At 42.8% G+C, this 71,335-nt stretch overlaps 2 protein-coding genes and 1 pseudogene across 6 annotated transcripts; 1 reads left to right on the top strand and 2 right to left on the bottom strand.

Annotated features, from left to right (window-relative positions):
* The first annotated feature begins 14,687 nt into the window (after nucleotides 1-14,687).
* Nucleotides 14,688-22,118, top strand: TLR2 (toll like receptor 2). Of its 3 annotated transcripts, none has more exons than XM_059697798.1 (2): nucleotides 14,688-15,092; nucleotides 19,732-22,118. In XM_059697798.1, the coding sequence occupies exons 1-2, from the start codon at nucleotides 14,698-14,700 to the stop codon at nucleotides 22,097-22,099; spliced, it is 2,763 nt and encodes a 920-aa protein (XP_059553781.1). In that variant the 5' UTR covers nucleotides 14,688-14,697; the 3' UTR covers nucleotides 22,100-22,118. The 3 variants fall into 3 exon arrangements, with proteins under 3 accessions (XP_059553781.1, XP_059553783.1, XP_059553782.1); XM_059697800.1 differs by lacking the exon at nucleotides 14,688-15,092 and adding an exon at nucleotides 15,493-15,513; XM_059697799.1 differs by lacking the exon at nucleotides 14,688-15,092 and adding an exon at nucleotides 18,472-18,703.
* Nucleotides 22,119-26,647: 4,529 nt separating this feature from the next.
* RNF175 (ring finger protein 175) lies at nucleotides 26,648-56,800 on the bottom strand. 3 transcript variants are annotated; one of them, XM_059697795.1, is made up of 9 exons: nucleotides 56,529-56,800; nucleotides 54,404-54,441; nucleotides 51,662-51,803; nucleotides 42,851-43,005; nucleotides 38,163-38,270; nucleotides 34,048-34,168; nucleotides 32,235-32,368; nucleotides 29,295-29,396; nucleotides 26,648-27,132 (listed from the first exon to the last, which is right to left on the bottom strand). In XM_059697795.1, exons 1-9 carry the CDS (start codon nucleotides 56,589-56,591, stop codon nucleotides 27,012-27,014), a joined length of 984 nt encoding a protein of 327 aa, XP_059553778.1. In that variant the 5' UTR covers nucleotides 56,592-56,800; the 3' UTR covers nucleotides 26,648-27,011. The 3 variants fall into 3 exon arrangements, with proteins under 3 accessions (XP_059553778.1, XP_059553779.1, XP_059553780.1); XM_059697796.1 differs by having other exon boundaries at nucleotides 51,662-51,843; nucleotides 56,529-56,599; XM_059697797.1 differs by lacking the exon at nucleotides 29,295-29,396.
* A 9,049-nt stretch (nucleotides 56,801-65,849) lies between these two features.
* On the bottom strand, nucleotides 65,850-67,312 carry LOC132234278 (ferritin light chain-like; annotated as a pseudogene).
* Between the last annotated feature and the right edge of the window lie 4,023 nt (nucleotides 67,313-71,335).

Here is a 71,335-nt window from a genome sequence, read left to right as displayed (position 1 = left end):
TTTTTAACTTTTAATAAAAATCTCTCCTTGCTGCATTTTGTTTCCTCTTTGTTGGAAATTCTCTAGGAGATAGTTTTGAGTGGACCGCTGGGTTTACTTGCTTTGAGTTGATTTCGCTTTGCCACGGGGTGTGTGGGCGCCTGGCACAAAGGAGGGCTAGCATGTTGTAAATCCGGGACTGCCCTCAGCAAGGCGCACCCGCAAGCATGCCAGGACACTAGAAACCTCCCGGGCTGCCAAGTTAGAATCGTGATGCGGGTGAAGCCCCCAATACTGAATAATGTTAAAAATAGTTTAGGTTCTAGGTATAGGCCCAAAAGAATTGTTAGCAGGGACTAGACCAGGGGTGGGCAAACTTTTTGACTCGAGGGCCACAATGGGTTCTTAAACTGGACTGGAGGGCCGGAACAAAAGCATGGATGGAGTGTTTGTGTGAACTAGTATAAATTCAAAGTAGACATCATTACATAAAAGGGTACGGTCTTTTTTTTTTTTTTAGTTTTATTCATTTCAAACGGGCCGGATCCGGCCCGCGGGCCATAGTTTGCCCACGGCTGGACTAGGATAAAGGTTTGTGCTTCTGTGTTCATAGCAGCATTATACCCAACAGCCGAAAGGTGGAAACAGCCTAGATCAGCGGTAGCCAACCTTTCGGACCTCACGGACCACTGATTGGCGACCGCTGGCCTAGATGCCCACTGATGGATGTATGGATAAAGAAAACATGATAAGAACATATAATGGGATATTGAGCCTCAAAAAGGAAGGAAATTCTCCCTGGCTGGCGTAGCTCAGTGGTTAGTGTCAGCCCATGCACCAAAGGGTCACTGGTTTGATTCCCTGACAAGGGCACATACCTGGGTCACAGGTTCGATCCTGGTCTTGTCGGGGCATGTGTGGGAGACAGCCAATCAATGTGTCTCCCTTCAGATTGATGTTTCTCTCTCTCTTCCCCAGTTCCCTTCCACTCTAAAAATCAGTGGGAAAAATATCCTTGGGTGACGATTAACAAAAAAAAGAGGAAGGAAATTCTGGCCCTGGCCAGGTAGCTCATTTGGTTAGAGTGTCATCCTGATATGCCAAGGTTGTGGATTGGAACCCCAGTCAGGACACATACAACCATCAGCCAGTGAATGCATATATAAGTGGAACAACAAATTGATGTTTCTCTCTTCTCTTCTCTTCTCTTCTCTTCTCTTCTCTTCTCTTCTCTTCTCTTCTCTTCTCTTCTCTTCTCTTCTCTTCTCTTCTCTTCTCTTCTCTTCTCTTCTCTTCTCTTCTCTTCTCTTCTCTTCTCTTCTCTTCTCTCTCTCTCTCTCTCTCTCTCTCTCTCTCTCTCTCTCTCTCTCTTTCTCTCTCCCTCCCCTCTCTCCCCTCTCTCCTTCTCACACTCCCTCCCCCCTTCCTCTCTCCCTTCCTCTCGGTAAAATCAAATTAAAAAGAAAGGAAATTCTATATGTACTACAATGTGTATGTACAATGAAAACATTCTACTCAGTGAAATAAGCCAGTCAACGAACAAATGCCGTTCGGTTCTACTTCTGTGAGGTACCTAGTACGGTCAGCTTCATAGAGACAGAAAGTACCACGGCAGTTACCAGGGGCTGCGGGGAGGAGGGGGAAATGGGGAGTGATTGTTTAATGCAGGGGTCCTCAAACTATGGCCCACGGGCCACGTGCAAATACAAATATTGTATTTGTTCCCGTTTTATTTTTTTACTTCAAAATAAGATATGTAGAATTTGTTCATAGTTTTTTTTTTTTAACTATAGTCCGGCCCTCCAACGGTCTGAGGGACAGTGAACTGGCTCCCTGTTTTAAAAGTTTGAGGACCCCTGGTTTAATGTGAACAGTTTTCGTTTGAAAAGATTTGAAAAAAAAGTTCTGGAGATGGATGGTGGTGATGGTTACACAACAATGCCAATGTACTTTATGTCACCAAATTGTACATATAATCAAAATGGTAAGTTTTGTGTAATGTATGTTTTACCACAAAAAAAAATAATTCATGTTCAGCATAAAATTCAAAACTTTCCCACTGGGGAGCATATGAGGCCTTAGATCAATGGTTCTCAACCTTCTGGCCCTTTAAATACAGTTCCTCATGTTGTGACCCAACCATAAAATTATTTTCGTTGCTACTTCATAACTGTAATGTTGCTACTGTTGTGAATCGTAATGTAAATATCTGATATGCAGGATGGCCTTAGGCGACCCCTGTGAAAGGGTCGTTCGACCGCCAAAGGTGTCGCGACCCACAGGTTGAGAACCGCTGCCTTAGATTTATGTTGTGCTCATTGATCCAATTCACTTTCCTATTTTCATCGATCCTTCAATTCCCCGTCAGGAAAACATGAGAAACCCAAACAAGTCCTTCCACTGAATACAGAAGAAAGTACAAACTTTCACTTTTACTGGAATATTACCTTTAGTCCTAAGGCCAAACTCAATGATGGGGAAACTGGGAGTTTTTCTTGGTTTAAAATATTTACTGAGTACCGTCTAGGAGCTGGGACCAGTCCCAGGGGCCCTTCACCAGCGAACAGGACAGACTAGGTCCTGCTCTGCTGGCACATTCCAGAAGGAGGGACAGAAAAGACACAAGCAAAAGATTCAAGGAATGTTTTGGACACTGCTGCGTGCTCTGAGGGCCATGAAATGGTGATGTGATAAATGGGGGAGGGGCAACAGGTGGTCAGGGAAAGTCTAAAGAATTAAAGCTTTTTTAAAAAAAATCAATTTTCTTTTCCTTCTTTCTTTAAATATTAATGTGTTTTTGTTTTTATCTTTATTGTTGAAAGTATTACAAACTCCCCCTTTCGTCCCCATTGACCTCAAAGAGCTAAAACTTGCACAGCAAGAAAGAACCAGCTGTGCCAAGATCAACAGGCAAAGCATTGCCACCGGGGAAAGGGCAGGTGCCAAGGCCCTGGGGCAGGAGGCCTGTGTGGCTGGGGCCTGGAGAGCAAGGGCCACAGGGGAAAGAGGTGAGGCCCTGGAAGTGGGCAGAGGCTGCCCCCATAAGGCCTTGTAGGCCACCGACAAGAGGATGGGATTTACTCAAGGTGTGCTGGGAAGCCACGGGAGCATTTTAGGAGAGAAGAAATGTTATCTGATGTGAGATTCAAAGAAATCACTGCCAGCTGAATAGGGAAAAGGTTCTTTGGGTGCAGAGGTAACAGTAACACCAGCTAGACATCCGCGGCCACAGTGGAGATGACGGGGAGAATTGGTTTGTTATAAGAAAACATGCTGATTGGTGGGGTGGAGTTGAGTTGATGGGGCCCTGAGAGCCGAGTCAAGGTGATGCTGTTGATGAGAGCAGAGCGTTTGGGGAGGGCCTGGTTGGAGGCAGGGGCAGGTGTTCCGAGTTGGACCGTGTGAAGCGGAGAGTCACGCAGGCAGTTGCATCTGCAGATTTGAAGCCGGTGAAGTTTAGGGCTGGGGACGCCCACTGCGACATCTTCAGCCTCTTGATGGTTTTAAGGCGATGGGAGTGAATGAGGCCGCTTGGAGAGAAGAAGAATTTTGAGGTCTGAGCCTGGACACCCTCATGTGTAGAAGTGGAGAAGAGGAGGCAGGAGCAGAGTAGACTGAGAGGAACCGCTGACAGGATAGGAGGAAGCCAAGAGGCCGAGAGGTCAGATGTGCAAATGCCATGGGACCAGTCAGACAAGGAGAGAGCGTGAACCTGAGTCTGTCTAGCAGCTGTCCCTGGTGTCCTCACCATTCTGGAGGGAGGTGTGTTGAGGGAGGTGATGAGAGTCTAGGAGGTGAATGGCAAGGGTCATTATTCTGCCCAGCACCAACAACGTGCAAGCATGCTCATCACAATGTTAGAACAGTGACGACTTGGAAATGCATGTTCTACAATAAGAATATGTTCGAATTATAGTCCATGCAGATGTTGGAATACTAGGACACCGCTAAAAATCATTGTAAGAGTGGCACAGGCAATGAAACAGTGGGACACAAAGTGACATACAGTATGAGCCCACGGAATATGGGGGGATGCACCACCTAGTGGGTGGGATTGGGAGTGATTTGTATCTTCATTTTTGTATTGTCTAGTACAAGCATGTGCTACTATCACCCCACCTCCCCCCCCAAAAAATAACTTTTAATTAAATCTTAAGCGAAAGTATATTTTATTTAACAATGGGGAAAAGTAAGTATGTTAAAAACAAATGCTAAAGTCTAATAAAATGTTCATCATGCTATAAAAGGACAGAATTTAAAGGCAAAGGCAAAGTGAAACTTTCACCAAGCATTTCCTAATAAAATTCCTATAAAATGAGGTATGTAGTAATTAGTTGGGTTAGGACTAAACACACATAAGAATGCCTTTAAATACATAACCAACATACAAAATGCAAGGCAGTCTAATGACAATCAAAATACTGGACAAATAGTGTAAAAGTCACCTTTAAAATATAACTTTTAAAAAATACATATCCTATAATATTTATGCAAACTCAAATGAACATTTAAAAATAATTATTTCGGTGTGACCCAGACATTTGAACAATTTAGTGTTCCTAACTGGATTCCAGAGAAGATGTCAGTAAATCAGAATGTACATATTTAGTATTTATGTATGTAGAATGTACATAGTATTTAGAAAACTCTTATTTTAGAAACTGAAGACAAACAAAAATTTCACCCAATATCATTTCAGGTTCATTTCGTCTGGCTGGCTGCATATTTATTCATTCACAGTGGGTGTAGAAATTTTTTGAAATCTTTGAAAAAATAAAGGAACATCCCTAGCCGGTTTGGCTCAGTGGATAGAGTGTTGGCCTGTGGACTGACGGGTCCCAGGTTTGATTCCAGTCAAGGGCATGTACCTTGGTTGTGGGCACATCCCCAGTAGGGAGTGTGCAGGAGGCAGCTGATCGATGTTTCTCTCTCATTGATGTTTCTGACTCTCTATCCCTCTCCCTTCCTCTCTATAAAAAAATCAATAAAATATGTTTAAAAAAATAAATAAAAACTGGAGGAACAGACCAAGCCCAGTGACATGGGGATTGAATAGGCTACCCTACTGCAGTGGTGCATGGCCACTCAGTTCAAATTCCATATGAAAAGCAATCCCTTCTTACAACACAAGGGGCAGGCAGTCCCAGGTCAGTCCAGGTTCCTCAATGCATCACGTGATCTAGCTCCACAGAGCTCCCAAAGAGAAACCAACTACTTATTTGCTTTCCTTCTTTCATTAAAGAATGTACTAAATCAGAATAATATCCAAAATCCAGAATTGATTTTTGTATTAGTTGGGATAGGCTAGGTTATGCTGCAATAACAAATTGATCCCCAAACAGGCCCAGATGCCACTCCAACTGTCCAGCAATTCAATAATATTAAATGTAAAAATAAAATAATATTTTTTAAAAAGAAAGAAAGAGGATTTAGATGTCTGGAGTTCAAACCCTGACTATACTTCTTATGAGCTTCTCTAACCTCCCTGGGCCTCAGGTTGCCCATCTGCAACGCCGGCTCATAATTTTTTCCACAGGGATGCTAAGAGACTTCTGCCTCATGTGCGATGTTGTTTATATGGTCCCTTTGGAATTACTGGCTCAATTTATCTCTTCCCCCAAAGCTGTGAGCTTCTTGAGGGCAGGGACCATGATTTGACTTGTGTGCTGTTCACCCAGCAACTAACACCAAGCCTGACAAAAGGAACTGCTGAACCAACATGGGATAACTGAAAGCATACTTCTAGTAGGTGCTTGATAGCTATTGTTCTTTTCCCATCCTCCCTTTCAACCCTGGCCTTGCTAATCGCTTCCTGGACAGATAGCTTCAACACCACAGGGAGTTCAGTTCCTCCACAGCAGTCACTTTCATTTCCTAAAATTGCAATCTTTCTTTGAAACATTATGCAAAAGTGGAATTTCAATGTGGCCACTCACTAGGTGGGGCAAAACAAAGTTGTCCTGTACCAGTTCCTGGCATGGCTGGTATTGCCCAGTATGCAAGTTTCTAAGGTTGACAAACAGGGAAGTGTTCTGTATTGTAGTGTTTCTGTGAGTGCGGGGAAAACTTATTAGAATACTTCCTCATTCTTGGAAAAGACAGCAATGTCCCTTTCTTGCCAAAGCCAAGTCCCAAGTTTCTCTCTCTCTCTCTTCCTCCAAGAGAATAATCAGTGAGTTATTGTTGGGCCTGCAGATTAAGCCTGGGGCCCTCCAATGACCAAGAGGCAAACACAAATAAAATTTCATTAAGAGGGTTCCTCCCTACCTCCTTGCTCTAGCCCCTCCTCTTGCCTGGACTCTTACAGTTTTTGAACGCTTTCTGTATGCCAAGCATTCTGTTAGGAACAGGATATGCAGAACCTCGCATAAACAGGAAGGAAAACTACTTCAGAGGCAACCCCCTTCTTCCAGATCCTTTTCTTTCACTGTCCCAACTGAACCCGCATGAGGCAATACCCTCTGCTCCAAACCTGCACCTGCACCTATGCCAGCAACACTCCCATTTTCTTTTTTAAAATGTTTTTATTGATTTTGGGGAGAGAAGAAGGGAGAGGGATAGACAGAAACATCACCCATCAGCTGCCTCTTGCATGCCCCCTACTGGGGCTCGAGCCCAGAACCCAGGCGTGTGCCTGACCAGGAATCCACCAGTGACTTCTTGGTTCATGAGTCAACACTCAACCATTGAGACACACTGGTCAGGCAACACTCTCATTTTCTGAGAGAACCTGAGCTCATCTGGTTGGTAAGAAGGAAATAATATTCATATTAACATCGAAAGCCCAATAATGTTTACATTCTTCAGTGTGCAGCAGGTGCTTGGAAAACGTTGTTTGGTTCAGTGTTCTTTTATTATGATGTTGATGAGGGGAAAAAAGGATTCCCAGCTGGGGCCAGTGTCTGTGTGGTGTGTGCACGTTCTCTCCATGTCTGCGTGGCTTCTCTCCAGGAATTCGTTTTTTCCCAAAGGTGTGCACGTGCGGTGGCTTGGTGTGTCTCCATTGCCCCAGTCTGGGTTTGGGTATGTGATGGGCCCTGTGGTGGACGGTGGACAGTGTCCTGTGGGGGTGGGTCCTGCCTTGTGCCCTGAGCTGCTGGGAGAGGCTCCAGCCACCTGCGACCTCGAACTGGAATGAGCAGGTTGGAAAATAACTCTTATTTGTTTATTCATCGTTCTTAACTGTGTGTCTATCTCACATTTATTTCAATGTTTAATAATAGAGGTGTTTGGGGTCTTTATTTAGAAGTTTTTGTGACTAGAGTATGCCATAGAAATTTTCCTTAACTCTTATTTATGTCAATTAGCCTGTGGTAAAATTGATTTTGTTATATGTCATTTCACTTGAAGTCACAGTTTCCAGGAACCTATTGAACAGTGGCCGCCAACCTTTTGGGCCTCAGGGACCACCAGTGGTCTGCGGACCATGGTTGGCGACCACTGCTATAGAAGATGTTAAGTGAGGGCTTATTGTACTTGCCTTTTAACCAAGGAACTTATTTGTCCAAGTGAATATTTTCTGTGGCACAACTTCCCATAGAGGATTTTTGCCCAGTTAGTTAACAGGTCCCACAAAGAATAATTCTTTCTTGATAATGTCTGCCTCTCCGCCTGGCAGGAGTGGCTCGGTTGGTTGGGCATTGTGCCGTGCACGGAAAGGTTGCAGGTTCAATTCCCGGTCAGGGTAGATGGCAACCATGTAACAGATGTGAAAACTGAGTCTTGTGATGGCTCAGACATAGAGCTAGCATGTGTAAGAGGCAAGATTTGAACCAAGTCAACCTGATTGCAAAGCACTTATTCTTTTTTTTTCTTTTTTAAAATATATTTTATTGATTTTTCACAGAGAGGAAGGAAGAGGGATAGAGAGTCAGAAACATCAATGAGAGAGAAACATCGATCAGCTGCCTCCTGCACACTCCCTACTGGGGATGTGCCCACAACCAAGGTACATGCCCTTGACTGGAATCGAACCTGGGACCCTTCAGTCTGCAGACCAATGCTCTATTCACTGAGCCAAACCGGTCAGGGCCAAAGCACTTATTCTCATGAGCCATGCTCTGGTGTTCCCATATTGATGTGACATGGACACAGCTGGATTGTGCTGAGCCCTGTAAATGAGTCATCTCAGCTTGAATCCGTGGTACATGGGCCACCGTTGACGACTGTCCCATGTCAATCCCGAAGCTGACTTACGGCAGGGATCCAGTATGGCCTGTAGAGCCAGCATAGTTTAAGAACCTGTATTTTAGTGTGTTTGCAAGAAATAAATGAAGAGCTGCAATGAGCCAGGACGGAAAATGATAATAATAGGAGCTATTTTTGAAACCTTTCTGTACGCCAAGCATTCTGTTAGGTACAGGATATGCAGAACCTCACATAACCAGGAAGGAAAATTAACTGACATTTGAGAGTGTCCCATACTCGAGCCATTATTCAATCATCATTTGACTTCTTTCTTGGACTTAAAATAATAAATGACATCATTTTTTGCAAGGTTACTTTTGCTTAAGATTCTCAGATGAGGCAATCATACTTGAACTGTGAAATGCATTTTGGGCAACATTTTTTGTTAAAAAACACACCTAGCAACAAATGGATACATATACATCAGATACACACACACGTACTAGAAACAATTCAGCTTTTCTATTATTGAGAATTCGGCCATTTTTTCAGTGAATAACAAGTCTGGCAAGATTATGAAGTGTGGGAAGTTGTCTACAAGGACCTGGTGAAATGCATAGCAGGCAGGCTTTGAAATCAGACTTAGCAAGTTTCTGAACCCTTCTGAACCTCTTTGAATTTAAAACTCAGATAAAACCTGACTCATAGACTTGTTACAGGATTAAGCAAACACACATAAAACAATTAACAGAGATCTGAGCACAGATAGTGTCTCAACAGAAGTAATCACCTCCCATACCTCCTTCCCCACTTTGGATTCTACCTGCTGAACCTGACTGTGTTCACTGACTTCTTTTTTTTTTTATTGACTTCTTTCTTCAAGCTCTATTCTGTGTCCCATTTTCTAGTTCTTTATTTCCCGACACCCTGATTTATTCATTTACTTATTCAAAAGTTTTATTGAAATCTACTGTGTACAAGTTACGGGGTGAGCTTTGAGGTTACCATGGTGAGCTAAAGCAAACAATTCCTTTTTACGGCCCTAGTGAGAGAAACATGCATTGATCTCACAAGTGGAATGATATAGTTGCCAACTAAGCTAAATGCTGTGAAGGAAAATAACACATAGCTAGGCTGAAGAGTAAGGGGAGTGGAGGTGAGTTGAGACCTGAAGGAGAAGTGGGTCTACAGCTGGGGATGGATGACAGGGCCAGTGGAGGTAGTGGTGATGGTGGAGTTGATGGTGATGGTGAAGTGGGGGGTAGTAGTGGTGATAATACTGGAGATGATGTTGGTGGTGAAGATGTGGTGATGATGGAGGGGATGGTGGTAGAGGATAGCATGGACGACAGAGGGAACAGCACATGCAAAGGGCCTGTGGTGGGTGGGAACTCTGTATGTCTGGAAAGCTAATGTGGCTGGTACGCAGATAGTGAGGGGGCAAGGAGGAGAGGCCGGCAGTTTAAGCAGAAACACACCACAGACCCTGCACGGCCTTCTAGGCTCTTAAGTATCCCGGTCCTAATCCTAAGAACAATATGGAAGCCACAAAAATTTTTTGAGTGCTTTTTAAAATTCTTTATTGTTGAAAGTACTACATATGTCCCTCCCCCAACTTGTCCTCTCCCAGCCTGCCCCCACCCCTCAGCCCCGGCCTTCATGCCCCGCCCCCCAATTGTCTGTGTCTATTGGTTATGTTCATATGCATACAAGTTCTTTGGTTGATCTCTTATCACCCCCCACAAAAGGATTTTAAACGTGGGGTGGGTTGAAGTGATCTGATTTGCATTGTTAAAAAGATCATTGAAGATCTTCTTTACTGTCCAATAATGGTAGCTACTGGCTACACATGGCTACTGAATACTTGAAGTGTTGCTGGTTTTAGTTGAGATGTGCTGTAAAGCTAAAATACACACTGGATTTAGAATCTATAATAACAAAAGGGTAATATGCTAATTAGACCAGACATCTTCTGGACGTCATTCCAGACATCCTTCCTGAGGAAGCTGGGGCTGGAGGGAAGCAGCACAGGTCCCGGGTGCCAGCAGCCAGGGAAGGAAGGCCTATTCTGGCACGAATATTTGTGCATCAGGCCTCTAGTCCTATATAATAAAGAGCTACTATGCTAATTGGACTGGGCAGCGAAATGACCTTCCAGAATGACCTTCCGGAATGACCAGTGGGCAGGGGGCGGGGCTTCGAGGGCCAAGCCCCTTGCATGAATTTCGTGCATCAGGCCTCTAGTACTTTATAAGAAAAAAAAGAATGTACAGTATCTCATTTTAAAAATATTGATTACATATTGAAATTATAATATTTTGGGTTAAATAAAATGTAATTAAAATCCATTTTACCTGTTTCTTGCTAACCTTTTTTTTTATTGCTTAAAATATTACAAAGAGTGGTACATATGTCTCTTCCCCGCCCCCCCCCCCCCTTGACCTTCCCCGGCCTCCCCTACCCCCTAGTGTCTTGTGTCCATTGGTTATGCTTATATGCATGCATACAAGTCCTTTGGTTGATCTCTTACCCCCCCCCAACCCTCTGTGCTGTAGTTTGACAGTCTATTCGATGCTGCTCTGCCGCTGTATCTATTTTTATTCATCAGTTTATAATGGTCTTTATTATCCATAAATGAGTGAGATCATGTGGTATTTTTCTTTCATTGACTGGCTTATTTCACTTAGCAAAATGCTCTCCAGGTCCATCCATGCTGTTGCAAATGGTAAGAATTCCTTCTTTTTTTACAGCAGCATAGCATTCCATTGTGTAGATGTACCACAGTTTTCTAATCCATTCATCTGTTGATGGGCACTTAGGCTGTTTCCAAATCTTAGCTATGGTAAATTGTGCTGCTATGAAAATAGGGATGCATATATCCTTTCTGATTGGTGTTTCTGGTTTCTTGGGATATATTCCTAGAAGTGGGATCACTGGATCAAATGGGAGTTCCATTTTTAACTTTTTGAGGAAACTCCATACTGTCTTCCATAGTGGCTGCACCAGTCTGCATTCCCACCAGCAGTGCACGAGTGTTCCTTTTTCTCCACATCCTCTCCAGCACTTGTCGTTTGTGGATTTGTTGATGATAGCCATTCTGGCAGGTGTGAGATGGTACCTCATTGTTGCTTTGATTTGCATCTCTTGGATGATTAATGACTTTGAGCATGTTTTCATATGTCTCTTGGCTTTCTGAATGTCCTTTTTTGAAAAGTGTCTATTTAGGTCCTTTGCCCATTTTTTGATTGGATTGTTTATCTTCCTTTTGTTAAGTTGTATGAGTTCCCTATAAATGTTGGAGATTAAATCCTCATCGGTGATAACATTGGCAAATATGTTCTCCCATGCAGTGGGCTTTCTTGTTGTTTGGTTGATGGTTTCTTTTGCTGTGCAGAAGCTTTTTATTTTGATGTAGTCCCATTTGTTTCTTTTCTCTTTAGTTTCCAATGACCTAGGAGCTGTATCGGTTCTTGCTAACCTTTTTAAAGGTAGCTTCTAGGAAATTTAAAATGATGCAAGTAGCTTGCATTTGTGGTTCCCTTTGTGTTTTTATTAGACAAACTGTTCTAGATCAGTGTGAAGAAGGAGCTGCAGAGAAGGCAAAGCAGATGAGAAACTTAGGAGGCTGTTTTTGTAGCCCAGGCGAGAGGTGAAGGTAGCTTGGACGAGGATGACAGCTGTAAGGATAGAAAGACTTGGATGGATTTGAGGTAAAATTAACTGGACAAAGTGCTGTAGCAGATGCGCCTGGATAGATGGATGGCGGTGCCACGTGTTGAAATGAAGAGCACTAGAAGGGGAGCAGCCTTGGCAAGAAATATCATGATGTAAGATTTGGACATGTTGAGTGGACATGCTCTGAGACATCCATGTGGCAATACGTCTCAAGTAGGAAGTTGCTACTCTAGGTCTGGAGTCCAGAAATGTCTGGGCAGGAGACTTTTTAAGTGCGAAAGGGTTTGGCATGTACATGATCATAAACAAGACTTCTTAAGAGGAAAGTAGGCTGTGAGGAGAGGCCTAGGATCTAGGGAAACAGGGGAGGGAAGGATAAGTTTGAAAAGGAGAGTTGGAAAGGAAAACTAAGCATGTGGGGAAGGGACCAAGTCAGCGGATGGGATGATGACAGATGATATCGGAGGGCATGAGGTGAGCCCGGGGCCTCAGAGCAACTGGTTTTCTACAAAAGATTAGGAAAGCAATAGTCAGAGATTCTCTCACTGGATCAGGGAGGGGGGTTCCTGGCTCTGAGGATGTCCTTTGTGGAACACTGTGGAACAAGAGATTCCATCCCACCACAGCAACTGGGATTTAGCAGAGACCATCTCTCAGTAATGGGAGTGGGCTGGAGCTGTGGCATGTTAAACAGCGCCTCCACAGTTGGATCTCTACCAGTTAATGAAAGCACAAAGAAGCCATAGCATAAGGAGGGCAGGGCCGATGGCAGGACACACAGGAGCAGACTGGAAGGCACCCATGACTAACTGGCCCTGCAGGAAGTGGCGCTGGCGGGCAGCAGAAGAGGAAGAGCAGCAAGTTAACAGGGGGAGGAAGGGAGGATTTGGAAGTTGTTTTGAGTAACTCAAATATCATTTTTTTTATGTTCTCAAAATTTTTTGTCTGCAGGATTTGCTTTCGCTTTGTGATTTCATATGGAAGTGGCTAAATCTGCAAAGTTAAAAACCTTGTCCTTCCTTAAGCTTTTAGGGTCCACTGGCTATTTGTAAATCTACCAACTTTAAAGATCACTTTAAAAGGGACTTTGACTTATGTTTGATCCTATTTACAAACATAGCTAATGAAACTTTAAAATAGTTTAAGCTGCATTTATACAGTAATATGTTTGATATCCTCTTAAAGTGTCTCAGTTGTTGGACGTAACAACACTTTCCTGAGTTAACTTTTGTAACACATATAAAGATGGTGAACTTTAAGCTGTCTTAAATGTTTCAACATGTGACAAATGCTTTAATATATGTTTCCACAAACAAAAAATTTTCAACCTAAAGTCATAAGTATAAATAAAGTATACATTTTAAGTGTGACCTTGACTCTAGTAGGCCAAATTATTTTAAATGTGACGATTCTTTAAAAACAAAGTATTCACAGATTTATGTAAACACTAAATTCTAAGTCTTCCAGGGATTGCATCCAGAAACTTTTTGGGCCAAATATAATACTCCATACAATTGCCAAGAAAACAGCAATCTCTGGGCTGGAAAAGATACTTACACATCCGTAGGAAACCATGACATCATCATACATAATTAGGGGAATTCCTTCTTAAATAGTTAACCAGTGAAACTGGCCAGGAAGGTGGCAGAATTCTTGGCTATGACCCCGTGACTAGTACACACTGAACCCTAGTTATGCTTTATAAAGAAGGCAGTGGTCGCATGGCTCATGTCCCTCTGTTTGAGTCATATTACGACCTCAGTTTTTCCATTCACATAGAAATCGGCAACCCCTCCGACCCACACTGCCACACCATGCGATTGGATTTAGCAGTGATTTGATTCTTAAGATATTTACCTATACTTTCCAAGGAGTTCCAAAGAACATGGAAGGTGATTCTGCCTTCTTTTCATATTCTTTCTCCCTGATGAGACCAGACCATCCTTATAGATATTAAAATGATACTAGTTGCACAGTCATGGTTTTGTCCAACAGCACGGTTGGAAATCATGCACTATTATTTCTTCGTTCCCATGTTTAATTGAGGGCAGCAGTTGTGTGGCAAGAGCAGGAAGTCAGAGCACAGAGCCACTGGTCAGACTCTCCCTTGCTGTCCCACTGTGTGTCTGCAATGGCCATGTCAGATGTTTATACTCTCCTCCTCCAGACCTAAGTGACATTCTGAAAGTTTCCATTCACCCCTCAACAAGCATTAAATGTTTGGTGCTGACTCTGCTTCACTGCAAAAGGAAGAATAAAACCCATGCCCCGGTTTGAACTTAATGAGAATCAGGGGTGTGGAATAGGAACAGAGAAAACCTGGATGTAGGATAAAAATCTGGCTTCAAACCTCAGTTCTGTCATTGACAATTTGCTTGACATTTCCCCCGTGTGTAAACGAGGAGCAAGAAAGCTTCCCCCGCTTCCAATCTTGATTTGTGAAGATGAAATGGAATTATGAACATGAAATGCACTTTGTTCCCAAGAAGGCAGTTTACTTTTTTAAAAGGCACTGGTTTGCTTCCCTTATAAAACATTCCTCACTGCCTGGGATAAACTCGTTTCTGTGGCAACGAAGAAAGCCCATCTAGGGCTGTTTTTGGAATTACCTTGAGAAATGGGGGTGGAATGGAGCAAGGAAAGGATGGAAGGGCTCAGGTTCAAAACCTCAGCTGTCTGTGGCTCCCACATCTCTAGGGAGGGACTAGGGATGGGAGACTGGGTGTGTGTGTGTGTGGGCGGGGGAACCCCGGAATCTGGGGCTGTAAGTACCTGCTCTGCCTGCAAAATCTGGCTAGTGATTGGTGAACTACTTTAACACCGAAAGGCGGGGAAGAACGATTCCTGAACTTGAATTCGGCTTCAAAGGATGGAAAAGAATGGAGAAGTGGTTTAAAGACGCTGTGTTTCAGGGTAATGGGAGGCTGGGGTGTGCAAAGCTTCAAGAAAATACTGACTGGTTGGGTGATCAGCCTTCTCAGGGGTTGCGAAATCTGCCCCTGTGATTCGGGCAATCCCATGACGACGGGGCTTCCAGCATTTCGGTTCTATTTCCTGCCCCGCCACCCCGGTCCGGGTCACCTGACGGAGCTGCGGTCAAGGACGGGCGCAGCGGCCGGGCGCGCGGGCCGGGGTTGGCGCCTCCCCGCATCCCCGCTGCGGCGCGCCCCGGGCGGACGGGTGGTTCCCGCCGCGCGCCCTCCCCTCGCTTCGTCCCCGAGCCCGCGGTCCGGGCGGGAGGCGGCCCGAAGGCGGAGCGGCTCGGGAGGCGGTCGGAAGGCGCGACTTGGAGGCGGCCCCGCGTCCCGCAGGTACGTCGGGCCGTGCTCGCGGCGCCGGGGCTCCGCAGCCTTTCCCTGTCCGCGTCGGGCGGGGGCGGCGGGGGGACGCGGCCCCCGGGACCTGGGCCGGGATCGGGGGCGAGGAGCGCACCTGGCCCGGGAGGACCGCGAGCTCCAGCGCCCCGGGCTGCGCGGCCCCACGCGGGGCAGTGGACGGGCGAGGCGGGCGGAGGTCGGGCTCGGGAGAAGCAGGGGGCACTGGGCACCGGAGAGAAACGGGCCGAGAGCCCTTGCACCCTCGGAGGCCCCGGGGGTGGCTTGCGCTGGGCCCCGTCTCTCTGGGGACCGAGGCGGACGGTGACCCGGGTCCGAGCTGGGGCTTCCACGCTCCCCAAGGGCCGCCCTCCCACGGCCTGGGCGCCCTTTCCGCAGAGCGGGAGGGACCCGCCCGGTGAGGGCTTTCGAGGCTGCACCTGCGCGTCCTGGGGCAGGTGCCTGTGCGGCCTGCTAACCGCGAGGACCAAACTGCCAGGGGCTGGCCTCTGCTCCGGGGTGGTCTCCAAGCCCCATCCACGATCTTTCATCCTTAGCGTGTCTGAGTTACCCAGATAGGATTGTGTCCAATCAGGACGAGGACATCACAGAGAGCGCGTGAACAGAGTTTTTAAAATGAGAATGCTTTGAAGTTGCCCTTTCAACTTCAACTTCCGCAAATGAGAACTTTTGTTTGGAACTTAGGTGCAAGCCAGGATCAAGTGTTTTCCTGGGGAAGAGAGGATTCAAATCTGAGATGATTCAAATCTTGCAGAAGGTCTCAGCTGAACTTTACTAATTCAGATCTTTACCAAAAAGCAACTGCTAGGTAGGGTGCCATGATTTGAAAGTAGAGACAAAAAAAAAAAAAGGAAATAGCAAACATCGTGACTTTTTGAAAATGACTTATTCACCCATATTTTAAGTTTCTTCCTGTTTTAAGCAGAGAACATTTGCATCTTTAAACTTTTTATAATGCCAGAAGTCGATAGCATGTTTTGGAAGTTCCTAAGCTATCAGTTAATATGTTTTTGCATTTTTTAAAAAAAAGAATATGGCTTGGCTTCCCTGGCCTGTGTTGCTAAGTGGTTAGGACATTGGCCCATGCATCAAAGGGTCTCTGGTTCAATTTCCCATCCAGGGCACTTACCTGGGTTGCAGGATCCATCCCCACCTATGGGGGCACGTGGGGAAGGCAACCAATTGATGTGTCTCTCTCACATCAGTGTTCCTTTCTCTCTCTCCTCCCTCTTTTCCTCCCTCCCTTTCTTTCTCTCTAAAATTCAATGGAAAAAATATCCTCAGGGAGTGAGGATTAACAATAATAGCAACAAAAAACAATTTGGCTTGGTTGGCTAAATATCTTGTTTTGATTTTAGTGATTGTAAATGGCATCTTGGGTTTGACCTCCTCATAAAGATCTTTTGATAAATACAAGTTGTATTTACTCCTTCCAAATAGTATGCTTGTCAAAATAGTTTTTCCCCACATTATCAGTTAAAATGTACATTACTTTTTCCTCATACTGGAAAGCCACATCTGAGTTTCTGAGTGCATTTGTTAAAAATTCAAGTTTTCTTTTTGCAGCCTACTCTTCACAGGTTCATTTTCCGTATTGCTAAGGAACATATGTTTTGGGGTACTTTAACCAGAGAGAGTCTCTGGATAACAGTTCTCTTTTAGTTGGTGAATGTCTGAAAATATCTATCTCATCTTTGCCTTTGAATGGTCACTTAAATGGGCATAGATGTCTAGGTTGACAGGTATGTTTTCTCAGGCCTTTGAACGTACTATTCCATCATTTTGGGGCTAGGTGAGAACTTTTTTTTTTTTGTCTTTTTGTTGGGATTCAATATGCATTTGTAATTTGGGAACACTTGTTTCTCTTCAATTCTGAAAATGTTTTAGTTATTGTATCTTAATATTTGGACCTCTACCAGCATACATGGCAGGTGGACTCTGGGTCAGAGGGCAGAGATTTTTTCAGATTCCCGTTCCATTAAGGCATCGGAAGCCTTTTCCCTGCACCTGGCTTTATGGAGAGTCTACTTTCCGTTCTCTGTCACGCCCTGGGCCACGAGTCCCTTCTCCGCTCCTTCTTCACCCAGGCATCGCAGCCCGAGCCCTAACGTGGATATCTGGTTGTGGTTTCACTGTGGGCCACAGGGCTTCAAGTTCCTCCCTAATCTGGGTCAGCAGATGTCTGCAGCGTAATTTGCCTCTAATGCCAGGCTTCTCAGACTTCCATCCTCCCCTGGGTCTTGGATGAATAATTCCTCACTACCCTGTCTGCTTTCTGAATTCTTCAAGCAGGTGATTTTTGACTTTGTCCAGCCCCCCATCCCTCATTTAGATATGACTCCATACAGTCTAACTTTAGCTATCGCCTTTTCCTTCCTCAGTGTCTTCCATTGAGTTCTCTGCCCCATGCTGTAATGTATTGAGGAACTAAAAGGAGAGAAAAGTTACTCTGAACTTAAGTGTCAAGTTCTGTAGTGTTAACTGTAGGTTTTGCATCATCGAAAATTATTATTGTTGAAAACTCACCATGCTTTAGGTACCATATAATATTTGTATGAAACAGTCCAAGATCTATGTTCTTATAAATTTTACATCTTAAAGAGACAAGGCCAGGAAAAATTAAAAATAGCTGTGTTTGACCTTAACTCTTAGCCAAAAACGAATACATATTTCTTAAGATCTGTGCTATGTATTACAAAGTGGAAAAAAATAAAGGAATTTTGGTTGCCCAGTACAGTTATACTGAGAGGATTTTTTCAATAACGGATTAACCAGAAACACAATGGAATAAATATAGTACTGAGTAGTAATAACCGTCTCATCTTGATCCTGTTGATTTTAGACGTAGGAACAAAACTAGATCAATAGTCTTTATGGGTTAGTTTCTATTGTCTCCTGTTTCTGCTCTTTTCATATTTATTACCTTCCTTCCTTTATTACCTGGATTATTGTTGTTTTTTTAATTGTGTACTGAAAATTCCTTTTGAAAATTTGTAGACAGACATTTGAGGCCTGAAATGATGTTATCTTCTAGAAAAACATCCTTTGCTTCTGCAGATATCCATGATCACTAGCATTCCAGAAATCATGTTCATTCATTTTCAGAGATTAAGACTGTCTGAGCCATCCAGACAAATCAAAGCTGTGCTACAATCTCTATGAGGATTTGTTCTCCTATCGTTCAGCCTTAGCGGTCTCATTCATGACTGCCCTGACCTTAATCTTTACTCCCTGTCTTTCAAGGCTGTCTGTCAAAAGTGCTGCAGCTCACACCAGAGTATGCTTACTGTGTTCAAAGCGATAGAAGACAATACGGAAAGTTTTGGCAGAGAATCAGAAACTATAAAAAATAACATAGCAGATGAGAAAAAGAACCAAATAGAAATTATAAAGATGAAAATTGCAATGACCAAAGAAGTTAAAAGCAGTGGATGGATTTAACAGTAGATTAAACACAGCCAAAGAAAGAATAATAAACTAGAAAATTTTTTCAGAAGAAAATATCTAGACTGGAACTTGAAAAGACTAAAACATGGGAAGAACAGAAGAGAATGAGACATGGAGGATACAGCTAAACCAATGCTTAGGTGAAAATTGATGACCTTAAATGGGTATATGAGAAATGACGAATGGCTGAAAATTAATGAGCAAATATGTTCCTCAAGAAATTAGAATAAGAAGAGTAAAATCTAGAGGAAGCAGAAGTAAGGAAACAGTAATATAAGGGTAGAAATTCATGAAATAGAAAATAGGGGATCTATAAAGTGAGAAGTTGTTTTTTTTTGAAAATGCCAATAAAATAATTCAAAATTGCAAGATAATTCAAAAAACCAGGCACAAGTAACTCATCTAAGGAATAAAATAGGGGAATTCATTATAGGTCCTGCAGACAAATAATAAGAGGACATTATTAGTAACTGTCAGAAACTTTGAAAATTTAAAAACAACAATAAAATCTTGAAAAACACAATGTACCAAAACTGACAGAAGAAGAAAAAGAAAATCTGAATAATTCCATAGCTGTTAAATAAGTTTAATGTATTTCACACACACACACAAAACACACACAAAATAAACGAATAAACAAGAACAACAAAAACTGCAGGCTCAAAGGTGGCCTTATTGAGTTCTAAAGGAAAGAAAATTTATAGGGTAATTTAACTTCTGAATGTAGATGCAGAGATTCTAAACAAAATATTGGTAAATAAAATCCAGAAATATATAAAAAGTTTAATACATCCAGACTAATTGGGGTTTATTCCAAAAATGCAAAATTATCTTAAGACTGAAATTGATTAATGTAATCACCAGTGTTTATTAACAGGGTAAAGGAGGAAATTCATGTTATTATCTCAATAGATACAGGGAGAAAAAAAAGAATTTGATAAATTCAACATTCAGTAATGAAATAAAGGTATAAGGATTGGAAAAAGGAAATAAACCCATCACCTAGTCTAGCTGGTGATATGATTGTATACATAGGAAAATGTTTTTTTAGACCTACAAACCATGGAATTACTAAGTTAGTTCAGCAAGGTTGCTCAATGCATGGTAAATGTATACAATATGCTCTCAAACACACTCACTCACTTGAGCCTCTTTTATTTATTTGTAGGTTGAATCACGGGACCATGCCACATGCCTTGTGGACACTGTGGGTCTTGGGGACCGTCATCAGCCTGTTCAAGGAAGGGGCCCCTGATCAGGCTTCTTCTCTGACTTGTGACCCCCCTGGGATCTGCGATGGCCACTCCAGATCTTTAATCTCCATCCCCTCAGGGCTCATGGCAACTATGAAGAGCCTCGACCTGTCGAACAACAAGATCACCTATGTCAGCAACAGCGACCTGCGGGGGTGTGTGAACCTCAAGGCTCTGAGGCTGGGATCCAATAACATTGACACGATAGAGGAAGATTCCTTTTTCTCCCTGGGGAGCCTTGAACATTTGGATTTATCCTATAATCTCTTACCTAATTTATCAGCCTCCTGGTTCAGGCCCCTGACTTCCTTGAACTTCTTAAACTTACTGGGAAACCCTTACAAAACACTCGGGAAAACATCTCTTTTTTCTCATCTCACCAACTTGCGAATCCTAAAAGTAGGACACAGTTACCACTTCACTGAAATTCAGGAAAAGGATTTTGTTGGGCTAACTGTTCTGAAGGAACTTGAGATTGATGCTTCCAATCTCCAGAAGTATGGGCCAAACAGTTTGAAGGTGATTCAGAACATCAGCCACCTGATCCTTCATATGAAGCAGCCTGCTTTCTTGCCGGAGATTTTTGTAGATCTTGTAAGTTCCTTGGAACACTTGGAACTGAGAGATACTCGTTTGGGCACTTTCCGTTTTTCAAAAGTATCCACCAATGAAACCAAGACAATTAAAAAGTTCACCTTTAGAAATGTGGAAATCACGGATGAAAGTTTTAATGAAATGGTGAAACTGTTGAATTATGGTTCTGACATATTAGATGTGGAGTTTGATAGCTGCACCCTTGATGGACTTGGTGATTTTGACCCTGCTATGGACACAAATAAAGATGTAAGTAAAATAGAGACATTAACAATACGGAGGTTGTATATTCCACATTTTTACTCATTTTATGATCTGAGGAGTTTATATTCACTTACTGGAACAGTTAAAAGAATCACAATAGAAAACAGTAAGGTTTTCCTAGTTCCTTGTTTACTCTCGCAACACTTAAAATCATTGGAATATTTGGACCTGAGTGGCAACTTATTAGTTGAAAACTCGTTGAAAAATGCAGCCTGTGAGTATGCCTGGCCCTCCCTGCAAACCTTAATTTTAAGGCAGAATCATTTGAGATCGTTAGAACAAACCGGAGAAACTTTGCTTACTCTGAAAAGTCTGACTAACCTTGATATCAGTAAGAATAATTTCCATCCTATATCTAAAACTTGCCAGTGGCCAGAAAAGATGACATGTTTGAACTTATCCAGTACAAGAATACAGAGTTTAACCAAATGCATTCCTCAGAAACTGGAAATTTTAGATGTTAGCAACAACAGCCTCAGTTCGTTTTCGTTGACGATGCCACAACTCAGAGAACTTTATATTTCCGGAAATAAGTTGAAGACTCTACCAGATGCTTCCTCCTTCCCCATGTTACTAGTCATGAGAATCAGCAGAAATACAATAAATACTTTCTCTAAGGAGCAACTTGATTCTTTTCAAAAACTGAAGACGTTGGAAGCTGGCAGCAACAATTTCATCTGTTCCTGTGAATTCCTGTCCTTCACTCAGGGGCAGCCAGCACTGGCCCAAGTCCTGATCGACTGGCCAGAGAACTACCTGTGTGACTCTCCATCCCATGTGCGGGGCCAGCGGGTGCAGGACACTCATCTCTCGGCTTCTGAGTGCCACAGGGTGGCTCTGGTGTCTGCCGTATGCTGTGCCCTTTTCCTGCTGATCCTGCTCGCCGGGGTTCTGTGCCACCGTTTCCACGGCCTGTGGTACATGAAAATGATGTGGGCCTGGCTCCAGGCCAAAAGGAAGCCCAAGCGAGCCCCCCAGAGGGACCTCTGTTATGACGCCTTTGTGTCTTACAGTGAGCAGGATTCCCACTGGGTGGAGAACCTGATGGTCCAGGAGCTGGAGCACTTCAACCCTCCCTTTAAGCTCTGTCTTCATAAGCGGGACTTTGTTCCTGGCAAATGGATTATTGACAACATCATTGACTCCATCGAAAAGAGCCACAAAACCATCTTCGTGCTTTCCGAGAACTTTGTGAAGAGCGAGTGGTGCAAGTACGAACTGGACTTCTCGCATTTCCGCCTCTTTGATGAGAACAACGATGCCGCCATTCTCGTTCTGCTGGAGCCGCTGGAGAAGAAGGCAATCCCCCAGCGTTTCTGCAAGCTGCGCAAGATCATGAACACCAAGACCTACCTGGAGTGGCCCACTGATGAAACCCAGCAGGAGGGGTTCTGGTTAAACTTGAGAACTGCAATAAAGTCCTAAGATCCTTCATTGAAGGCCAGTCTTGGACTGGTGGTGGTCTTTATTTTTTAAAATGTATTTTTATTGATTTAAGAGAGGAAGGGAGAGGGAGAGATAGAAACATCAATGATGAGAGAAAATCATTGATCGGCTGCCTCATGCACGCTCCCCTCCCTCCCTCGCCCCCACCACCACTGGGGATGGAGCCCGCAACCCCGGTTTGTGCCCTAACTGGGAATTGAACTTTGACCTCCTAGTTCATAGGTCAACAATCAACCACTGAGCCACGCTGGCCAGGCTGGTAGTGATCTTTATATCACTAGCTGTAACTAAGTCCATTCTGACACATGTATATATAGCAGTCCATTGCCTTAACCACTGGGCCACCTCGTCCACGACACAAGTATATATAAACCACATGAGGATTTGCTTACTAAAACTTCCAAGTTTTATCTGGAGTGCTGTTTTATAAAAACGACTTAGCAGATTGAAAAAAAAGGGGGGGGGGTTTGGTTTTTCTTTATCCTGGGAGGTAATCAGGATCTAAGTCCATTATTGTTTTCTGAATTATCTGTAGCAAATGGTTTAGTTCATTAGGAAAGTGCACAGATGAACAGAAGATTTCAAATGACTGTAGTCAGCCCTGCTAGCGGACTCATCCGTGCCTACAGAGGTGTTGGCCATCCCACTCAGCTGTGTCCTCTTTGTGTGACTGCTCTCCTGGTCAAAAAGGCAAAACATTAGAGTCACCCAGCCTCGATATTGCTTTTCCTAGAAAAAAAAAGTGTTGTGTGTCCCCATCAGACTTTACAGGATACAAATTACCTAAAAAAGCGTGTGTTTCCATGTTAATTGGGTCTGTCTGTCTGTCTGTTTGGGTAGTTGATAGGTTTCTTTAGCCATACTTACTTAAGTGAGGAGGGTACACAACACAAGATACAGTAAATTACGTTTTTCACTGAAAATCAAACTAATAAAGTAAATAAAATACTCCGTTTAGAAGGACTTGAAAGAAGCTGCCCATATCCTGACTCCTCTTCCTCCAGCCTCTGACCGTAGGTGCAGTTCTAATTCGTCTCGAGTGACCCTGGCTCTCAGCCCCGTCTGCTGGTCTGTCTCCCTGGCATCGTGCTGCTTTTTGCTTCTTTGAAAGGTCTTGTTTCTGATTCTAAAAAGGCCTTCCTTTTTTTTTTTCTTCTGAAAATTTATAATAATACCTGTGAGCTAAATATATTTTTTAACAAGTATAAACCTCTAGGTTCCTCATAATGAGAAAAAATATTTGGCACACAATTATTTTGAAAGATAGATAATATTTCCCTGTGTTACTTTTTATAACGTAGATTTAATAACACATTAAATTTAATGCAATTCATGCTATTTACTGATTTGGTACAACTACCTTCTTATGTGAAAGGAAGTGAACTTCCTTTGACCCCTGCTCAGTTCTCAGCAGGAACTGGGTTTGTGTGGTTTATTGGGCTCTGGAGTCAGAAAGTCCTGGGTTAGTAGGTACATATCTTTGGGCAAGTTACTTAACTTGACCCAAAGTATTTTCCCTTCAAGTAGGGATAATAATATCGAGATCATAGGGCCTGATGTAGATATTAATGTACAGTAATGTTCACTCAGTCACTGTTCCCTCTGGAGGCGTGAGGAGGGCTAGAGGACCAAGCCATGAGAATGAGAACCATGAGGTGGTTGCATGGGGTGGCAGGGATGCCTGGAGTAGATGTTGGGTGTTACTTTCCAAGAAGTAATTCATCTCCTTATGTATTATGATTGACAAATGGGTATTTTTCTGTGAAGGGTACTAGCAGGAATATAAGAGATCCTGTGGTTCACAGAAAAATATCCCAAAGAAGTAAGTTCATTAAGTGTATAACAGGCTATAGTCCCTGGGACAGTCACATAATACTTCTCTCATACAAACTCCCAGGAGAGTGTTATGGAGGAAACAGTGGCCAGCCTAAGAAAAACATGGAAAAGTTCAGGAGAAGGAAACTTGAGGAGGTGCTGCAGAAACCAAACACAGTAATGGACTTTTTGCTTTACTTCTCTATTTCCTACATTAAACACAATGTTAATTATCATGAGGACTAGATACATTTAACATGGACTTGATCTGTTAGATTGAATTGCAATAATTTGCACAGCAATAGAAAAATAGCTTAATACTTAATTGATAGATTTAAAGGAATATTTTTAAAAGAATATTTTTCTGATTGTGAATGTTAAACAAGTTCACTGTAGAAATTTTCGAACAGAGATAAAATTATATAAAAGAAAATAAGAATCAGCTCTTATCCTTTTACCTTCAGATAACCACAGATAACTGTAGTGTATAGGTCTGTACTAGCTATACTAATAAAAGGGTAATATGCTCATTAGAAAGGGTCGACCGGACATCTTCCGGACATCCGACTTCCTTCCAGACAAAGCCACGGTAGCAGGGGTGGAGGCAGATGCGGTTAGGGGTGATCAGGCCGGCAGGGGAGCAAGCAGTTAGGGGCGATAAGGCTGGCAGGGGAGCAAGCAGTTGGGGCGATAAGGCCAGGCCGGCAGGGGAGCAAGCAGTTAGGGGCGATAAGGCCAGCAGGGGAGCAAGCAGTTGGGGCGATAAGGCCAGCAGGGGAGGGCAGTTGGGGACGATCATGCTGGCAGGGGAGCAGTTAGGAGCAATTAAGCAGGCAGGCAAAGGCAGTTAGGAGCCAGCGGTCCTGGATTCTGAGAGGGATGTCCGACTGCCAGTTTAGGCCCAATCCCAGCAGTCGGACATCCCCCAAGGGGTCCCAGATTTGAGAAGGTGCAGGCTGGGCTGAGGGACACCCCCCTCTTTCCTGTGCACAAATTTCATGCACTGAGCCTCCATATATATATAGTGTTGGGCAAAAATAGGTCTACAGTTATTCATATGGAAAGCACAGAGTTTATTCTTATGTTATTAATTAATTATGGTATTATTTTCTATATATATGCATATATAACTTCACAAAATTGGAATTCAATTATAAATACTTAAACTGCATAAAAAAATAGCACTTTATTTTTTTCCTGAGATTGTTTAGCTATTATCTAACATATTTCTGAACTCTGAGAGTCATTCAGAATTCCAAGCAAATTCATACTGGCTTACCTGCCCAGTGTTCTAAATTGTTCTAAAAGCTACCCTTATGCACCCATCCACTGAAGATAAGTGGCAAATACATCAGAGGTCAATTTATTTTATTTATATTTAAAAATATATTTTTATTGATTTCAGAGAGGAAGGGAGAGGGAGAAAGAGATAGAAACATCAATGAGAGAGAATCATTGATAGGCTGCCTCCTCCATGCCCCCTACTGGGGATCGAGGCCGCAACCCAGGCATGTTGACTGGAATCAAACCTGGGACACTTCAGTCCACAGCCTGACACTCTATTTGCTGAGCCAAACTTGCTAGGGCCAGAGGTCAATTTAAGGCTCCTTTTCCAGAATAAAAACTAATTTTTAGTTAGTATTTTATCCAACTATGAGCTCTTTTATTTGTCAATAAAATCAAGACTATAAAATCAAGAATCTTGTTTTATCTCCTTAACCCTTGTACATTCCTGGTATGTAGTAAGTATGGAATTGCCAAAATGTTTGCTGAGTAGAGAAATAAACCAGAGTTAAATCTTCTAGTAATCTGGATGCTGAACCAATCATAACACTGAAGCACTGGGCAACTTTACGAAGGCCAGTTACCAACAGGTAGAAATCCTAGTGTGCTTCTTTGTTAAAACTATGATGGAATTTTGCATAGCATTAAGTACATTGCCAATATTTTTGACAGTGGGTGTGTTTTTTTCTACTTCTTATGAATGTAATACCTTTAAATATTACAGAAGATGTCTGGTGTTACGTATACAGTGTTGGCTGTTTAACAAATGACCAGTAATTTAAAATGAATTAATTTTGGGGAGTCTGACATATCATTCATGGGTTAATTATTTCTGACTGGTCTTTGCTATTCTGTTAATTTTGTTTCCTCCTACAAACAGATTATTTTATTCTTTCAATAAATATTTATAGAGTGCCTATTTATAGAGGCACTGCTCCAAGTGCTGGAGATACAGTAGGGAAAAAACAAACAGATGAAATTCTCTGCCTTCATGGAGGGAAAGACAAACAATAAACAAATCTATGATATGATTGCAGGTATGGATAATTGCTGTGAAGAAAATAGAAGCAGAGTATGGCAACAGAGTGACTGTGTGTGTGTGTGTGTGTGTGTGTGTGTGTGTGTGTGTGTGTACACAGAGTTGCACAAAAGATTGAGAGTGATTCTCTCCACTTCAGCACAGCCCCTGGGTGGGCTGCGTGCGTTTGGCAGACTCAGGAAACCTGGCATAGCTCTGGCCCACTGCGTGGGCGGTGGCACCTAGTGTAGAGGTTTCGGGAGTAATTATCTCTATGGGAGGGTTTAGTGGTGCCAAAGTGGCCAAGTGGTCACAAGCACGAAGAGTAGAAAAGGCCTTATCCTTCCACCGCAGATTACTTCACAACTCTGCCGGCTTCTTTGGAGATGCTGAATTGAGCAGAGGTATTAGTTATCACTAAATGGTCTGTGTGAGAAGTGCTTTGCAAACCTCTGAAACACTCAACAGATGAGATCATTACCAGCCAAATCAGAGGAGGGATGTCCTTGGGGGTGTTTGTAATACACGCGTCACATGTGTGGATCAGAAGACAATCGTAATGGGAAAGATGCAGAGTGTACTTCGTTGGTTTATTTCGTTGCTCAGTTCTTTAAATTCTGTCCACATAGACTAATTGCCTTAGGTAGACCCACAAATTTTATTCAGTTTTCTAAACTCTCGGAATCATCTCTAAAATTAAAAAATGATTATCAATAGTAAATGTAGAATCAAGGACTTGAAAACATTTCAACATGCAACACCTTGCTTCCTGTATCATTCCAGCCCTAGTGAGTAGTTAATGCCTTGAACTATTCCTATCACCATGGGTTGCCAGGCAACCAAATAACGAAGCCAATCCAGGATTTGTCCATATAAAATGTGTGTGCGCTCCCAGCTAAATCTCAGTTAAGGAGGCTGCTCTGTATATGACCAAATAGCAGAAATATTTATAAGTATCATTTGCAAATATAAGCAATAGCATGAGTGGACATTTCCCTTCATAGTTCTATGTGCCCATTTAAAAACTCCATACATGATTTTTATAGCATTGGTTATCATAATTATTCCTAATACACCTAATTTCTAGTAATAAAAGTTGATGCCACAATCCCAACTATAAAACAAGAATAAAAGGCAAGGGTCAAATACTGAAAGAAAGAGGAAGAGGGGAATGACAGCATAGGAAGCCAAGGGTAAGGGAAGCTGCTATAACTGAGCAAAACAGCTCTGGGCTTTCGTAGGCAGCTCATCAGAGGAGACTCATTGTATATTAAAAAGGGAACTTGTGTTCATAGGTAAGATATACTTTTTCCTGGTACCTTTGGTAAATTGTTCTGAGGGGACTTAATACATCATATCTCTGAGAGCAATGTTACTCGCATGAAGGCAGGTTTTTTCACATGTAGCTTTTTCTTCTATTTAATCTCAGTAAAAAGGGCACCTGCAATATTCAAGTTTATTCTCAGAAGACTATAGAAAGAAACCAGTTCTTCCTTATTATCTCAATGATCATTTAAGGTGACATTTATGATCACATTGTGGCCAATTTTAAAAGAAAGATTTATGTACTGTGGTTTTACAAGTTATTCACCCCAAACGGTCTGGGCTTGGTCTCCTCACAGGAGAATTGGAAATTCAGGGAGAGCTGCTGAAAAGGAAGGAGGAAGGAGTATCACACACCTTTAGCCTCGGTTGTGCTTGAGTTGCACGGACTCACCGAGAAAGGCCCGGCCTGTGGATGGAGCCGGTGGCTGTTGCTATAGTGAGGCTCTAAGGACCCAAAGACCCATCAGTGCTGCCTCCCCTGCTGCCCTACATGAAAGTCTTTCTTGGATTTTCAAACCTCAGAGATTGGGGGAAGGAGGTTGCTGCCAGCAGTCGTTGTTAAAACTGCATTTAGGGTTGGTGAGAGGCAGGGAACAAGGGCGGTATCTGCTTTAGCACTGTGCAATATAGGGGACTGAGACACAAAAAGTATAGAAAGGATGTCTCTTCTGAGAAGAGAGGGTATTTGGCAGGTTGATACCAACCTCTCAATGCCTCCTGCCTAAAGTGGGATATGTTTTAATCCTGTTCACCCCTGGAAGAGATACGTGTATTATGGCCTGGAACCAGTGGGCTGAGGACTGAGTGTTTGCAGTCAGCTCTGGATGGGGCCGTTACCTGCCTGTGCCTTAATGAGATTTGGGTTTATTTAGACGGGGATCCAGATATCTCTAAAAATCCTAGTTGCTGCCAGAAACCAACAAAGCCAGTAGGTCTTCATTTCCTTTCAATACTATTATACTAGGGTTTAGCCTAAGAAAAAATGAGGGCATAGCAAGGAATTTAAAAAGCCAAAATCCAGGGGGGAAAAGCCCTACTTAGTTCTGGAAATAATAAAATTTGGTACACCTTAAAAATAATTTTCTATACCCTAGTTCACATTTGGGGACTCTCTCTCTCTCTCTCTCTCTCTCTCTCTCTCTCTCTCTCTCTCTGTCTCTCTCTTTCTCTCTCTCTCTCTCTCACCTTTCCATATATTTACCTATCTTTTGCAATGTCCCATCACATTTCCGCTAAAGCCCTTATGCCGGAACATATGGAATATAAAGAGTAGAGTATGTCTCTTTTGGCACTTCAGTTCCTAACCAGAATAGTAGCAGACACAGGGGAGAAAAGAGACCAATAAGTGGTTTTGATGAGGTAGGTGTTTTGGGAAAACAGACAGTTTTCTGTTGTGACTACAATGAAGATAATGAAAGTTTAGACCAGTGATGGCGAACCTATGACACGCGTGTCAGAAGTTACACGCGAACTCATTTTTTTGGTTGATTTTTCTTTGTTAAATGGCATTTAAATATGTAAAATAAATATCAAAAATATAAATCTTTGTTTTACCATGGTTGCAAATATCAAAAAATGTCTATATGTGACACAGCACCAGAGTTAAGTTAGGGTTTTTCAAAATGCTGACACGCCGAGCTCAAAAGGTTCACCATCACTGGTTTAGACAGAGGAATGCATCACCAGAAACATTTAAGATAACATTCCATAACTTATGTCTTAAAAGGATACGGGTTACTGATCATCCTCTTCAAATCAACCTTCTCTTTGCAGTAAGGGCAGGTCTGCTTTTTACCAACAATACACCAACCTCGGATGCAGAATTCATGAAAGCTTGGGCATCTTGTTAGGGAAGCTTCTAGAAGTGAAAGGCGAGGTTTGCTTTGTGAGGATATGCTGGAAGTGATTCCATCGGTAGGGTGGAGGAGTGGAGGGTGAGAGAATGGCTGTCAGTCATGGCCTGATTGTGTGCGTCACTTTTTGAGGGCGATCCCGCAGGACAGCGGACCCCCCAGGACTGAGCTGGGAGTCAGAGCTGCAGTAGCTTTGTGGCCTGAGAGTTACCAAGCTTCTTGGCCTCACTTTACCCTCACAAGAATTAAATTAGATTAAGGATGCGAAAATGCTTTTCTATGGTAATATCTTATGTAAATGCATCATTTTCTCTCTCTGTCCAGCTTACTGTGCGTTTCTCATGCATTCCCATAGCATCCCACTATTCTACTCTTGTGCATTACTCACTACCTATATATGATCAGACTTGTCTTAGGCACTTAGATGGGTTTAAGTGATGTGGTCATAAACTTATAATCTTTCTACTAGTTTCTTATCTTTTTTATTACTGATAAGGAGCTGGTTGCTTTTAATAAAATATAAATCTAGGCATTTATTTGTATACATCCCCTTATCTAGAAAGGCTGGCCCTTGGCCTCCAAAGTTGAGAGCGAACCCGATGCTTCCCACAGCACTATGTGTCACACTGTATCATGACTGGCTGCTTCCATGTCTCTCCTGGACCATATGCCACATCTCATTCACCTCTGTCCGCAGCACCTTAGGCAGAGCCTAAGTGCCTATGTATTGCATGAATATTTGAATGAAACGCTCAAAGCCAAATTGCCTTTGCAAATACATTTTCCCAGGTTCCACAACATTGTTGATTTGAGTAGGATGATGACCTACAATGAGACCCATCCTATTGATTCATTTATGTCTATGGTCATTGATCTTAAGGTGGCTTTCTAGATCAAGATCTCATGATTTACTGCCTGGCCTACCACACATCCATGTGACAGCAATGATAGAGAAGGCCCTGCCCTGACAAATGGAGGGTCATGGAGGTGTAGACAATCAAGGCCATGCGAATAACTCCTCAATATTAGATCTGCGTGCAACTAAGAGTTTCCACTATTTTATATTCTTGGGATTGGGGTCACTTTTGCAACATGCTTGGGTGAAGATAAAGTGGTGTATTATATAACAAAGATTTGAAGCAAAACCCATTTGGCCCTTTATTTGAAAGGGCTGGAGCCAGCATTGAAAAGTCCACCTCCTCTTTAATATCCTCTTTCATCTCCAGAATCTCCACGCTTCTTTGCTCCAGAGCAAGACCCAGATCTCTGCCCCTGCCTTGTTAGTAGGACTCATGTTTGCCTGCTTCTGGCTAATATCACTCATGCTAAAATGGGCCATTAATAACACTCCCTGCAAAGCAAATTTAAAGATAACTGCATTTTGGATTACATATGCACACATGTACAATGATTCCCAAGGGCTTTTAAAGGTGGAGAGAGAAAATATTTCCACTTGCAAAAGGCAGCAGGGGCTCTGTTCCAACATTTGAAAAGTAAGGCATATTTAAAACTAGAGCCAGACTTGGAAAATTTCTATTAAAAATGATAGTTTTTTGGGAAAGGTATCCCACTGAAAAACCAACATCGAAATCCATATGGGTTATCTTTGTTTCTTACCTTAACATGTTAAGGCTTAAATGTTGAAGCAAAAGTTCCTATTACATTTCAAATGCATCTGATCCAGTGTTTTACTCTCAGGATTGTATAAGTGTAATCTCTCCAGATTAAAGAGAATTGAGTCATAAGCGCTGCACATCTAGGGTCTTACTGACTGAGAGGTGGGCTTTGCAGGCAAGAGGCAGATGGTTTAACCGCCTCATAATGCCAGAGCTTTGAACTGAGTGTATCGTAGTATTGTAAAATTGATATTACACTATAAAGTAAAGTATTATGTACTTAGAAAAGAGTTAAAATACTGGTTGTTGGCCAGCACAACTTTGCTATCCAGAGACACCTGCATAGGCAGCACAGGCTGCCTCACTCAGGGCTCTTGATCTCAGCCGTCTTTCCACATATTGAGGTTCTCCTCAGTAGTTGCTGGAGTTCCCAGAGAATGCTGGTCTCCAGGCCCGGGCTTGACTGGTCCCTAACATCCAAGACCCTTCAGCCAGTAGATGGCTGTTCGGGGCAGAACACATAGGTAGAGGAGCCAAATGGTCCAAGAGCTAGGTGCTAACATTTTGGTTCCTCCTTTTGTAACCTACAGGGTCCTGCTGTCTGTGGCATTATCCTCTTTGCAGGGCCAAAGCTGATATTTGCCTGCACCCATTACCACCGGAGACACAAGCAGTTTCCTAGGATGACAAAGCAAAACACACCTTGTCGTTCTTGGTCCTGTGAGATTCAGACATGGGGCTCCACCCGCATAGTCCCGAGTTCCTCCCTGCACCTAAAACTTCACTCTTTTCCTCACCCCTTCACCCACTTCTTTCCCTGGTCCTTCTTGGCTATCTGTTCACTATGGCTTCACCAACAGTCCAGCCAGCATCCTATACAGATGCTGAGCCTTTCTGTCCCTGTGGCACTAAGATTCCTTTTTACAAAGGAACTTACTGGAGCAGAAGGTTCCCCTTAAATGAGCAGTTCATTATTCAGCAGGGATGATCAGAAAGTCTCAAGAAGAAAGGTGGGCAGAAGGATAAAGGCCTGGGAACTAAGCAAAGCAGGGGAGATGGGGATATGAGGAGGACAGGAAGGAGAATAGGGGAGGAGACAGTCTTACCTGACTTGCCATCTCCCATACCCAACACAGATTATTTGAAATTTGCCTCCCAGTATTGCTTCACGAAGACCAAATGGTTTCCCATGAAAAGGATACACGTGATTGCAGGAAAGCTGGTAAGTGTTTTCAATGAGCCCTTCTTCATCGAGCTCCACAATGATTTTTTGTCCACAGATGGCACAGGTGCTGTCTGACAAGCTCCTTGTGGGCATCCCACTGTCGCTGTAGAACTGTTGGGAGAAATGCAGAGAGCGTTGTTGAACAGGAGAGCACAGACCATTCTCTGAACACAGGGAAGACACTGCCAGGCTTTGGGACAGGGAGTCTTTACTGCTTCCTCGTTGGTTTAGAACTTGAAACTCTTTTTCCCATGGGAACGATGCTAGTCGGTGTGAGATTTCCAGACAAAATCTCACGGAACCCCAAATAGACCCAAAGTACATTGCTAAGTATAATCTCCACTCCAATCTTCCGACAGAGGAATCCTTCAAGAGGAGCAGTTTCTATTCAGGGATGTGGCTCAGAATCACACAGGAAGCTTTTCAGCTCACAACTCTGGAGTAAATCCAGGCATCTCTATATTCTTTAATCCCCATGTAATTGTAGTGCCTGTAAACACACACACAGAGACACACACATGCACACACCATCAATTCAAGTCACTGGGGGCTATCCCAATGGCTTGAGGCAGTGCGTTTACGTATTTGGTGACCTGAAGTGAAGATGACAGAGGATGGGTGTGATCAGATGAAAAGTCTCCAGAAAGTTGGTGCTTCAAGACTTGGTTGCCTTGCTAGGTTAAATCTCTTCTTCCTGATCCACTGGACAAGAGGGGCATACAACTCTTCTTTTCCTCTCCTGCTCATCAGCAAGCACAAGAGGCCCTGGGTATTTTTAAAGGGGTATGGTTTCTGGTTTTTGTTGGAGGAACTGGGAGTGAAAATGCTTCCTCCTTTGTTGACTTTAAACCTTATAAGAAAGGCAGTTGGCCCACAGATGACACATGGCAGAGGAATCCCAAAAGGTAATCTTGTTCCAGCATTTCACCACAGAAGTTAGATTCCAAGCTCAAGGAAAAGGGTAAGATAGAGCCTATGGAAATGGGTGGAAAGGAAATCAAGATAACGTCCCCTTAGTCCTGCCCCATAAATGGGGAGAGAGAACAGTTTAGAAGTTCATTCTTGCCCTCACACTAAATTTTCCATTTCAGATCTGGCTGTGTACCAAGAGACATGGCTGAGAATTCCTGAAACCACTGGGTCAGCCCTGCAGGCTTTGGCTTATGTTTAAGAGATGTGCATGTGTCAGGCACAGATAAATGCTCCTACTATCTGACTCTGAAATCCATCCAACCAGCAAGTATGTTCATTCTGAGTTTTATTTTTAAGAGAGTTAAACTATTAGGGATTTTTCAAGAATTCCAGGGAACAATATATAGTCAGAATTACATTTAACACACTTTTTATATTGTTTACTTCTTCATATGCTATACAATAATAACTGATCTTTATGATGAGTATTACCTCGAGGCACTGGTTGATTCTAAAGTGTTGTAGTTGCATCAGATATGACTTTTATTTGTAGTAGGCAGAAATAATGGGTTTTTGGTATTGTTGAGTTTTTAATCTTTTAAATGATGGCAATTGGAGTATGCTAGATATGGTTACTTCCAAATAATTGGTATATTTTAAAAGATGCCTTATTTCCTAACCACTTTATATCGATTAGAAATGTATTTTCTAATTAATTAGCAGAGACAATTTTGGTGCAAGGAGAATCCAAGGAGCAATTGGGCTGAGAGAACCAAGAAAGATTTATTGATTTCTGAAAATGGATGCAAATATGGTGTCAGATGAGACCGTTTTTCCATGTACCATAAGTGGTTACAAATCATAAAAGCAACACTTACCCCTATAGTAGAAGCCATGCGATCCGAGCAGATCTCTGCAAAGTCTCTCCCCATTATGCCATAGTAGAGGCCATAGAACAGAGACACAATGCCAAAATCCATGGCATCTCTAGCCTTGATTCTATTGAAAACAACAGGACAAGAAAATAAGAATGTGGTATTTGGGGGGCAGTGGGGGTGCTCAGCTAGGAGAATATTTCCTGCCACAGTAGCTAATAGAAACTTGGCGGTATTTTTTTTTTTCATTGATTGGTGTAGTTTGCCTTTTTGTTAACGAAAAATTTTAAATTCTCTAAATTTCCCTAAAGTTTTACCACTCAATGCTAAGTGGAGAAAGTAATTCTTGAGAGTCTTTAAATGTTTCTTAAGATCGCAGTCCTTAGACACGCTGATTCTAACCAATGGTTCTCAAGCTGGGCCGAGCATGTAAGAACCTGGGCAGCAATTACATCACACTTTCTGGGGATGAGGCCTGTGCAGCAATATTTTTGGAAGCTCTCTGGACCCCAGGCGCCCCATTGGGCAGGTAACATTCCAAACCTCTTTAACAGAGCAATAGTTTTCAGCCCTAAATATAGATTAGGATCACCTGGGGAGATTTAAAACTAGACTGATATGTGAGCCCTCTTAAAGGGTTCTAATTTAAGTGGCCTTGGGTGGGGTCTGCGCAGAAATGCTTTTTAGGAGCTACGTAGATAACAACTATAACACAGCTAGGGTTGAGAATCCCTGCTTTAGATCTCAGACTTTACAGAATACTTTCAAATACTTGATCTGACCTGAAAATATTTGAGATAGAGTCAAGAATCAACCTCAAGTTTTGAGGCCTTTTGCAACTATGCCATAGTTGTCAGGTATTAGTCAAAATTTTTTTTTGCAAGTTGGATTATATTTCAAATACAATAGGGTTCTCTATTAGAACCCCCTTTCTTTTTAAAGAGAAAGATCTTTTTTTTTTTTAAAAAAAGTAAAAAATTAGTCTCTAATTTAATATCTAAATCTTAATCATTGCATATTTGTTTTGTTATATCTATCAACAGTCTCAATATTAGCAGTGGGGCTGGGTGGGTCTGATGGAATCGGGAAGGCAGTGGAGAGGAGTTGAGCAGTCTGTCTCAGGAACCTTCTTCTGGGTGTTTTTGGCTCTGTTAATCTGAGATGGAAATGTAGAGTTCGTTGACTATCACAGATCTTTGGTGATGTGACTTGGGAATTCCAACACAGGTGACAGCTTCATCCTTTTAAGATTTTCCTGGGTATGTATGTATATATATCCTATCTAATAAAGAGGGAATATGCTAATATACTGCCCCGCCCTAAAAGATGGCAGTGCACACAGCCAATAAGGAGGGAATATGCTAATTGACTGCCACGCCCTCAAAGATGGCGGCGCCCACAGCCACAAGATGGCCAGCAGGGTAGGGCAGCTGTGCATGATCAGGCGTGCAGGGGACGGCAGTTGGGGGTGACTGGGCCAGCAGAGGAGGGCAGTTGGGGGTGACTGGGCCAGCAGGGGAGGGCAGTTAGGAGCAACCGGGCTGGCAGAGGAGGGCAGTTGGGGGTGACCGGGCCAGCAGGGGAGGGCAGTTGGGGGCAATCGGGCCGGCAGGGGAGCAGTTAGGCATCGATCAGGCTGGCAGGGGAGTGGTAAGGGGGTGATCAGGCTGGCAGGCAGAAGTGGTTAGGGGCAATCAGGCAGGTAGGCAGGTGAGCGATTGGGAACCGGCAGTCCCAGACTGGAGAGGGTACAGGCTGGGCTGAGGGACAACTCCACACCCCAGTGCACAAATTTCATGCACTGGGCCTCTAGTATATGTGTGTGTGTGTGTGTGTGTGTGTGTGTGTGTGTGTGTATCCTATATAATAGAAAGCTAATATGCAAATCCACCAACGGCGAAACAACTGGTCGCTATGATGTACACTGACCACCAGGGGGTAGACACTCAACACAGGAGCTGCCCCCTGGTGGTCAGTGTGCTCCCACAGGGGTGCACTGCTCAGCCAGAAGCCCTGAACTGGGCTCACTGCTGGCGAGCCCAGTTCAGTGGCAGTGGAGGGAGAGCCTCTCCCGCCTCCGAGGCAGCGCTAAGAATGTCTGACTAACAGCTTAGGCCTGCTCCCCGGGGAGCGGGCCTAAGCCATCAGTTGGACATCCCCCAAGGGCTCCCGGACTGTGAGAGGCACAGGCCAGGCTGAGGGACCCCACCCGAGTGCACAAATTTTGTGCACTGGGCCTCTCTCTCTCTCTCTCTCTCTCTCTCTCTCTATATATATATATATATATATATATATATATATATATATATGCTTTATTTACCCCTTGTAGCCCCCTCACCTCCACCCCAGGCCCTCACTTCACTATAGTCTGTGTCCATGAGTTATGCATGTATGTATACAAGTTCTTTGGTTAATCTCTTCCTACCCACCCCCCACCCCCACCCCCGCCTTCCCTCTGAGATTCGACAGTATGTTCCATGCTTTTATGTCTCTGGATCTATTCTGTTCATCAGTTTATTTTGTTCTTAATATTTCACATATAAAGTGAAATCATGTGATACCAGTCTTTCTCTGACTGGTTTATTTCATTTAGCATCATACTCTCTAGGTACCCCATGCTGTCTCAAAGGGTAAGAGATCCTTCTGTTTTACTGCTGCATAGTATTTGCCTGGGTAACTTTACAACTAGGAGTGTGGGAGGAGTGAAGATGATCTTCCCTCCAAGTCCAAGGGAGCGGGTGTTGATGAAAAGTATAGTAACAAACTCATGGCTCCAGGGAAGAGGATCTCAGTGCAATGATAATCAACACTTCAGAGGGGAAAATAAGTCCTTCCCAACCTGAAGGGTTAAGGCCTTGCTATTCCTCGTTGCAGGAGAAGTCATGGTTAAGGATCTTAAAATCTTATGAGATAATATAGCCTTGGGGCAACATAGTTTCAAGTGACTTAATAAAAGCCCTTACAGTATTTTTGCATTCACTCAGAGACAGTACGCTAAAGAAAGAAATCAGTGTCTTTCTCTATCTTAAACTAGCAATAACAGATCTGTACAGTTACTTTCTATCCCTTTCCAGCTAGAAAGTGGTAGGAGCTCCTGTTCCAACAGCTTCACGAAGTGCTTATGAAATCGGATTGCGCTGTTGCCATAGGAAAAGTCCCTTCCACCAGGCCTGGCGCTCTCTCCCATCGCCTCCTTATTTTATGAGTTAAGGGTTGCTGATCTCTGCCTTTCCATTTCTATTATGGCCACAGAGTAACTTTGGTGTGAGAGGCATCTGGCGAGTTTCTGTGTGAGCTGGTGTCCATAGCTATGCGGTGTGACTGAAACGCCCTTTCCTGAACACAGGTTGATGCCACAGCCTCAGCTCTTCAGCGAGGGCCTTCTCCACAGCACATCTCAGCCACCCTCTCCCTAATGGGAACTTGGTCTGAGTCATAGATACAATGATCCCAATTCCTTTATTTCCCCCAAGATTATCTTGCTCTGTTATCTCATTACTTCCCTTTCAATGTCTAAGCACTCACTTTTCTCCTTTTCCAACTGTCCCCAGCAAAAGGGATTTCATGGGTACTAGAAACAAAATTCCAGAGCTGTACCGTCCAATGAAAATATAGATTGGAACCCTGGCCAGTGTTGCTAAGTGGGTAGAGCATTGATCCTTGGATTGAAGGATCTTGGGTTCAATTCCCAGTCATGGGCACATAACAGGGTTGCAGGTTCCAGGCAACCAATCAATGTGTCTCTTTTACATCAATGTTTTATTTTCTCTCTCTCTCTCTCTCCCTCCCTCCCTTTTCCCATCTCCATCCCTTCCACTTTATTTAAAATCAAATGGAAAAATATCCTCACTCTTTGGGTGAGGATTTAAAATCAATAAAAAGAAAGTGAAAAATATTCATTTGTCATAAAAGTTGTTACATGCATTGGTATCTTCTCAATAATTTGCATGGATCATTAAGCTGTATAACTTCCTTTGGAATGTTCTTTTCTAGGTGGCGTAAGGAGGGGTGTTTTTTTAAAAAGGCAAATAAGCAAGATATAGATACAGAGAACTTGACCAGATGAATGTTCCAAGCAAGTGCTTGAAGATAGTCATGTCTTCATGGGAGATACTTACTTGAAAAATAAATGAAGTCCACTCAATGAAAATATGATAGCAAAATAACCCACAACACCAAATATGTAGCTGAGTTTATAGATGAGAAGAAACCATTTGTAGACCAATCTGTGGAGTGAAAAATGGAGCAAAACACAGAGCATGATATAGGATAAAGTGTTCCATCTTTTTCAAACATTGTCATAAGCCAGTTTTGAGTTTCTAAAATTTTATTTATTATGTAATACAAAGAACTTAAGTATATTATATCAGCCACCATGTACATGTGTTTCTATGTATATGCATATATAAATTCATTGTGATTTACCCATCTTCCTCAAGTGAAAATGGCCTTCAGGGATGGTTACTCTACCTGGGACCCTGCCTCCTCCTTCCCTCCTTTCCCCATTTGGCTCCAGGGTTAGTTAGCTTAGACTGCTTGTGGCAGGAGTACCGTGGAGGGACAAGCAAAGTTGGGAGAAGTCAAGAGGAGACAGCACCTCCTCCAGGAGTTACTCTTCCTCCTGCTCCTCCTGCTGCCCCCTGCCCCAGAGCAAACAACCTCAGCCCTCATCCCACCTTGTTTCCATCAAAGAGCCCCTCCCCTAGCCCTGGGATGAACTTGCAAGAGTGCTTCAGCCTCGTTTTTTTCTGCTCCTTGGATGCCCTGACCATGACCTCTCTTAAGGCCTTTCTTCTTCCCACAGGGCCTCGGTGGGGAAGTGAGAGGATGGGGATGGAGGGTGGAGTAGAGATGATCTAGAAGGGAACCCTGGACCCTGTTCGTTCCCCTCACCCCTGGCAGTAAAACCCTTAGAAAAAGCTATGCAGTGGGCCACATGGCTGCCTCATGCCTGGGAGGATGTGGGAGGAGGCTGGCGCCCAGTTCCATTCCTGGTGCGCCACAGCACAAGCCCTCCTACTCCAGCCCCGAGACAGGAAGAGGTGGTGGAAGGAGGATCCCCTAGCTGGGAGGCTACCTTTGGTGCCCAGAGACAATAGGGGGTGGCCGGACTGATGCTCTCAAGGGCGAACAATGGCTGGAGGCCCTGCTTGCCTCTCAGTCCTTTCTTTCTTCATCCTCCTGAAGCCCCTCTCCTGCCTTCTACACCAAACTTCATTTAGAGTCTCACTCCAGAAACCTGACCCCACCCTCTCACCTCCAAGCCGGGAAGCCCTGACCTCAACTCTCCCACCTCCCCTGGCTTCCTTCCTGTTGGAGCCATTGCATCAAATGCTTTAGTTCTGTGATATTACTGATGTATTGGTTTTGAAATATATATATATTGATTTCAGAGAGGGAGAGATGGAAATATCAATGATGAAAGAGAATCATTGATCAGCTGCCTCCTGCACGCCCCACACTAGGGATCGAGCCTGCAACCCTGACTGGGAATCAAACCGTGACCTTCTGGTTCATAGGTTGATGCTCAACCGCTGAGCTATGGCAGTGGGTTTTATGTAATGTTTTGATGTTATTTTAAAAGGTACCCCACTTCACTGAGTTCCAGTCAGAAGGGACTTTCTGAAACATGTTTAAGTGGGGTTGTGGGCTAACCGGAGAAATGAATTGTCGTTTACATTAATTTCTATGGTGAAATGCTTTCCTCATTTCAAGCAACTCACATACAAGGGCAGTAGAGAAGTGGGGGCGGGGGGCGGGGGGGGGGTAGTACGCCTCCTCCTCCAGATATAATCCTGCCTGAGGGAGGCCTCAGCAATTCGGAGTTACAAGGAGGAGCGGGAAACTTGCAGGAGGTGCCTCCAGTCACCGTGAGGCTGTGTCATCACTATGGGGGCCAGAGCGGCTTTGGGGCCAGAGCGACTCCCTGGGCCGTGGGGTTGGTCCAGGGGTGGGCAAACTTTTTGACTCGAGGGCCACAATGGGTTCTTAAACTGGACCGGAGGGCCGGAACAAAAGCATGGATGGAGTGTTTGTGTGAACTAATATAAATTCAAAGTAAACATCATTACATAAAAGGGTACGGTCTTTTATTTTTCTAGTTTTATTCATTTCAAACGGGCCGGATCCGGCCCGCGGGCTGTAGTTTGCCCACGGCTGGGTTGGTCCTTTTGCTTTGCCAGTGCTGAACAGTTTGAATCTTTGCTTAGTGCAGCCAGATCAAGGTGGAAGTTGGTGTTGCTAAAGGGGTGATGATGGGAAAAGTGGCCAACCTCAAGAGGAGCTCCCTCTTCACCCCAAAACACCAGGGTGCACCAGAGTGGGGCTCCTTGAACTCCACACATCCTCTCTCTACCTCAGTGGTTCTCAACCTTCTGGCCCTTTGAATACAGTTCCTCATGTTGTGACCCAACCATAAAATTATTTTCGTTGCTACTTCATAACTGTAATGTTGCTACTGTTATGAATCGTAATGTAAATATCTGATATGCAGGATGGTCTTAGGCGACCCCTGTGAAAGGGTCGTTGGACCACCAAAGGGGTGGCGACCCACAGGTTGAGAACCGCTGCTCTACCTGAAGGGCCCCTCTCAAGGTGGTGCCAGCACCACAGGTGTTCTTAACAACTTCTGTAATTGTAGGGTTTCTCTGTGCAAAGCAGTTTGTTGATGTAATTAAGCCACAGCCTGCTGTTGGGAGCAGGGTTTGGCATTCAGGCCGTCTTTGGGTTGTTTCTGGGCTCTGCCACTTACTACCTGGGGGACCCTGGCCACCCTACTCCGCATTTCTTCCTATGAATGCTCACTTATAAAGGGAGGGTGACGACACCAGCTCCTAAAATAGCTCTGAAGGTTGTGTGAGATAATGTATTAATGTTTCAAAGACTTGGCACATTAAATGCTTAATGTGTCGTATTATTGTTAGGATGTATTAGCTTTTTCCAAATATCACCCCCTAAATTTTCCTCCTTTTAGGGGTACAGGTTCCCAGAGTCCAGGACTTCCTTGTTAATTTGATTACAGATAAGCCAGGACGGAAACAGGTAGGGCTTCAGAGCAGTGCCCACAGAAACACTTAATGGGATCAGGCCCACCTCTTTGTGGCCTCTTTTGAGCCTGATCATTGCTTGACAGACAACCCGACCGTAGTGGAGACGAAACCCACTTCTCCTCATCTGCGGCTCTGCCCCGCAGCAGGGGCTTGGTGTGCTCTCGGGAGGAACAGCCGGTTTTTAAACTGCGTTGGCGCCGGAGACCACTCCTCTGGGGTCTGCCTTCCGCACCATGCACATTTGCTATAATGTGATGACTAAGCAAAGATCCATAAAGATCCTTAGGCCCACTACCTCTACTCAATGAGTTTCTTTATCCTGACTGCTTTTCTGAAAGAGAAGGGGCCTAATTAGCCTGTCCCATTGTTTCTCTCCAAGCGGCAGCTGGGTCTGCTTAACATGGGAGTGGAGTGGCTTGGCCCTCAGATTACTGCAGGGCTCAGAGCTCCGCGGGCAGGAAGAAGTGGACAGGGATGCACTGTGGGCACAAGAAGCAGACGGCGTGGGACCCCGGCCATCTGAGCTGTAGGAGCCATGGGGGGTAACAGGGCAGCACTTGGGTATTTCCTGGAGTGCAGTTCAGCTTTGAATGAGCTGATGTGCACAGGACTGCATTTCACCAGGGGAACGCACGATGCATTGGAAAAGCAAACTGCTTTCATTGAAATGCAATGTAGACTGTATCCAGGGGAGGAAAAGAAGTGCATTTCAAACTTAGATCACATCGCAAGTCTTAAATAACTGACAACATTCTGTAGGAAGGAGGGGGCCCAGCTGTCCATTTGCTGATGAGAGAACCAGGTCCTCACAAAGGCTAAGACCTTAGCCTGGCCAGTATAGAAGGTCTCCTGACACCACCCGAGCACTTCCCAACCTGGGATTCAGTGTAAGTACTCAGAAGCCTAATTCATTTATCTGAATTTCAGTCTTTATCGTTACATGCGTTGATCTAATTCCTCTTACTGCATATTTTTCCTTATCCATGCTAGAGGAGAAGCTGATTTTGTCTCTCCCACTTTTTTAGAGCATTCAACACAAACATCTGAATGGCTAAATAATCATAAAAATATTTTACCGGCGTTTATGACTTATTTTCCAACAAAGATCAACACTTGGCATTGTCTTATTACCGTTAAACTCTTTACTTATTTTCTCTTTCTCCTACTTCAGTTTTAGCTGGAATTGGGTTCAGATCTTATCTACAGAGCAAGGAGAGGGAGAGCAAGCTTGTGGGCACATTACAAGCCCTTTGGAAAGATGTGAATAATGTGATAAATTATATAAATGTCCAGAGGTGGACAGTGGTCATTAAAGCCTCATTTGTTACGAGAGTAATAAATCATTTCTTATCATATAAACCCCATGCAGAGTTGTTAAAAATACGGACTTCTAACTCTTGCTCTGTTATAAAATGTGCATGACAAATTATAGTGGAATAAACAAAATGCTGAGTTAAAAATAAACATGCAAATAGTGCTCTGGAAAACTTAACAGTTTCACTTCTCTTTCTCCTGGCCTTCACTACTTAATAGCTAAAGTAATAAATTTTACAGGCATGTCTGAATCACCATTAAATAATGAATGTGAACTGAGAGTGGTATGGCTAATCTCCAAACAGTTTTGTTACTGAAGACAAAAAAAAAAAAGCATAACATCCTCTCCCCCCCGCCCCCCTTCCAGGAAAATGGAAATTAAATATACTTTTTACTGTTTACAATAAAGGGCATGGCGGAGAAGAAACAAGTAGAATACCTACCTGGGTGTTCTCCCAGAGAGGGGCTTTCGCGTAGCTCTGAAGAGGATGTAACTGGTGATAACTGAGAACATTCCCCACATGGACAGAAACCGCCACCAGTAAAGTTTTATTGTGAAATACAAAGGGACAACCCACATCTGCAACAGGGTCACCAGCTGTTAGAGAAATGAACAGAAAGTCTCTTTCAATGGCTGAGGGCCCAGAAGGGCATGCCCATCGTCAAACGATTCAGAATCCTGTCTGTAACCCTCAACTGGTTAACCGTTCAACTGCAAACGCCTCTGTAACATGCACATGGAGCGGGTTGGCACAATTATCTGAAAATTCGAATGGGAAATAATTCAAAATATCCAGCTTCTGACACTTTTTTGGGATATTTCAGGTGAAAGTAACTTTAGGCTTGGACGGCTGTGTGATTTTGGATAAAGGAGCTTCCTTTCAGTTGTAAAATGGGAGATAACAATGCCTGCCCCGCCTGCCTATGCTGACTGGCTGAGGTGGGAGGGGATCAGAGGAAATCCCTGAAGGGAAAGTGCCCTGCAGACAGTACTGCATGGAGCTCAGGGGCTGGTGTTACTATGGGCACACGTGCAAATGCACCGAGATCTCCAGGCAGGAAGTGGTGTCCCAGCAGCTTCTGGGAGGCTTCTGCCTGCTGTCCCAGTGCACAGGGTTAACCCTGCAATCCCGACTGTGCTGTTACCTCAACCCTGACTATTAGATTTGCAACCCACCATTTGCTTCTTGTCTTTCCTCTTTGGTTTCTGCTGCCTTTTCCACGCAGCCCTAAGATGTGGGTCAGACTATTTCCTGTCCCTCTGTGTGTAACCCCTTTGTGGTCTATACCACTGACCTGAGTCCAAGTAGCCATCAGATGGTTCTGTAAGTTGGCCGGCCTCAAGCTCCCATGGCAGGAAGCAGGACTACACTGATGGGCTGGAGGTCAGTGACTTGATATGGTTACCATAGTGACTGACACTCCTATTTGTTAGATTGATTGGGCCTAAAACCAGCTATTCACCCCTCTTGTGAAAATCGGATAGGTTTAAACAATAGCAATAATCTTTGGTCTTTTATGTTTTATTATCTGTAGACTAACCACCGATTATTTACTCAGCACCAGTAAGAGAAGGGAATGGCAACGAGGTTTTAGTTTCAGGTGTGGACTTTAATTGGTGGTGGCACCTGGCAATGCTCTGTTGAGGAGGATTCTAAGCGTGGGTCCTGGTTTTGTGGTAAAGAGTATCATGATTGATTAATTATGCCTGCCAGGATGTAGAAAGAGTTGTTATAGCATGTATGTCACATATGTCATCTGGGTATAAACAAAGACTGATGTCATTTATTTGTTGTCTTTACTCTCTTCATCTTTGTAATTAAAGGAGGTGGCCTTATACAATGAAAACTTTCTAACAGAAATTGTCTCAATACATTTAAAGTCTTGTATTTATTAGTAGAAACTAAATCAGTGGTTCTCAACCTGTGGGTCACGACCCCTTTGGGGGTTGAACGACCCTTTCACAGGGGTCGCCTAAGACCATTGGAAAACACATATATAATTACATATTGTTTTTGTGATTAATCACTATGCTTTAATTAGTTCAATTTGTAACAATGAAATTGGGGGTCACCACAACATGAGGAACTGTATTAAAGGGTCACGCGGCATTAGGAAGGTTGAGAACCACTGAAAAAATATATATATATGAAGTAACAAATAAACTCTTTAAGTTTGAAAAAGATAAAAGGAGGTAGATTTTAAAAAAAGAGTTTATGGATGTATTTTTGGATCTTCTAATAAGATCTTGGTTATAATAGTCCAAAGGTCAATAACCAAATTTGATAGGATTTCAAGATGTAAATGAAAAAGGCAAGGCCACAGCCATTCTCCTTTCCATGTCAAATAAGAAGACATTTCCCAGGCTTTTCATTCTCTTTTAATTGCTTCATCCCTAGAAACAACCTGGATCTGAAATCATAGCATTGCTCTAAATCTTTCAGAGAACAGTACAGTTGTCATTATACGTATGCATTCGAACGAAAATACACATGGAGCAAATCTGAGGTAACTACCTAAAGAGTTCAGAAAAAATATCCTATAACCTGCTTTTTGTTTTAGAATTCAAGGCAGTACTTCCAAGGAAGGATACATATTCTTTACTCTTGCTGGAATTAGTCAGAGAATTGCTTTAATTTTCCATCCTACTTTGTGGGTATGGTCAAAGCTAATGAATGGGTTTTCACCTTTATTTATGAAATATATATATACACTCAAATAGGAAAAACAGGCTTCCTTAAGGAAGTAGAATAGTTTTTGTGAGGATCAGAAACCATATGTGAGGAAACCAAAACTCAAGATTCACTCTTTTTAACATTCAACATTAGCAACTTTGAGCTTCTGTTTTTTTTTTTAAATAACTCATTTAAAAAATATATATCTTTATTGATTTCAGAGAGGAGGGAGAGGGAGAGATAAAAATATCAATGATGAGAGCAAACCATTGATTGGTTGCCTCCTGCACGCCCCACACTGAGGATTGAGCCTGAAACCCAGGCATGTGCCCTGACTGGGAATCGAACCATTACCTCCTGGTTCATAGGTCAACATTAATCACTAAGCCATGCCAGTCGGACTGACCCTCTACTGTTGAGAATAAAAGTGTGGAAGTCCTTAAAAAAATCTCATCAGTATTTTGCTCCTTTATTTCCTTTTGCTTATTGTGGAGATAGTCATCTCTGCTTTATTGTAGGTTTTGAATTTTTTATTTCATTACTTCTGATATCAAAGAAGGAAATGGATATGAACTCCATCTTTCAAAATCTGATCACCTGTCATTTGCATTTTTATCTCTCTGTTTTAAGAATTTTATTCATCTTTTTACTTCCCCCATAAATATGCTGAAGTTTTTTTTTTTAATAAAAATTTGAATTGGTTCATTTATATTCAGTGAAACTACAATGCTCCCATATTTTATACTTTAGGTTATAAACTAAATTTTACAAGACTAATCAATTTCCTCAAATCGGGGGAGTTATAATCCATGATAGTTTGAAGTGATGATTGGACTATATTTTTATAAAACTAGTTCTCTCCCTGTGGATTTATAAATACAACCCATTCCTGGAAAATCCCAAATTTCTCTTACTTGATGCCTGGATTTAATTAACAGAGAATAACAATGTTCAAATGTATAGATCTGCTACTTTTTAAAAAACAGGCCTTGGAGATCAGAAATAAACGGAAAGCAAAACATATATATATCATTATAATGTATTCTGTATGCAAATATTCAATTTATTAACTATCTTTAAAGTCTAAACCCAGCACCACATTTTCTCAACATGCAGGACAAAGGTCAGAAATTTGTGTTATGAATTAAATGGCTGTACAGAGAAGTCCTTTTGAAATGAGGGCCACATTTCATAGCAATTTTAAAAATTCTTTATCAATTTCCAGAGCAGTTAAAACCTCTCATTTTTAATAGTAACTGCCACATATGAAATGTAGGAATGTTGTGCCTCATAAATAAACACATGAAATATGTGAACTTGAGGTGCATGCATGCAACGGAGGAGCCTGGCAGCTGGGACACATTAATGATGCCAGAGGGGTCACCATCTGGGCATGTGCATATAAAACACATCTGCATGACTGGCCCTGCATCTGGATCACATCACCCACCTTCTCCACACCCGCACATCATGGCAGGAGGATTGTCCTGACGGATCAGGTGCTGCCCAATGGTACCATGTTTTTTCTTTTGCCATGCATTATGTATGAATCTGAAAAGAATTTCAAATCAAGACAAAACAAAGATATCTTTTGTCTATTTGTACTGGATAGTGAATGGGTCACACAATAAGGAAGGGAGGGTGGGAGGAAGAAAGGAAGGAAGGAAGGAAGGAAGGAAGGAAGGAAGGAAGGAAGGAAGGAAGGAAGGAAAGTTATGTATGTATGTGATACTTATTTCCTTTGCAATGCAAATCCTAAACTACTATGCTTGCAGCCACGTGTACACGTGTCTGTGTGTACTTGTATGGGTGGGATGGAGGGAGGGCAGGGGGATGCTAGAGGTAAGCAGAAAATCGTCATGTACATAAACGACTCCAAAAATATTGTGCTATCAGTACAAAGGCAATGCAGGAAAGTGTGGGCATAAATTGAATAAGTAAAATAACGGAATCGTGGCATATGAAGGATTCTTAGAAATCCACTAGGTCTAGATTTCTATCTTCAAATCAATTCAGACTGTTGATTTTGCTATTTAAACTGTTAAAGGAGCTTCTGCAGTATTACGTAAGTATGTGTATATTTGCACCTTGCCTCGTTTTAAAAAGCTGTGAACAGACCTAATGGTTTATTGGTATAGTACTATATTCTAGTGTTTCACAGCTATTAATAGGCAGGGAGTTTGTTTTAAGTAGAGCAATGTTTCAATCTGTGGCTTAAGGATGTGCCAGTGTATTGAGGCAAGTTAACAGTGTGTCTGAAACGCCAATTCTGTGTATGTAGTCATCAGGCCTTCCACTGGTTTGAAGGGAAGGAGAAACGTTCTTTTGTGGCACCCTCCCCCCTATTTCCTGCAGATATGAAAAGTAGGAGACATAAAAGAAGGTGGAGAGGATGGTGTTGAATGAAATTTTATTTTTAATTGGATGTTGTTAAAAGCATTTGGAAATAATTTAATTCTGAGGCTCTGCCTATATCTAAACCATATCAGCTGGAAAGAGAAAAATTCAAATATCCAGATGCTTGGACTACGTTATGCTAAAAATATGAGTATTTGGAAACATCCAGGTATTTAGTTGTATCCCAAACCAAATAACAACATTCCATTTTCTATCTACACTTTTTGGCATCACTTAGGAACAGTTAATATTATGTTTTAAAACTTTGCTTTCTAAATAACCTGTTTCTTTTGCTTCATCATAATAAGCTGCTCTGATATTCACAGCTTCTCCAGACCACAGAGCAGAATCTGAAGAGACAAATTAGATGATCTCTTCAGAAGATAAACCTATTTGTTAAAAGCTGTGTCTGAAAATGTTCTGAGCTTTTTGGATTAGTCCCTCACTTCTGATGTACATGGTCCAAATTATGCATGAAATAATGTGAAAATAGTACTTGATGTGCAATAAAAATGCCCTCAGGGCATAAATAAATATATAAATAATGATTGGTGTACAAAGCTGTTCACGCATATTATTGTGTGCACTTCCTACTTTTTAAAGTTTCCTCCCTTCGATTATCCGTAAACTCCCACTCCCACCATCTGCCACAGTTTACATAATTTTCCCATCCCAGTGTACAGACACATATAGCAGGATCGGAATTGTTAACCTATACCCTCCTGGGACACAGTTTTATCCACTAGAGTACAGTGCTCATGTGCAGCTCCTAGTGCCTTAATCCTCCACAGACCCGTCTCACTTCCAGAGGCACTTGGAGCAGCACCTTGACCCTCAGTGCCTTCGGTGAAGTTGTTTCATACATTTATAATGAAGTTAGATTCTCTTGCCACCATCTGCATTTCTCCCTGGGATCCCCAATCTCCTAAATGATCTTTAAAAATTTGCCAACCTTAAGGTCTACTTCTTGTGCTGTATACAGTAGTTTGTTGGGATTTGACAAATGCATAAGGTCTTGTATCCAGTAATATACAGATCCATTTTAATGCCCTAGCATTCCTGTTTCACTAGTTTGTCCTTCCTCTTTACCTCCCTGAACTACTGACAACCACTATCCCCCAAAAAACCCAACCATCATTTTACTCTCTCTATGGTTTTGCATTTTTCAGAATCTATAATAATAAAAGGGTAATATGCTAATTAGACTGGACATCTTCCAGACGTCATTCCAGACGTCCTTCCTGACAAAGCCAGGGCTGGAGGGAAGTCGGTGCTGGCAGCCAGGGGAAGGAAGACCTACTCTTGCACGAATTTTCATGCATCAGGCCTCTAGTGGTATATTATTGGATTCATATAGTATGTGGCCTTTGTACTGGCTTGTTTCTTCCATGTCTTTTCATGGCTTGATAGTGCATACCTTTTTATTATATGCTAATATTTTATTGTATGGAGATATCATAGTTTGCTTATTTATTCATACTTGAAAGGTAGATGCTTAGATCATTGATTGTAGACCCTAATTTTCTTTTCTAATGTATACATTCAATGCTAGAAATTGCCCTCTAAGCACTGCTTTTGCTGCCTTTCACAAACTTTGATATGTTCTATTTTCATTTAGTTTTAATAATTTTTTAATTTCTCTTGAGTCCTCTTCTTTGACTCGTGTTATTTAGTATTGTGTTATTTAAGGCCCAAGTATTTGGGGATTTTTCTAGCTTTGTGTTATTGATTTCTAGTTTAGTTTTTGTGGTCTGAGAGTATAAAATTTACTCTTGAACAGGAGTTAGGGGCACCATTGCCCAGTGCCCCCCCCCCCCCCCGATTCAAAATCTGCATATAACGTAAATCGGCTCTGAAATAAGTCCCTTCCCAACCGTGGACCAAAGATTCTCTTTTCAGCCCACAGTTGTCTGAATCTGCGGCTGTGAAACCTGGGGGTGTGGAGGACCGACTGAACATTGATTTTAAGAATCTGCACGTAAGCGGACTTGTGCAGCTCAAACTTGTTTGTTCAAGGTCAACTGTACTTTGTGTGATTTCTATTCTTTCAAGTTTGTTTTGGTGTGTTTTATGGCCTGGAATGTGGTCTATGTTGGTAAATGTGTCATGAGAGCTTGAGAAGAATGTGTGCTCTGTTGTTGCTGGATGACTAATTCTATAGAGTTAACTAAAGTAAGTTGATCAATGGTACTGTTCAGGTCAACTATATCCTTACAGTTTTCCTCCTGCTTGATCTATTGGCTCCTGAAAGAGGGTGCTGGAATCTCCCAATGTAATTGTGGATTTGTCAATATCTCCTTACAGTTCTATCAGTTTTTGCCTGATGTATTTTGACGCTCTGTTGTTAGGCACCTATACCACAGGGGCAGGCTAGAAGAGCTCAATGGGGAAAAAAGGGACAACTGTAATACTTTCAGATATAAGGATAAATTTTAAAAAAGAATTTCTGTGTTTTCTGGAATAACTGACCCTTGTATCATTGTGCAATGCCCCTCGTTATCCCTAATAGTTATCCTTGTTCTGAAGTCTGCTGTATCTGAAATTAATATAGCTTAATCCAGCTTTCTTTTATTAGTACTATCATGACATATCTTTCTCCAAACATTTACTTTTAACATAACAGTGTTTTTATAGTATAAGTAAGTTTCTCCAGTAATTCTGTTAGGCATTTTTATTTTGCAGATAAGGAAACTATGTTTAAGATATATTTAAGAATCTTTTCTTTGATATGAGAGCATAACTAATGAGGTTTAATTCTAATCTCTTTCATAAAAAAACAACAACACCTCAGTAATGTAGAGGATGTTATTTTAATTAACAAGACAAGTGTGACATGGCAGCAAATGGATACATGCTCTTTTAAATAAAAACCACCACCTCATCAAAAATACAACAACAAAAAACCACCCAAGCCTTAACTGGTTTGGCTCAGTGGATAAAGCGTTGGCCTGTGGACCCAAGAGTCCTGTGCTCAATTCCGGTCAAGGGCACATACCCTGGTTGCAGGCTCCTCCCCAGTCCGGACCCTGGATGGGGCTAGCAGGAGACAACCAGTTGATGTGTTTCTCTCACATTGATGTTTCTAAAAGTCTTTCCCTCTTCTGTTCTACCTAAACAAACAAACAAACCACCCAAGATTGCTCTTTCTATGTAAAATGTACAAAATTGCCTAAATTTAAGTGTTATACAGAACTCTAAAGAATTCCCTTAGGCCCTGTGCTACACAGAAAATAATCTTTATGATGGGTAAGAGGAAAATGAAATACGGGTCAGAGCCGTGAGCACTTCATATGTCACAGGTGAGTCTTCTTATAAATGACCAGTCCAAGACCCAGAAGCATGTAGAGTGATCATTGAGGACCTTCTCCCTCTGCAATGTTCTTCACTTTGGCCTCACTCAAGTCTAAACCATTGATCATCAAAATGTGGTCCCAGGACCATCTGGGAACTTGCTAGACTTGCAAATGATTGGGCACCTATTGAATCAGAAACTCAGGATGGGACCTGAGAATTTGATTTAATAAGCCCTGTAGGTAATAGAGTGACACCCTAAGATTTGAGAGCCACTGCTCTAAACATTGTAAGGTCTCAGGCCCAACAATGCCCAGGGGAATGCCCCTGAGGCTGTGAGATGGCAATGGTCTGGTGGACATGCTCCAGTGGGATTGGTCTTTGAAAATGGGATTGTGCCCTATGTGGCTGTCAGTGCAGTGTTTGCATTAACAAGCTTTCATGAATATGCAAGCCATCAGTGCCAGAGTTTATTGCCAATGAAACAAAGTTAGACAGCCTCACCTTTTGTTTCTGGAATTCCTAATGCTCCTTTCCTGGGCCAGTGGCAGAAGTTGTTCATGCACAAAAGGAAAATTGGCTTCCTTAAACCAGGGCTTCTCAACCTTGGCACTATGGACGTTTCTTCTGTTGTAAGGAGCTGTCCTGTGCAGGTTAAGCAGCATCCTTGGCCTCTACCTTCTAGATGCCAGTAGCATCCCCCAGCCCCTCCCACTGAGGATAAAAAATGTTTCCAGATATTGCCAAATGTCTCCTGGGGCCAAAATTGTACCCAGTTGAGAATCACTGACTTCAACAAACCATTTTCTTCAAAGTGGTAAAAAAAGAAAAAAAAAGGAGGGATGTGGCCGCAAGAGGAGCAGGCTTCCAGCAGCCACCAGGGTGACTTACGTTGTAGGACCGGCCATGCCTCTGTCTCCACTGCACCAGCACTATCTGGGCGATGATCAGGGTGGAGAGGAAGATCAGGATCATCTCCACGTGCATGGACTCGTGGCCCCGGTGCATCTTGTACATCTTCTCCTGCTGCAGGCTGGAACCGGCAAATGAGGTCATCCGCAAAAGTCCTCAACCTTTGCACATTTAGCAAAAAAGATAGGCTGGGCCCATAAGAAGCAATTAGGGATTTCAAATGTAAGGGCTTTTAAGCTTTGACTGCAAAGTTTTCCTAAATTTTCTTGGTTCCTCCCTTTCTCCCAGGCTTGGGGAAGAGGCAGTTGAGATGAGGAGCCCAAACTTATTAGTATCAGCAAAGCCAATTCCTCTCAGCCCTTAGTTTTTCCATGTGTATTGACTTCATCCTTGTCCGTTCAAGTTAAGATATGGAGGGAAAATATGGGTCCTGGAAAGGCCTGGGTTCCAGTCCTTGATTGGCCAGTTTATCACCATATATAGTCTTTCATAAGTCACTTATGGTCTCTGAGCCTCAGTTTCCTCATTTGCAAATTTAAAATAATGATCTGTCTGTACCTCAGGATTGTTCTAAAACTGCAAAGAACATATGTTATTTTATTTGTCAATAATAATAATAATAATAATAATAATAATAATGTTAAATCATGATGGCTGAATGTTCAGGTTTTCAGTTGGACTCTTGGTTTTGCACACTGGTAGAGAAAACCACTAAGGTGGTGTCATCTGGCTTAACTATAGCAGAAGTGGCTTTGAAGAAAGCCGAGAGCAGTGGTTCTTGACCTTGGCTGTAAGTTAAAAATCACAGTGCCCAAGCTGTACCCCAGATCAATTAAATGAATTAAGTGATCATTCAAACACCATTCAAAAACCAATTAAAAACACCATTGCTGGGTATAATGGGCTGAATTGTGTCTCCCTATCTCTAACCCCAAATAGGACTTCATATGTTGAAGTCCTATTCCTCAATGCCTCAGAATGAGACTGTATTTGGAGACAGGGATTTTAAAGAGGTAATTAAGGTAAAATGAGGTCATATGGGTGGGCCCTAACCTAATCGGACTCATGTCCTTACAAGAAGAGGAGATCAGGACACAAACTCACACAGAGGAAAGACACAGTGAGAAGGCGGCCATCCACAAGATAGGGAGAGAGGCCTCAGAAGAAACCAAAAGTCACGGACACCTTGATCTTGGACCTCTAGCCTCTAGAACTGTGAGAAAATAAATTTCTGTTGTTTAAGCCTCTCAGGCTGTGGCATTTTGTTATGATAATGCTGGGAAACTGATCACAGATTTCTAGATGGTAATTTTTAAAGTTCCCCACCAATGTAATTTTAAGATACAGCCAAGATTGAGAACCACTGGCCTGAGGAAGAAAGAGCAGTCCAGGTCAAGATTAGGGAAGAAGGGAAATTATGAACATTGCCAACCAATAACTTTATAAATACTGTTTAGCATTGATTTCATCTCCAGTGAAGCACCATCAGTCACAAAAATCTCTTAAAGTTTCCACTTACGGCTGGTTACAGTGTGCAGTTAGTTAAGGTACCAGTCAGAAGACACTGCAGAGTCATCTTCTGTGTCACAAGGTAGTGACCTTTTAAGGTGCTTGTTGGATATGTGGGTTGGGTTCTCCCCTTTACAAGCGTTTCTACAGTACTATGTAGAGCGGGGCAGTGCCTCAGAAAAGGGCCCCATTCAAATCCCAGGGGTGCCCCCTGCTGGAGAATGTGCAGAAATTAATCCACAGAGCCTAGTAAATAAATATTCTCACTTTGAGTTCAGCTTATTTGAGAAGGAATCTTAGAGTGTTAATGCTGGAAGGTACCAAAGATGTACTGAAACCCTTTATTTATCAAACTAAGACACTGCAGTTTATTTCAGGTAAACACCCTGAGTAAGGTTACATGGCTATTAGTCTCTGTGTTGAAGCTGAGCTTAGGAGACAAGAATGGTTTTTAGAAGCTCATTAAAAAATATGCTCATTCCTCTGAAGAAATGGGAAGTGAAAAAAAATAAAAGGGTACAAGAACTTAGTAATAGTTTTTACAGCCCCAAGTTCAAAATAGCTGTCTAATATTCTACGTAATGAATAAATTTTCAATTTAGGCCATATAGATAGAAGAATAAACCTCTCATCAGCCTAAAATAGGACTTGCATAGATATCAAACAAAATATGCTTTCTGACATTAATCTATTTCATATATATACATATATACATATATATATACATATATACATACATATATATAATAAAAATGCATGTCAAATAGCTAACCGATGCGGAAATACTGTGGGAAGTATGAAGTGGTATACAAATGTAGTATTTCCTATTTTGATCAGGAATACATTCCTGATTGATTACCATAAAGCAAAAAAGGAGGGACTTTTCACTTTTACTTCATTTCATGTGGTGACAGGTAGCAGAACACAGGGGAAGCAGCATATGAAGAAAACCAGATGTATCTTATGCCCAAAATAAATACTGAACTGGCGCTGCCTGAATTTGAAGGACAAACAAATCCAGCTTTGTGTGGTGGCACAGAGCGCACTGTGGTTTGTCTATACTACCCTTGTGCACGCATGGCTATGCTAACTCACCTTCTCTATCCTAGGAAATTTACAAATAAAATGAGGGCTTCATTTAATTTCTCAAACAGTTAAGATGGAAATCTACTTTTTGGTGTAACCGCAATAAAAAATATACTAATCACTTACTTCCACTCATCATCCGCAGAAAGCTTTGTGTGCGAGATCTGAAAAACAAAATAAGCCAGAATAATTTAGGATGAAAGCTCCAATAAAATGTTTGCTTACTCACACACACACACACACACACACACACACACACACATTCCAAAACAGAAATCAGGTCACTATTAATAAATGTTTGAGAACCAGATGAGGTGCCATTCAATCAAGGTTGCAGAGTGGCTTCCTAATAGGCAGTATCACCCTGGCTTCTGGGATACAATGTATAAATCCAAGAACCCCCCCAAAAAACATGTTTTGTTGGTGTCTCAGTTGGTGCCAGTGAGTAAATATCATCTCGAAGTTCAAGGTTTTAGAGACAGATCTGAGCAGAGGCTGTACTTGTTTGGAGCATTTTTGTGTCCTCCCGCTAATGTAATTTCACGGAAGGCCTGGCCCCAGGGAAGCGGTAATGTGGCCACGGCCTTGCAGGCTGAGCTGGAGCGCAGGGACCATCCTCGGGAAGTGCTTGTGGCTGACCTGCAGTGCACCCACGTGCCGCCTTCCCTGGATCACTGCTAATGCAGTATATTGGGCCACTTGAAAGCTAAATGCCAATCATTATGCAGTCACCCAGGAGTCTGGTTAAAATGTAGATTTTAATTCAGGAGGTCTGGGGTGGGGACTGAGATTCTGCATTTCTCTCTCTCTCTCTCTCTCTCTCTCTCTCTTTCTCTCTCTCTCTCTTTCTCTCTCTCTCTCTTTTTCTTGCTGTGAAAAAGTGGGCTAAGGGACAGCCTGGCCAAAGGGCCTGGCCAACGGCAGCCTCGATTGCCTGCCTCTTTAGCCTTTTATTGTAACAGCAGTTTGAGATAAAGTTTATCTTTAAGATACAATCAGTAGGGGAAGTAATCTTGGGAGGACACATGTGTTTGTAGTGTCCTTTGCATTTCTTTTTAAAAAAAAATACTAATAATTCATGGTTTGACTATTAGAGAGAGAAAGAAGAAGGGAGAGAGAGGGAGGGAGGGGGAGAAACATCGATTTGTTGTTCCATTTATCTATGCACTCATTGGTTGATTCTTGTATGTGTCCTGAGTGGGGATCAAAACTGAAACTTTGGTGTGTTGGGATGATGCTCTAACCAACTGAGCTACCCAGCCAGGGCAACTTCTGATTGTCTTCCATGTGACACACTGACTGTTGGTTGGTGCATCACCAGAGCTTTGCTCTTGGGAAAAGCTGAGTCCCTCCTAGGGCCAAGCTAACAGAGGGTCCATGCCTCCTGAGGGCAGCGGACAGGGCAGTGATGTCAAACACCAGCAGTAAAGGTGACTCTGCTGGTCTTCTGCCCCTCCCTGTGTGGTCTATAACCTCCATCTATAACCTCCTCTGGATGGTCTGGGTTTGAAACCAGCAAGGAAGCCCATGGAATCCCAAATGCGTAGTGTGGTCCAAAGGCCAACCACAGCCCCAGGTCTCCCTTATCTTTTACTACAAACCTTTGTGCACCCTACATTTCTGTAGAGCCGTAGTGCATATCACCCGCCCCTGCCTTCCCCATGATCACTCCCCAACATTTTAATCACCTCCAAGCAATTTGGTCTGCAGTTCCCTCCATCTAGAATCCTCATTCCCTCATCACCCACGTGGCCAGGTCTCATCCATCCTCCAAGGCCCAGCTCACATGCCACGCCCCCATCAGCATTGCCCATCCCCCACCCCCCTGCCAGGAACAATCCCTTGCTCCTTAGAAATCCTACAAAGCCTCACTTGAACTTGTTTTGGGGACAATAATCTCTTCCTACCGCGTTTTAACCAGCCCTTGGTGACTCTGAGGCACGCTCTAGTTTGAGAACCAGAGAGTCAAGCGTGATGCGCAACCGTCATCCCTCAAGCTGTCCTCCCGAAGGGGAGTGGGAGGGGGGCGGAAGAGGAAGAGAAATGGAGAGGAGTTGGGATTCCTGGGGTGGAGTGCGATCAGGCCAAGGCACCAGCATCTTCCCTTGGGTCCCCGCCCCTCCATCCGTGGCCCATTCACACCGCGAGGGGGCGGGGAGCTTGGAGACCCGTCCGCGCGGCCTCCCAGCCCCCGGGGGAGCCTGGGGACCCTGATGCTGAGTCCCTTCCGCCTGGGCCCCGCGCCCGGTACCTGATCGCGCTGCGGGGGCGCCTCCAGCCCCGCGCCGGCCTTGCGCGTCGCCCCCGCGGCCATGCCTCCGCCGCCAGCGCCGGCTCCGAGGGCCCCCGCGAGTCCGCAGGGGACGCCCTTCGGACGCAGGAGCCGCGGGCGGGAGCCGAGCCGGAGGCTGCGGATCGGCGGCCCCGCCCCGGGCTGTGCGGCACCCGGTCCCCGCGCGCGGAGCCTCCTGGCGCGCCCGCCCCTTCGCCCTGCGCTCCGCTCTGGCCGCCTCCAGAGGAGGGGAGCTGGAGATGGCCGCCGCCAGCACGACCGGTGCGACCCTGTGGGTCAAGGGGCCCTCCGCAGTGGGGCGGGTGCCAGCCATCGTCGCTACTAAAACGTCCTGGCACTGGGCGGGAACACGCGTTTTTGTTACCAGGTGACGGGGCTGGAGGACGGCCCAGAGGTCAGCAGGGAGAGCGGTGGGGAGTCGGGAGAGAGCAGTGGAGAGGAGGGAGGGAGGGAGGAAGAGAAGATCGTGTCTTCTCAGCTCGCTCCCCCAGAAGCATTTATCAGGAGACGGTTGTCCAAATGCAGGGAGATCGGGCCTCTGTGCATCCACGGCGGTGTTCCCTTCCCTGGGGTTCCTGCGCCTCTGCCCTTGGTTATCTGCAGTTTTAATCATGGCGGGCAGCTCCCTAGAGGCAAACCTGGTCCCTCCAAAGATGACGAAGGGGAGAAGCTCCGCTGTGGGGAGAGAACGCAGACCCTCTTGGCCCCTGGCTGCTGTGGAAATCACCCACAGCTTGCCTTGGTCCCCTCCGCTTTTAGGGGACACTCTCCTTCCCCTTGGCCTCAGGCCCACGCCTGGACTCATGGCTGGGAGCAAGCTGGACTCTTGGTAAGCCTTTAGGAATACTTGGGTGTTCATTTAGGGCAGTAGACAAAGAGGGGACACACAATCAGATGGTCTGACTTACAAGATATGGCTAACTTCATTCCGGTTTGTGATGGCTCATGTTCCAATACCTACAGAAGCTACGGGTGGAGACTGACCCACGGATGGGCATGTCCCTGCCGTTGTGGAACTCTCAGCCTAGTAGGCCGTAGTGACAAATATCAGTAGAGTTTATTGTGGTAAGTGCTTCCTACTCCAAGTACTTTACCTGGGTTAACTCACTCAGTCCTCATAACAGCCCCAGGAGGTAGGTGGTGTTATAATCTCCATTTACACAGGAGAACACTGACGCACAGAGAGCTTGTCCAGTTTCCAAGCTAGTAGGTGGTACAGCGGGAATTTGAACCAGAGAAGACTGACTCCGTGGTTGGGCTCTTAACCACTCAAGAGAGGGGCTGCAAAGGCCATCAGGGGCCAGATCAGGAAGGTCTATGTACATCACTGTTAACAGTCTGGACTGTATTCTAAGGAGCACGGGGAGTCATCACAGCAAGAAAACGACATCACTAGACTTGTCTTTTGACTGCAAGGGTGGGGAGGGATGCTTAACTAAGACCCAAGATAGGGGGACCAGTTAAAAAGCTGTTGCTGTCGTTCCAGCTCAAGGTGGCAGTGGCCTTGTGTGCAGTGATGGGATGGAGGGGAGATGGAGAGACATGGATGGAGCCGAGTGATAGAAAGGATGGTGCCCAGGCATGTAGCTTGAGGAGCCTGGCATTTGGGCACATGATGCTGCCATCCCTGAGAATGGGATTTTCGAAAGAGCAGTTGATTTGGGGAAACAAAAAATACCGAGTTCATTTGGACATGTTGCCTCCCTACCTGGCTTCCGGTCTGTGTTCATGTGGTAAGGGCCACCCTTTCTCTCTAGCCCAGAATGTCCTGAAATTCTTCTATATTCTCTTGTCACAAGAATATCTTGTATGTATTAAATTATTCATTGTAAAGTGGTTCCCTGTAGACTTCCTACCCTCTCGCTGATTGTCACTCATTAATTTTCCCCATTTTTTTCCTGCCCTACTGAGGGCACTGAACTGCCTTGGGCTGATGGTGCCACCTAATGGTTAGATCTTGCAGAAATCCTCTACTGTTTCGCAAATGGTCTTTTTTTCCATGAAACTCTCTTTTTCAATTTACTCCTCTTTTCTCATGTCTTTTAAATATTTGCAAATAAAATGTGTATTTGAGCCTAAGTCAGTGATGGCAAATCTTTTGAGCTCGGCCTGTCAGCATTTTGAAAAACCCTAACTTAACTCTGGTGCCATGTCACATATAGAATTTTTTTGATATTTACAACATTAGTAAAAAAAAAAAAAAGATTGATATTTTTGATATTTATTTTATATATTTAATTGCCATTCAACCAAGAAAAATCAACCAAAACAATGAGTTCACATGTCACCTCTGACACGTGTGTCATAGGTTCGCCATCACTGGCCTAAGCAATACAGCGAAAACGGGTGATTAAGAATGTCTTCAACCAGGTGCAGTACTGGTCACCTGGAGTAGGGTGGTGGACGGAGAGAGTCTAGACAGCTGGTGGGGACTCTCCTCTGTCAAAGGGATGGCAGTAGCAGATTCCGTCTAAATGGGGGTGTGCATGTGTGGGGTGTGTGTGTGTGTGTGTGAAATGCAAACCATCCAGGCAATGTGGTTATCCAAGAGCTTGTCTGATCTCAGAGACCGGTATGAAAGAGGTACCAAAATGTTCTGCACGTCAGTGATTCTTGAGGTCAGGGGCAGACTGATTCATAGGGTCATCATTCCTAAAAGGAGAGGGACCCTGAAGACAGGACCTACTGAAGTATGGTAGCCACCATCTCAGGTAGAAGCTATAGTTTAACTTTAACCCTGCTGTTTGGCTTCTGTACTTATTTGTTTAACAATAGAAAAGTTACTTTGATTTTCTGAATTGTATAAATCATCCCATTCGATTGAATGCCTTATTGACTGTAATGTGAATATCCCATTGATTGTGATCTTACTGGTTATCGAAGCACATTCTTCTGTACCTGGGAAACAGGACAGCACAATTATCCTAAATTGTCTCAGTGGCCACAGATAATGCGTTCAGTTGACTCAGTGGTCCCAAGACCAGGACAGCACAATTACTCTAAATTGCCTCGGTGGCTCTAGATAATGTGTTCCTGGCAACTCAGTGGTCTCAAGACCCAAGGGCTCTAGATAATGTGTTCCTGTCAACCCAGCGGTCCCAGAAAATGTGTTTCTGTCAACTCAGTGACCCGGAGACCCCAAACTATAATTAACATGCTTAATTCTGCTTCTGTAAACTGCTTTTTTTGCGAACCAGGTTCCTCATTCCAAACCCTGGGATGTAATCAATACCTTTATGATCTTTGCCTATAAATCTGGTGGTGGGCTTGGGGAGGACACTTCGAGATGTGGGAGAGCGAAATGCCCCCTCGGAGTCTCAGATTGCAATAAATGTGACTCTTTAATTCGACTTCTTGAGGCGTCCTTCTGTGATTCGCAGGGTACATTACAACACTACCTTGACTGATGAACTGGCTGCATAGAGATAACGAGGCTAACTCCCTTTCAGTCATTCCCCTTCAGCCCTCCCCCAGAGCCCTTTCAGACACTAGCCTCTTAGACAGAAATTGTACAAGCTGGTCTGATGCCTAACTGCCAGGGTTCCTGACTACGGTTCCTGGCCCCCAGCTTCACTGGGTAGCCCTTCCACCTTCCTTTCATTAAATCTGCCTTTGCTCAACTACTAGTTCTTAAGACTGAAGGATACTCAACTTTATTGTTTATCTTGTTCTTTAATTATTAGTACTGTACCATTATTGACCTCTACTCTTTTTCTTCTCCTCTTTTAATCCTCATCCAAGAATATATTTTTATTGATATTTTGAACAGAGAGGAAGGGCGGGGGGGAGAAACACATGGATGTGAGAGAGAAACATCCATTGATTGCCTCCCGTACGCACCCGGACTGGGGATCGAACCTGCAACCTCAGTATGTGTCTTGACGTGAATCAAACTCACCACCTTTACTGTATGGGATGACACTCCAACAAAATGAGCCAGTGCAACCTCTGCGCTTTTTTTGGCTAAAGTGTGCAGTGTTTAGCTCTATTATGGTTACATGGAGTTTTGTGAGCTAGCGCGTGGCCCTAATCACCATTTATAACATCTCCTTCTTGGGAAAGTAAATTCTGCCTTTCAAACCACAGCCTTCCAAATGCACATTTGGAACACAATCCATTTGTGAGCTGGGAATTCTATATTAATGTCTCTTGGCCCAGGGCAGCCCCACGACCAAATGACATGTGGTTTAAGGTTCATGTAACAGCCAGTTCATTTAAATAATGTTAGCTGGAGCTCAGCTTTCAGGTTCTCAGGTTTCTGGTTAATTTGAAATAGAGGAGGCAGCGGGTCCCAGTGCTCAGACAACAGTGTGGATGGGGCGCCCTGCTCCCTACAGAGAGGTGGCACATTCCCGCTTTTCATGGGTTATCCTGCAGGTTTTAGGACTGAGCCTCTTCCGAGGGAAAGCTTTTCAGTTCTATTGAACAACTGATCTTGAAAGAAGAACTGCTTTTAAAAACCAACTATACTTTCATGCCTGGGAGTTCAGCTGGGGTCATTCTAGTTTATTGAGTGCAGAGGCCCCCTCAGCAGGAGGAAAACCACATTTAAATCCTCCGTGGGGCCCCTTCCTCTCCCCTCCTCTACTTGTTTTTCTTTTCCGGTGCCTCCTCTAAGAAGTCCCATCTTTGCCAAGCTAGACAGCCTGTCCCAGGCAAGCCAGCCTTTGCTGTCATAACTGTAAAGAGTTAATATTGATTAAATACCCACAGTGCCAGGCTCAGCACTTTATGTGTCTGATATCATTGAATTCTCAAAATGACCCCCGGTGACAGGTATCGCCGCCCAACATTTTACAGATGAAGACGTTTAAGTGAGAAGAGGTTAACTGTTTCAATCTAAGAATGCATAGCAGCACCACTGCTCCCTGAGCCCTGGCTTGTGTGGGAGGCCCACTGCTTCATGGGGGCGCCCCTAGGAAAGCCTGTCCTGATATGGAAGTTGTCATTTCTAGTTAAGACCAAGGACTTGCCACCATGATTGCTACACCTCAGGTTCATTGCAAAGATCACACTGCACCTCTGTCCCACAAAAGTCACAATCTCATGACAGAAAAAACTAATGTTTCTATTTTCTCTTGACTTTAGATATGTGTCTACTTGAGGGCTTGAAACAAGATAAGTTATAGAAGCAACACCAAAGGACAAGGTTAATTTTTCCTAGATTTTAAAGCCTTCTGATCTATACTTATGGCCCTACTTATGCTCCCTACCTGTGGGAATAGCTAACACTTGTTATAGTGCCTACTAAGGCCAGGCATTTTATATATTTTGAATCCTCAAGGCCACCTGGTGCATTAGGTGTGCTATTATTATCATCCTCATTCACAGTTAAGGACAAATAAGGACTCTGGGCCATCCCCCTGCTTATGACAGTCCTGGTCTCTCACCAGGCTGTCCCAGATCCCCAGTGGGAATACATTTCTCTCAACCCTTTGCTCTCATAGCCTTCTGCATTTGCCTCTGTTCCAGGCTGCTTTCTGTTCCAGGTGTTGGTACATATGTCTTTATCAGCTACCAATTGCAAATGCTTGGGGAGCAGAGACCCTATTCTAACCATCTTTATTCCACCACTGCCTCTAGCACAATGCCTGGCCTGGAGCCCAATGGAATTGGTGGTGTGTTCACATCTCCAGGTCATCATGCTTCTGCCCCAGGTCTTTCACTGCCTCACAGAGGGAGAGTGAGGACGGGTGGCTTCCCCTACCCGTGGTCGGCAAACTGCAGCTCAGAGCCACATGCGGCTCTTTGGCCCCTTGAGTGTGGCTCTTCCTAAGCCTTAGGAGTACCCTAATTAAGTTAATAACGATGTACCTACCTATATAGTTTAAGTTTAAAAAATTTGGCTCTCAAAAGAAATTTCAATCGTTGTACTGTTGATATTTGGCTCTGTTGACTAATGAGTTTGCCGACCACTGCCCTAGTCCATGGCCTGCAGAGGTTTCTCCAGGAAGGACAGAGGGCTATTGTCTCTGTGGCCACAGACCTTCCCATTCTACCCATTATAGGCCCATGGAGAACTCTGCACATCCATATGGACAAATATGAGGCCTAAATTGTTCTCTTAACATTTTTTATGCAGTTCAGAATGTGCATGTACTACCACTTGTTTTATAACGTGATGTCGTTAATCAGGACAGGGACATATTTTTGCCATCATTTAAAGATGCTGAGATGTGGCTGGGAGAAGAAAGCAGTGGGAAGGGTGAGGCCCGAATCTGTTCCATTCTACCTGTTATCTTAATCCTTGTGTCGAATGAACATTGATTGTGGTGTTTAGTCACACAATTCTAAAAGTATGTGGCTTGCGTGAGTGCTGGAGATATCATTTTTGTAATTTATTCTATGAACACAGTGATCCTAGCACATCATGTATAATTGGAATAGTGCATACATGAAAATAAAACACATATTTACATTATTTCAGATGATCAGACAAATGGAATATCAGTGTGTTGGATTGTTTGTTGTTGATGTCACCTTTTTTGGGAAAGGATGTTAATTATTCTAAGTTACTGAATGGTTATAAACAAAAATTTTGGCCGGCCATGTCGAATTATGATTTATAAAAATTTAATATTTTGGCATAAAATTACTTATGTTTTTATAGGAAACACATTTTGCTGTGTCTCCAAAGAAGGGAAGTTTTAGAAGATGCCCTGGATATGATAGTGGGCAATTTAAGGAATAGACACTACTAGTTTAAGATTTTCCTGAAGATCTTATGGGTACCAGTCAAAGTGGCTATAGTTTTGGGAGCAAATTTAAAGGAAGTTTTGTCCTGTTATAAATGTGGAGAAGGGCATGCGTGGTCTTGGTGCGTGGCAAGACTTGAATCGGGGTCCTGCCTCTACTACTGACTCTCTAAGTATTTTTGAGAGGGTCTCTATTTTCAACTCTTAGTTGCTGTGGTGTCCATATTCTAAGTATATATTTAAGGCATTATTAGTAGTGGAATGAGAATGAAAAAATTTTTGGTAATGTGTCCTCTGGGTGAAGAATCACCAAAGAAAATGGTCAGAGCTGGTAACCTGAACATGAGAAACTTGATTTTTTTACTGGGCTTGAGTGGGTTAATTATCTTTGCTTTTTAAGTGGCCTGAGAAATGGAAGGGACACCAGCCACTAACTACCAATAAGAGCTATTCATATAAGGAAGATAAGGTTGTGGAAGGTGAAGTTAAATTTGTTTGAATGCATGTTGATTTTGAGAGATCTCTGGACATGCAGATGGAGATGTCCACAGAGACTAACCAAAGCTCGGGGGAAAAGTTAGAGATAGAGACAGAGATTTGGTGTTTGACAGTGGTGCACTCTACAGGAGTGAAGAACATTGTCCTGGAAGTCTGCAATATGAGAAAAGGAGGAGGTCCAGCATTTGGTTGATAGTCCAGACAATAAGATTTAGAATCAAACAAATTTGGTTGCAAGTCTCAGAACACATTCACCATGTGACCTCGAGCCTTGGGACATCTGCCTTCCACCCCCACCCCAATAACAGACTTGAGATACAATTCACATACCATACAATTCACCATTTTAAAGTGTATAATTCAGTGGCTTTCAGTATATTCATAAAGCCATGCAACCCTCACTATTTAATTTCAGAACATTTTCATCACCCCCAAAAGAAACCCAGCTCATTAATACTCACCCACTTTCTCCTTTCTCCATCCCCTAGCAACCACTAATCTACTTTCTGTCTATATAGATTTTCTGGATGTTTCATATTAATGAAATCATACAATATGTGCCCTTCGTGTCTGGCTTCTTTCACTTAGCATAGTGTTTCTAAGGTTCACCCATCTTGTAGCATTTATCAGTACTTATTTCTTTTTATGGCCAAATAAAATTTCATTATATGGTTATACCACATTTTGTCTATCTGCTCCTCAACTGATGGACTTTTGGATTGTTTCCACTTTTTGGCTATTATGAATAATGCTGATATAAATATTCATATAGAACTTTTTTTGAGGCTATATGTTCTCAGTCCTCTTAAGTATATATCCAGTAGCACATTGCTTGGTCATATGGTAACTCTATGTTTAAGAGTTTGAGGAACTGCCAAACTGTTTTTCAAATTAGCTGTACCATTTTGCAATCCCACTGGCAAAGTATGAGGGTTCTGATTTTTCCACATCCTCACCAACAGTTGTCATTATCTGATTTTTTTATTCTAGCCATTCTAGTGGCTGTGAAGCAGTATCTCACTGTGATTTTGATTTGTATTTCTCTAATGACTAGTAATGTCACACAATTTTTCATGTGATTAGTTGTGTATCTTCTTTGGAGAAATGTCTAGATTCTTTACCCATTTTTTAATTGGGTCATTAGTCTTTTTACTGTTGAGTTTTAAGAGTTTTTGTAATAAATACAGTCTAGATACCAGTTCTTTATTAGATATATGATTTGCAAATATTCTCTTCCATTTTGTGGGTTGTCTTTTAACTTTTTTGAGGTTATGCCTTGAAGCACAAACATTTTAAATTTATATATATTTTTTTCTTTTCTACGGTGCTTTTGATGTCATACCTAAGAAATCACTGTCTAATCTCAGGTTATGCAGATTTACTCCTATGTTTTCTTCTAAGAGTTGTATCGTTTTAGTTCTTACATTTAGATCTTTGGTCTACTTTGAGTTAATTTTGTATATAGTGTGAAGTAGAGGTCCAATTTCATTCTTTTGCATGTGGGTATACAGTTGCCCTGGTACCATTTGTTGAAAAGACTATTCTTTCTCCCATTGAATAGCCCCTTCCTTCCCTCCCTTCCTTCCTTCCTTCCTCCCTCCCTCCCTCCCTCCCTCCCTCCCTCCCTCCCTCCCTCCCTCTTTCTTTCTTTCTTTTTTTCTCTTCTCTTTTCTTCTCTTTTCTTTTCTTTTCTTTTTTCTTTTCTTTTCTTTTCTTTTCTTTTCTTTTCTTTTCTTTTCTTTTCTTTTCTTTCTTTTCTTTTCTTTTCTTTTCTTTTCTTTTCTTTTCTTTTCTTTTCTTTTCTTTTCTTTTCTTTTCTTTTCTTTTCTTTTCTTTTCTTTTCTTTTCTTTTCTTTTCTTTTCTTTTCTTTTCTTTTCTTTTCTTTTCTTTTCTTTTCTTTTCTTTTCTTTTCTTTTCTTTTCTTTTCTTTTCTTTTCTTTTCTTTTCTTTTCTTTTCTTTTCTTTTCTTTTCTTTTCTTTTCTTTTCTTTTCTTTTCTTTTCTTTTCTTTTCTTTTCTTTTCTTTTCTTTTCCTCCTGCCTTGCCCTGCCCCACCTTGCCCTGCAAAAAGCTTTATTGTTTCATTTGGTCCAATGCATGGGAGAGGGCTTCAGGATGGTTAAAAGAATGGCTAGTAGTTTCAGGGAGAGGCTCAGGTAAAAGCCAGACACCAGGGGGATGAAGAGGGGCCTCTCAAAGGCTTCTGGGCTCCAAAGGCTCTTAGTCATGCTTGAGGGGGAGCCTTTCCAAGAGATACTTGCCCAGCCCAGCCTGGGGGCCAGCCAGCCTGTGGATGTTAGTCAGGTGGTCACCCATCTTCTTAATGATTTTCACCTCTTCATCCAGGAAGTGGTTTTCCAGGAAGTCACAGAGATGAGGGTCTGCGCAGGTAGAACCCAGGGCCTGCAGCTCCAAAAGGGCCTGGTTCAGGTTTCTCTCCAAGGCCAGGGCAGCTTCCATGGGGTCTTGAGTTTTGCCCACTCATCTTGGGAGGCTTCAGCACGTCCTGGAAGAGAATGTGGCCACCGCGCTTGTTTTGCAACTTTAAGGGATGCTCAGCATCCTCACGCCTCTTCTCTGCCAACTCATGGAAAAAGTGGCCCACGCCCTCCAGAGCCACATCTTCCCTGTCAAAATAGAAGCCCAGAGAGAGGTAGGTGTGGGATGCCCGCAATGCAGGTTGGCCAGGCGGTTGACCACAGCCTCCACCTCGGTGGAATAATTCTGATGAATTTGGGAGCTCATGGTGGTTCGGCAATAAGGAGTTAAGGTAGAAACAACAGCAACAACGGCATGTTGGCTGGTCCTGGGAGGTGGTTCTGAAGGTGGTGACTGGCTAAGACACAGGAGGGTAGTGAGAGGCTGGAAGAAGGGGTGTCCCTTGGGTCTGTGCCGCCCAAACACTGTTGAAGCAAGAGACAGATCCAGGACCACCGAGGGTCCTCCCTCCCTCCCTCCCTCCCTCCTTCCTTTCTGTCTTGATACTCTTGTCAAAAGTTAATTGGTCATAAATATAATGGTTTATTTCTGGATTCTCAATTTTATTATTTTGATCTATGTGCCTATCCTTACGCCAGTACCACATTGTCTTGATTACTATTGCTTTGTATTAAGTTTTGAAATTGGTAAGTGTGAGTCTTTCAACTTTGTTCTTCTTTTTCCAAGATTGTCTTATCTATTTCTGATCCCTTGCAGTCTTATGAGAATTTTAGAAACAGCTTGTTAATTTCTGCAAAAGAGGCAGCTGGAGTATTGACAGGGATTGTATTGAATCTGTGGACCAATTTGGGGAAGTATTGCATATTAACAATATTAAGTCTTCTGATTTATGAACAAGGGAAATCTTTTTATTTATTTAGTTCTTTAACTTTTTTCAATGATGTTTTGTAATTTCCAATGACTAAATCTTGTACTTCATTTGTTAAATTTATTCCATACCTAAGGTTTTTTTTTTAATTCTTTTTAATTCTGTGGTAAATGGAATTAACTTTATTTTTGAACTGTTCAATGCTAGAATATAATCATCCTATCTAATAAAGAGAGAATATGCTAATTGACTGTCACACCCTCACAAATGGAGGCACCCACAGCCACAGATGGTGGCACCCAGTTCCCTCAGCCCCGGGGGCGGGGTGTGTGTGTGTGTGTGTGACAGGCACCATGTGCCTCATTCAGCCAGAGTCCCACAGTCCCCTCAGCCCCGCAGGGGAGGGCAGTTGGGGACAGTCATGCTGACAGGGAAGCAGTTAGGCGTCAATCAGTCTGGCAGGGGAGTGGTTAGGGGCAATCAGGCAGGCAGGCAGGTGAGTGGTTAGGAGCCAACAGTCCTGGATTGTGAGAGGGATGTCCGACTGCCGGTTTAACCAGCAGTCGGACATACCCTAAGGGTCCCAGATTGGAGAAGGTGCAGGCTGGGCTGAGGGACACCCCTCGCCCTGTGCACAAATTTTGTGCACCAGGCCTCTAGTTTATTGTATATTGATCTTATAGCCTGTAGCCTTGCTAAACTCATTCATTAGTTCTAATAGTTTAGTGGATTCCTTAGTATTTTCTATAGATAAGATCATGGCATTTGCAAATAGAGTAATTTTAGTTCCTCCTTTCTGATCTGGTTTCTTATCCTCCCTCTCCTTCCTCCTTCCCTCCCTCCCTCCCTCCCTCCCTTTTTTCCTTCTTTTCTTCCTCCCTCCTTTCCTTCCTTTCTTTCTTGCCAGAATGTGCTGGCTAGAACTTCCAGTAATATGTTAAATAAGAGTGGAGAGAGTGAATATCACTTATTTTTTCCTGATCTTAAAGGGAAAGCATTCATTGTTTCACTATTAAGTATGATGTTAACTATGGGTTTATGTAGATGGCTTTATCAGGTTGAGAAAGTTCCCTTTTATTCCTAGTTCACTGAGTATTTTTACCCTGAAAGGGTGTTGGACTTTGTTGAGTGCTTTCCACATCTATTGATATGATCATGTGGAGTTAGGTCTTTATTCTATTAATATAGTGTATGACATTGATTAATTTTCATGTTAAACCAAGCTAGCATTCCGGGGATGTGTCCCACTTGGTCATGGTGTCTAATACTTTTAATATGCTGCTGGATTATTGAGGTTTTTTGCATCTATATTCATAAGGAATTTTGGCCTGTAGTCTTTTCTTGGGATTTCTTTGTCTGGTTTTGCTCTCAGGGTAATACTGGTCTCATAATATGACTTGGGAATGTTGCCCCCTCTTCTATTTTTTGGATGAGTTTGTAAATGATTGATGTTAGTTCTTTTTTAAATGTGTATTAGAATTCACCAGACAAGCCATCTGGGCCTGACCTTTTCTTTCTAGGAAAATGTTTTATTAGTAATTCAATCTCTTTACTTATTATAGTCTATTTAGATTTTCTGTTTGCTCTTGAGTCACTTTTGGTATTTTGTGTCTTTCTAAGAATTTGTCAATTTTGTCTAGGTTATTTAATTTTTGGCATAAAATTGTTCATAGTATTCCCTTACAATCCTTTTTACTTCTTCAAAGTTGGTAGTAATATTCCTTTTTTATTCCTGATGTTAGTAATTTGGGTCTTCTCTCTTTTTATTTTGGCCAGTCTGGTTACAGTTTTGTCAATTTTTTTAAACATTTATTTACATTTGTTTTCTCTGTTGTTTTTCTATTCTCAATTTTATTTATTATTGCTGCAATCTGTATAATTTCCTTTCTTCTGCTTGCTTTGGGCTTAGTTCACTCTTCTTTGTTTTTTAAGATGGAAGGTCAGGTTATTGACTTGAGATTTTTTTTTCTCTTTTAATGTAAGCATTTACAGTTATTTCCTCTAAACATTACTTTAGCTGCACCACATCCTTTTTGGTATATTGAGTTTTCGGTGTCAGTCACCTAAATTTTAAACAGATTTAGGACTGTGTTGTTTAATTTTCACATGTTTGTGAATTTCCAAAATTTCCTTCTGTTATTTATTTCAAATTTCATTCCAATGTGGTTGGAGAACATACTTTGCATGATTTTGGTCCTTTAAAAAGTTTTAAGGCTTGTTGTATGGTCTGTTCTGGACAGTGTTCCATGTGCACTTGTGTGATGAGTTCAGAGATTTGGGGGCTGATCAAGGAAGGCCGGGAGCATGAGATAGCAGCTTGGGCAGCATTTGGACAGGGTTGCATGAGAGGGAAGTCCCTCACAGTGGAAGGCCTTCTAGAGACAGAGGCCACCATCCAAAGAGGGAAGAGGGTAAGGGAACTCCAGGGAAGAGGGGGATGGGGAAGACGCTGAAGTATCCAGGTCATGCCACTCAGCAGTCAGGTGTAGGGCTCTGAGTCAGCTCTGAAGGGCAGCAGCAGCTGGGGGTCTTTTATAACCACGGGTTTATCTTATCTATGGCTAGCAGATATTGGGTGCAGCTCTGCAGGGTTTGGGAAGCAGACAGACTCTAAATGGCTAAAAATATGCTAATTTTGGATCTACTTAAAGCAATGGGATATGTAAGAATTTGAATTTGGCTTTGAACTAATGCTGCCAACCGGCTGCGAAGAAGCAAAGAACACAAGGGCCCACATACAGGGGCCAGCTTTGGGCCATTTATTATAAATTTAAGAAACATGTGTATTCTGTTTGGTGGAATGTTCTGAAAATAGATGTCTGTTAGGTCTGGTTGGCTCATAGTGTTATTCAAATCTTCTATTTCCTTGTTGATCTTCTGCCTATTTGTTCAACCCATTATTGAAAGTGGCATATTGAAGTCTTACTGTTGGGTTGTCCGTTTCTTCACTTTGTCCTCTCTTTGAACACCCCTCTCACCTTTTCTTTGCCTAGATAATTCCTTATGGTATCATAGGAAGCAGTTCAGCATTCACGCTGGTGCTCTGGCTCTGCTGCACAGAGGGTAATGTTACTGGTTTGAGGTGGTTTTTAGTTTAATTTTTTTTTTTAGCTTCGAATCCCAGGCCAGTGCTCATCCTATGCAAGACAGGTTTAATGGAACTAGGCCAGGATGTGAGGGCCATGCTATACTTAGAACCTCTCCCCTTTCAATTTCAGCACGATCGTTAGAAGTCTAAAACAGTAAAGAGATTATTATGATTTCCCTATACAACCCCCATATTTTCATTCTGAAAACCAAGAAAACACTAACTTATATTTATTAGGTATAGGTCAGTATACAATGACTTGGTTTTCCCCTAACAGGACTATTTTGATGCTTAAAAAAATTAAAAATCGAATGCTTCCCTCCTTTATTCTGGTTTTTGAAATCCCTGCTAAAAACAATGTTTTGCCCATCATAGAATTAAGCACTATAAGAAAGTCTCTTTTGTCACATAGAGTCTGAGTGCCAAGCATTTGACACCTAGCTCCCAGTCCCTCCTCATATAACCATGGCAGACACCATCCAGGCCATATATATATCTTTTTCCACTGAAAGTCTGTTCATGACTTTTACCCATGTCTGAGTGCATTGCTTGATTTTTTTTACTGTTGAGTTCTGAGTGTTCTTTATATATTCTAGATACAAGTCCTTTGTCAAATATGTGCTTTGCAAGTATTTTCTTTAGTCGGTAATTCATCTTTTTATTCTCTTAACAGGATCTTTGTTTTTGAACTTTATGGAGGTATAATTGACAAATAAAATAGTAAGGAATTTAAAGTCAACAATGTGATAATTTGATAGCAAAAATTATACATTTTTAAGACGTTCATTTGATCATTTTTTCCTTTTATGGACCGTGCTTTTGTAGTCAGATCTAAGAACTCTTTGCCAAGTGTTAGGTTTTGAAACAAATTTATCTTCTGGTATTTTTCTAAAACTTTTATAACTTTACATTTAAATTCATGGTCTACTTTGAGATAATTTTTGTATGTATTGTGAGATCTAGACTTCTTCCTCCCTATGGGACATTCAAGTATGCTAGTACCATCTATTGAGAAGGCTGTCCCTACTCCATTGAATTGCTATTACATCTTTGCCAAAAATTATTTGGGCATATTTGCCTGGATTCATTTTTAGGTTCTCTGTTCTGTCCCATTGATCTGTTATATGTCTGTCCCTCCACCCATACCACACTGTCTTGATTACTATAGTTAAATAGT

This window comes from Myotis daubentonii, chromosome 5 (genome assembly GCF_963259705.1).
Source record: "Myotis daubentonii chromosome 5, mMyoDau2.1, whole genome shotgun sequence".
Classification (NCBI taxonomy): Eukaryota; Metazoa; Chordata; class Mammalia; order Chiroptera; family Vespertilionidae; genus Myotis; species Myotis daubentonii.
Note: the sequence above shows the minus strand (reverse complement) of the source record. Positions and strands in the feature narration are given on the sequence as shown.

Coding starts and splice junctions, on each gene's coding strand:
- RNF175 (XM_059697795.1), bottom strand. CDS start 56,591: ATGGCCGCGGGGGCGACGCGCAAGGCCGGCGCGGGGCTGGAGGCGCCC. Junction 38,271..42,850: donor CTCTCTGGGAGAACACCCAG/GTAGGTATTCTA, acceptor TTCACTCCACAG/ATTGGTCTACAAATGGTTTC. Junction 29,397..32,234: donor CAGCTTTCCTGCAATCACGT/GTATCCTTTTCA, acceptor AAGATGCCCAAG/CTTTCATGAATTCTGCATCC.
- TLR2 (XM_059697798.1), top strand. CDS start 14,698: ATGGGAGGCTGGGGTGTGCAAAGCTTCAAGAAAATACTGACTGGTTGG. Junction 15,093..19,731: donor GGCGGCCCCGCGTCCCGCAG/GTACGTCGGGCC, acceptor ATTTATTTGTAG/GTTGAATCACGGGACCATGC.